Consider the following 72,089-nt stretch of genomic DNA (forward strand, 5'->3'; position numbering starts at 1 on the left):
CCATCAAAACCATAATTTACAAAATTTATCATCCACACACCTACCCTCTACATTTTATAATCAATATCTCTATACAAGTCAACATGAATGGAGAAGTGTGACAACCATTTTACAAATTCCCTCTTGTAAACATTGTAAATATTCCTTGTAATTATTTAGCCACAATTAAGTGGCTCATAGGAAGGGACACAAATTTCAGAGCTTAGGGAAAGAGATTGCTTGAGAATCCTCCCATTTATTTTTTGTCCTTTTCTTTGCTTGTAGATTTTTCCCAACAAAAACATGGACACTTCCTTGTTTTCAGCTGAATTAATAACAAAATCAGTTCCATTAAACACAACAGTCAGTTTCCCTAACTAGCATTTAAAATAACTAGGTTTCTCAAGCAATCTCCTTCCCCAAGCTCTAAAATTTGTGTCCCTTTCTCTCAGCCACTTAATTGTGGCTAAATAATTATAAGGAATATTTACAATGTTTACAAGAGGGAATTTGTAAAATGGCTGTCACACTTTTCCATTCATGTTGACTTGTATAGAGATATTGATTATAAAATGTAAAAGGTAGATGTGTGGATGATAAATTTTGTAAGTTATGGTTTTGATGGAAATAGAATAATAGCAAATATTGTTGTTGTACCGTTGATATTATATAATGTATGTCCAGTCTCAAGAAACAAAAACAAATGGATCTAAGATTAATGCTCATAAACAAACAAATCAACCAATATGGGACCTTCAGTACAGTGGTATGGAGGCTTTAAGTAATTATATTTCCAATGGTTTCTTCCAACTTTATGCATTGAACTGTCACAATAATGCAAAAAACAAAAACAAGTAGAGTAACGAATAGGTGTGTTTCTCGGTTTTCCACCAATGCATTCTTCGATCGATTTCCACTACAATAATAATAATAAACGTTTGCGAGCAAATAATTTATATATAATTTCCATGATAATAAGAATAATATATCTCTGTAAACAAATAATTCATATATAAGTTCATAATTTATAATGGCCGTACTAAAATGGTTAACAACTTTTGTGGCAACAACAAAATTCGGAGTTATGTTTACATTGGATCCATACTGGGCAAATTATATAAACAAATAATTCATATATAAGTTCATAATTTTTTATAATGGCCGCACTAAAATGGTTAACAACTTTTGTAGCAACAACAAAATTCGGAGTTATGTTTACATTGGATCCATACTGGGCAGATTATATAACCATTTTCAACCTGCGAAATAATATTACAAACTTTTGGATATCAGTAAACATATAATCGACCTGTTTAAATGAAGTTTATACTGTAACTTTCACACTCTTAATGTTTAATAGAACTGAGTTCAAAAGAATTTATGCTCACACTGAAATCTCAACCTTAAACTAGAGAAAAAAAACAACTTTTCCAATAAAGTATTTTGACCAAAGATAAAATGCTTAACGTGTACAAGATGTTCAGATGCTCAACATTTTATTATATTGACTAGAGATTAGATTTATTATTCTCAAATATGAGAACAATTAGACCAAATTGTACAGTTCCAACAAGGCAAGCGTTGATAATGATAATCGAACCGGGTACCTCTTCAAGACACGGCCTGTATTCAGTTTTACCAATAAGATTATCGGTTGTGTTAATGAACTATTGCAACCAGATATTCTGACCGACCAGATTCTTTATATTCAATTCCATCAAGCATATTATCGACTATTTCCAAGAATTATTGCACCGAGTTGTTCTTAAATACAGAAAAGGTTTATAACTAACATAACTATATTTGATGACGATGGTGGTGGTTAACGTCTGAGCCCAAACTTTGGTCTATCGGACCTAAAGAAACGAATTATTTAGTTTGATTTAAGATTTTATTCCTATGCTCAAAAAGTTTGGAGAGAAGCCTCCTGAGACAACGTAAAAGGCCAAAAAGGTCAGTATTGCAACAAAGATTTTGAAACTGACATCTAATGTGGTTGTACGTGGGGCACTCTAAGAAGAAGTGATTTTCATCCTCGATGTTTGTATTCTCACAGAGATGGCAGAACCCTTCCATCCATGGTGTTTTAGGAATTGCCCAATGACCCGTTTCACTATGGAGGTCATGAGAGTTTGTTCTAATCTTGGCTATATTAATTTTTTTCTTTGAGCTAGTTAAAACAGAGATACTTTTGATCTTCTAGGGTGGGGTTGATGACCTCCTTATAATATCTTAATTTTCTTTTAGCTTCTAAATCTTTCTCACACCACATTTTTTCTTTGAACTTAGAAGTAACAATATTTTTAATGTTATTAATGTTTTGCAATGCAACTTTCTTGTCAATCTCCGAATGGTTTAACTAGGCCCTGGTGTCTTTAACCAACCTCGTTTGAGCCTTAGGTGGTTTTGGTTGGAATTTAAAACTAGCTTAGGAAGTCTATGGTCTCCTATGTTATTGAGTTTGTGCTTGTACAACAGAAGCCTAGTCATAGCTAGGCTCTTGATAGGGGAAATACCCACTTCTATAAGGAGAATAGGATAGGGTGTGTTTCTTTTAATTTTGAGGTTATACATTATAAAACACTAGATTTGCTCAATCTTTCTCCAGGATTCTCTAGAGATGCTACAACCCCAAACCTCACATCCATATAAGATAACCAGAGTGACTAAAGTTTCAAAGAGGAACTTCTTTCTATCCCACATTACGAGGTTTGTCGTTTTACAATTATTTTCAAGACCAAAATAAGCTTTTCATCCCTCATTAATCCTTTTCTCAATGCTATAGTTCCAGTTGAGCTTGTGATGAATATCAATTCCTAGGTACTTGTAGGAAGGCACTTCCTCCAAGTTACTATTGTCATACATAAAATTAGCGTAAGTGTCCTTCTTGGATTTGATAATCATAACTTTTGTTTTGCTAGTGTTAACAATCATACCCATGGTAGAGAAGAAATCCTTAAGAAGTATAAGTTATTTATCAAGATCAGATGGGCACCTTGCGAGAAGAACAATATCGTCAGCGTAGAGGAGAAGGATGACGACTATCCCAACTAAGAATGTGTCAACACATCCTGCTTCCTCTAAACAACCTTATAGCTTGTCGATGTAAATGCCAAATAGGGTAGGGGAGAGGGGGCAACCTTGTTTAACTCTGATATTACACTTAATATCTTTCGTCACCCCTCATTGCTCTTTAACTTGACAATTACATTCTTGTATAACCTTACAGCGGTAGCTCTCAACTCAAAAGGAACCTTTAGCTCTTCTAATATGTTCCAAAGGTTGCTTCTAGGAACTGTATCGAAAGACTTTCTAAATTCCACAAAGCAACAAAAGAGATTGGATTTATCATTGCGGCATTCCTCCACAATGATCCTAAGCATAACAAGGTGGTTTGTTGTTGAGTGTTGCCTTCTAAAACCTGCTTGGCCTTTAGCCCATTAACCTTCACTTTCAAGCCATATGCTCAACTTTCTTTCCAAAATAATACCATATAACTTGGCTAGGAGAAGGCTGATCATAATTGTTCGATAATTAGAGGAGTTATTTATATTCCCACTTTTAAAAATAGGGATAATGAGGCTTTGAGTCCATGGTTTAAGGAACCATTGCTTGACCGCTTGATTGAAAAGGTTCTGAATGTGGGGGATGGGGACAAGACCTCCAATTTTTAAGATTTTTCCCTGGTAACCTTCAATGTCCTTAACTTTCCCATTAGCCAAGCGATTAACCCCAAAATCAATTTCTTCTAATGAGAAAACTTCTTTCGTTGTGAGCAGGGTTTCAAAGTTATCCATGACATTTGGAGATTCATAAATATTTTTAAGATAGGAATTCTAGTTGTGTAAAGCAATTTTTTATTATCTTTAGTTTTCCTAGTTAAAATTTGCCTCCAAAATTTCTTAGGAGCTACCTTAGAGAGGTGTAAGAGGTTCTCTTGTCTTTTATGAATATACTATCCTTTTTTCCTTATAGTTAAAGCTTTGTATATTTTTATCTTGCCAATTTTAAGAGATTCATCAACAACTTCCTTAATTGCTCTCCTCCCACTTTTACAATCTTTGTCATACCATGGGTTGGTTTTGCTATTTCTTTTATTACTTGAAACTTCAATTGAGAACTTGTTAATAGAATATGAGAGGGTTGTAGTAAAATTATGATAGAGATCTTTTATGTTGTCTATACTAGATAAAGAGAGCAAATTACTTTTTAATCCATTTAGAAAGAGATCTTTTTTATTTCTATCAAATATTAACTTCTTTTGGCCATAAGGATTATCTTCTATGGGATCTCTATGCATGACAAAATTGAGAGTTATAAGTAAAGGCCTATGATCAGAGTCAGGCTCGTGGTCGTTTAAGATGTCAAAATTTGTTATTTCATTGTATAGAGGGAGATTGGAGATAACATAGTCTACCATGCTGCTACCAAGCCCATGGATGTAGGTCATCTGGCTAGAATTGGGCCACTTCTTTAGACCATTGAAAATTATGAGATCCTGAGCACTATAGAGCTTGACTAGCTCCGACCCAAAGAAATTCTCCCTGAGATCTTCAGAGCTCCTTTTGTACCGGCTAGCTGGAGGAAGGTCCTCGTCTAACCAAAGAGGATTAGAGTTGGAATGATTTCTTAGAAGAATAGCTTGGTTGCTTGAAGTTCGAGCATTAAAGTCACCCATTAAAAGGATATTGCCTTCATTCCTTAGGCTAGAAATATCATTCTCTAAACCATTGTAAAGACTATTTTTATATAGATTCTTTTTCTTATAGAAGTTAGAATTGATGTGGGGGGAATAACAGATTTCTATGTAGGTATTTTTATCATAAATGTTAGTAATTTATATCCAACTATATTGATTGTAAGGGTCACTTTTTTAAATCCTAGCATGGGAAGAGATGTTCTTCTTATTCTAACAAGCTATATCCCCAATGCCTCTATGGGGGGATCACTTATTCCAGGTAGACCATAATGTGAAGCCATCTATGTTAGGGACCTTAGATTCTTTGTGCTCCCAGGTTTCAACAAGAAAAATAATATCAACATCATTCGAGATCCAACTTAGCTTGGGGTCTTTGTTCCAAGGAAAGCCCCGACAGTTCCAAGAAAGAATCTAGAGGATGTTGAATTGCTATTTATTATTATCTTTTTGGTTTCTATCTCGACTAATGTCTTTTCTATTTCTGATTATTGCCCATTTTCCTTCCTTCCTAGCTTCCTTTACCTTCTGAACCTCCTTTCTCAATTCTGCTTGATCTTCTAGAATGAGATATTCATTTATAAATATTCTCACTCCTTTTAGACTTGAGGTTTTACTAAGTATGTCATACTTATGGTTAATAGAGCTCACCTTTATTCGGATCAGCCTTCCTTTATTCTCAAATAGTTTCCCCAACCTTGTTGCTCCTGTGGTTGATATACCCAAATAAACTTATATCAACCACATTAATAATTATTATAATTTTTTTTTAAACACCAACTATTTATCATTATTTATCATATAGATAATAACAACCATATTCTTATATATTTATATATAATTATTATATTAATATTATAATAATAATATTAACTCATAATAATAATAATAACTAATAAGAAGATCATAAAAGAACCGATGGGCGGAGAAAAAGTCTTGGAGGCACAATCAAGGCTCTAGGGTTCAACAAAGAGTGTGGCAGAGGGTAACAGGTACCCATGGAAGCACAGGGAGGAGGGAGCTCCACTCCCTCCTACAGTAACGTGGTTGCAAGCAGGGGAAGAGCAGGGAATAAGAACAAGCCTCCACAACCTTTGGAGGTCAAGACAAGAAACACAGAAACTAAGAAGGCGGAAGGCAACAAAACCAATGTAGAACAAAGGACCCATGAAGAGAACCGACAGGAGGAGAAAGCGGAAGCCAGAGGTCAGGATACAGGGAACAAAACCAAGATGGGGCCTAGTAAACCCATGACCATAATTAAACCACGAGTTATTTTAAATGATCCTGCTCTACAAGAGCATAGGGATCACATGGCAAACTATGCCATCATATGCGAATTTATGGGTATCTGGCCGTCTGAGAAAGCATTGTACACTTGGATAAAATACAACTGGAAACCAAAGGGGGAGTTAAATATACATCTTGGATCCAAGGGCTTTTTTTACAGTGGTATTCACGAACATGGAGGACAGAGACAAGATTTTTGAAGGAGGACCATAGTCTTTGCAGCTGTTGGACTCTATATGCGGCCATGGATAATGAACTTTGTGCCAGAACGAGAAACCTTCACTTCGGTACCTGTATAGATTAGACTCTACTCCTTACCTTTAGATTACTGGATGCTAGAATCTTTAAAAGCTATAGGCAATAAATTAGGTCATTTCTTAAATATTTCAGAGGCAACTCTACTAGGAAAATATAGCCCCTATGCTTGGATCTATGTGGAGATGGACCTATCAGGAGCCCTTCCAGATGAGGTCATTTTAGAAGTCTATGACGAGGAATGGGTTCAAACATTTGACTATAAACATATCCTGTTTAGATGTCACAAATGTCATGAACATGGGCACCTATCTAGATATTGTCCTCTTAATAGAAGGGAGGAAGATCTAAACACTAGTAAAAGGAAAGATTAGATAGGTTTCACCAAAGTCAAAGGAAAAGGAAAAGGAGGGGGAAGGAAGACACAAAAGAACCCTATTGAGAAGGATAACAAAACAAGAGAGCACAACAGTTTTGAGATCTTAGGAGAAGAAAATGTAGATGGAGGTGATCAAAAGAGGACAGAGAATCAGACAGCAAGGGGGAAAGGAAAAGAGACCAGCATGGAGTTCACTCAGGAACATAATGAACACATGATGGACCCTTTGAGTAACATGGAAATAGAAAAAGACCATGATACGACTCAAAGTGAAAGTGGCACAGAGGACCAAGACTTACAAGAGATCCTGGAAAGGGAGAACCTAGAGCTGGAAAAGTTTCTTGAACAAGGAGGAAACCTGGGAATAAACTCCATACCTCAGGAGGACGTTGACAAGGTACAGAAGCTATTCCTTAACAAGTCATGTCAAACAGCTGTAGGATTCAAAAGAGGACATGATAACCAAGAAAATAAAGGGACTTCCACAATAGGATTAATAACAAGAAAATTAACAAAAAACACAGGAAAGAGAAGGGGAAGAAAAAGACAGAAAGGACTACTACTGGAGTGTGGCAAACTCATGATTGAATCGGGAAGGATGAAAGACCTTTCTAGTTACTCCTTTAAATCCCCACCTCAATGAAAATCAGAACCTGGAACATTAGAGGACTAGGGAGTAGGAGAAAACAGAGGAATCTAGGTAACATAATCAAAGAGGGCAAACCTGAGATAGTATTCATACAGGAAACAAAATGCTCAGTGGAGAAGATCAGAGAAAAACATAGCAAATGGTTAAATAGATATGAATACCTTGAAGTTAAAGAAAATAAATCTGCTGGTGGCATTCTCACTCTATGGGATCCACATAAATTTGGTGTGATTGATGCGGAGGCTTCCAGACATCACCTCTCTTTGATTTTCCAATCGGCGGGTGATAGGCAATGTTACATGATCACCAATGTCTACAGTCCTCAGCCAATGGAGGACAAACTTCGACTCCTCACCACTCTGGAGGATATGAAGAAAAGATACCCAACTCTACCTTGGATTCTAGGAGGTGATTTTAACACAACAAAATCACTCACAGAGAAGAAAGGAGGTACTAGAACTCTTGGTAGGGATTCAGTTGCCTTCCAGAACTTCATCACCAATATGAAATTGGTTGACATGGAAACTAGCAATGGAATCTTCACTTGGAATAACAAAAGGGGCAGCCCTACCCAAGTAGCCTCAAAATTAGACAGATTCATTATCTCAGAGGAACTTCTTCTCATGGGAAGTAGCCTAAATGTGTTCATCCTACCTTTTGGAGGCTCAGACCACTGGCCTATCCAATTGGAAGCTTCTCTATTTGGTAAATCGAGGAAATCCCCAGTCAAGTTTGAGAATGCTTAGCCCACACAGTCAAATTTCCTCACAAACATTGAAAAATGGTGGAAGGAAGAGCTACCCCTTCAAGGTACAAAGATGTTCCTTCTACACAGTAGGCTCAAGCACATTAAAGGCAGGCTCAAAGAGTGGAATAAAAAGGAATTTGGCAATATCTTCAAAGCTAAAGGAGATGTGGAAAAGAAACTAAAGGAAATAAACCAAATACTTATCACAAAAGGCTATACAGATGAAAGGAAAGAGATGGTGAAGGCATTCCAGCATGATTGGGAAAACAGATGTCTATAAGAGGAAATATTTTGGAGACAAAAATCCAGAGTACAATGGATTAAGAAAGGGGAGAGAAACACCAAATTCTTCCATAGATCCACCATAGCTCACAGAAACAACAACAGAATTGTGAAACTCACAGATCGGTATGGAATAGAAAGAAACACTCATGAAGAGATGAAAGAGGTTCTAGTCCAGCATTTTCAAAGAATTGCGGAGGAAACCACGAAAGGTAGATATCATTTTATGAAAATATTTACTCTATAAATTCCTAAATTGGTTTCTAGAGATGACAATTACAATCTCAACAGAACAATAAGAGAGGAAGAGATTGAGGAAGTCATTACAGAGATGCACAATGGAAAAGCACCAGGCCCGGATGGGTTCAATGTGGACTTTTTCAAAGCTTATTGGAGGATAGTAAAACAAGATATTCTGAAGGTTGTGGAAGACTCTCGGAGATTTAAGACGGTCTTGAAGGTGCTCAATGAATCTTTCATAGCCTTAATCCCCAAACAGGAAGGGCCACCTCTCCAGACAGATTTAGACCTATCGCTCTATGTAATGTGGTGTATAAAATAATATCCAAAGTAATTGCCAACCATCTCAAACCAATATTGGGTTGTGTTATATTCTTTCCACATAGTTAACAAGGGGTTTGAAGGGCACCTATAACCCCACTTTATGGGGTCTGGGGTAGTGCCCCGGAAAATTTTGGTTTTGGACCCTATGTTAGGTTGGGTGGACCCACCTATGGTTTTGTGCATGATTTTCACACATGTTTTTTGGAAGCGATGGTTTTCGGTCCATGGTATTGGACGCGATGGTTTTTCGGTCCATGGTATTGGATGCTTCGGCATGTATAAATATGTATTATAACATTGAAAGGAATATAATGAAAAATCAAGCTGGTAGCCCCGGTTTTTGGATCCAGGGGAAAATCTCTGTGTATATGTGTTTTATGTGTTCTGCTCTCACATTATTTACTTTCTGTGTTTTTAGAATTCGTAAGCAGGTAATTTCTATACGGGGTTAAAACCTACATTTGGTGTCAGAGCTATTTTGGCTTCAAGGGGACGCGTTTGTTGCTAAGGGGTTTCGCTCGGGGCTGTGGTAGGCCCTGTTCAGTGAGAGATCTACGAGATCGATTCTAGTGGTAAAAGAAGATGGTGAGTAGTGGAAAGATAGAGATCGAGAAATTTAATGGTCAGAGTTTTGAGTTGTGGAAACTCAAGATAGAGGATCTGTTGGTGGATAAAGATCAGTGGATCGCGGTAGATCCAAGTACTAAACCAATGGGAGTGTCTGATGAAGAATGGAAGAAGTTGGATCAGAAGGCAAAGAGCACAGTATGATTGTGTGTCTTAGATTTAGTATTGTTGAATGTATCAGGGGAAGCTACGACGAAGGCTTTGTGGGACAAGTTAGGGACTTTGTACCAATTTAAGTCTCTGGTGAATAAACTATTCCTGCGGAAAATGTTGTATAACCTGAGGATGAAAGATGGAGACTCAGTGACAGAGCATCTGAACACATTTAATACTGTGGTAATTCAGTTAGCATCTGTTGATATTAAAATTTTAGATGAAGATAAGTGCATCAGTTTGTTGTGTTCTCTACCAGATTCGTGGGATAGCCTGGTTATTGCAATAGGTAGCAATGCAACTGCCTTGCAGTTTGATGAAATAGTCTCAGCCTTGCTGACGAAGGAGATAAGATGGAAAAATATGGAGAACCAGAATGGTAATGCCTTATCTGTACGAGGACAGTCCCAGAACAGAAACAAAAATAAGTCATCGAGTGGGAGATCTAAATCTCCAAGAAAACGTGTAAAGGTGGTGTGCTGGAAATGCGAAAAGGAAGGCCACTTTAAAAGGCACTATAAATCTAAAGCTCCTGACAAAGGAAAGGGATATGATGAGGCTCCTTCTGCAAAGGTGAAAACCACCTCAGATGAAGGTGGTGATGTGTATTTGGCTTCTTCAAGTACACATGTAAATCATGAGGCATGGTTGATTAACTCAGGTGCATCCTTTCACTTCACTCCCCATAGAGAGTGGTTCTACGAATATGAGAAATATGATGTTGGTGATGTCTTCTTGGGGGATGTCAGGAAGGCTAAAATCGTTGGTTGCAGAAAGGTAAAGTTGAAGTTGCAAGGTGGAAGAGTTAGAACACTTCCAGGTGTTCTACATATTCCTACATTGGCCAGAAATCTAATTTCTGTAAGCAAGCTGGATGATGCAAGTGTAAAAACAGTGTTCGAGAAGGATACCTGAAAAATGGTTTGGGGAGCACTGGTATTGATGCAGGGAGTTCGGATTGGAACTCTGTACAAGCTGCAAGGTAGCACTATTATTGATGGGTGAAATAGTTCTATGTTTCCTGAAAGTGGAGCAAAAAATCTAGTGGTCTCTGGAGAGAAGAATATGTTGTGGCATAAAAGGCTTGGACATATTGGAGAGAAGGGCCTTCGAATACTTCATGGTAAACTTATGGTAGAAGGTATGAGTAATAGCTCTCTAGATTTTGATTTCTGTGAAAATTGTGTATATGGGAAGCAGAATCAGGTGAGTTTCCCCTCTGGTGGTAAGAGGGCGAAACAAATATTAGAGCTTGTGCACAGTGATGTGTTTGGACCTGTGAAGGTTCCATCACTAGGTAAGTCTGTGTACTATGTATCATTTATCGATGACTTATCAAGGAATACATGGATATATTTCCTTAAGAAGAAATCTGAAGTCTTTGACAGGTTTAAAGAATTTAAGGCTCTAGTGCAAAACCAGACAGAGAAGAAGATAAAGGTGTTGAGGACAGATAATGATGGAGAGTTTTGCAACAAGGAATTTGAAGAATTCTGTAAAAAGTGTGGTATATCACAGTAGAAGACTACTCCATATACACCTCAACAAAATGGAGTTGCAGAAAGAATGAATAAGACATTGATGGAAAGGGCAAGAAGCATGCTTAGTGGTGCTGGGTTAGGACAAGAATTTTGGGTAGAAGCGGTGGATATGCATGTTACCTAGTCAACAGCTCACCTTCATCAGCGTTGGAGGATAAGACTTCACAAGAGGTATGGACTGATAAGAAACCCTCTCTTTCACATCTAAGGGTATTTGGATGTGATGCATATGTACATGTTCCAAAGGAGAAACGAACCAAGTTGGATAGTAAATCTGAAAAGTGCATCTTTATTGGGTATAAGGATGGTTTAAAGGGTTATAAGCTTTGGAACCCAGTAACAAGGAAGGTTGTGTATAGCCGAGATGTGGTGTTCAGAGAGGTGAAAGATGTTATTAAACATGAATTTCAACCAAAGGAACCTAAGAAGATAGAGTTTGAGCTAAAGGAGGAAGAATCAAACTCTACAACAGAGGAGGAATCAGAAGATGAAGAGCCACAAACTCCGGCTGTGAGAAGATCAATTCGAGAAAGAAGGCAGCTGGAAAGGTATAGTCCATATGCTTTCTGTTCAAATTTTTCTTTGTCTATTACTGATGATGATCCCAGAACTATGAAGGAAGTAGTGGATTCAGAGGATGGAAAACTCTGGAAAGAGGCCATGGTTGATGAAATGGAATCTTTGCACAAAAATGAGGCTTAGGATCTGGTGGAGTTTCCGGTTGGAAGGAAACCCATTGGCAGCAAATGGGTGTTCAAAAAGAAGACAAATGCAGAAGGAAAAGTGGAGAAATACAAAGCTTGGTTGGTAGTGAAAGGTTATTCCCAAGTGCCACGAATTGATTTTGGTGATATTTTTTCTCCTGTTGCCAAGGTAACTTCTATTAGATTACTTTTATCTGTTGCTGCTGCTTTTGATTTTGAGGTAGAACAGATGGATGTGAAGACAACATTTCTTCACGGGGATCTGGAAGAGGAGATCTACATGAAGCAACATGAAGGCTTTGCGGTGAAGGGTAAGAAAGAATTGGTATGCAAGTTAGAGAAGTCTTTGTATGGGTTAAAATAGTCACCAAGGATGTGGTATCAGAAATTTGATACATTTATACAAGGACTTGGCTTCACCAGAAGCAAAGAATATCACTGTGTGTATTTTAAATTAATTGGTGACTGTGTTATTTATCTGGTCTTGTATGTGGATGATATGTTGCTGGTTGGAAATGACAAAGAAATTATCTAGGATTTGAAGACCCAATTGTCCTCTAAATTCGACATGAAAGATCTTGGTGCTACAAACTATATTTTGGGAATGGAAATTAAAAGAGATCATACAAAGAGGAAGCTCTGGTTAAACCAGAGGAAGAATGTCAAGACAATACTGCAGAGGTTTAATATGCAGGATAGTAAACCGGTGAAGGTTCCTATTCCTGTAGGTGTGAGGTTATCTGCTGAACAGTGTCCCAAGACACAAGAAGAGTAAGAGGACATGTCCCATGTTCCATATGCAAGTGTAGTCGGTAGCCTGATGTATGCAATGGTCTGTACTAAACCAAACATTGCACATGTAGTGGGAGTATTGAGTAGGTTTATGTCAAAACCAGGGAAGGAGCACTGGACAACAATGGAGCGAGTTTTCAGGTATTTTGCGTGGCATTAGTGGTTATGGTTTTTGCTACCAAGGAAGACCAGGATTAGACAGAGTGTTGGATATTCATGGCTTTGCTGATGTAGACTGGGCTGGAGATCTGGATCAAAGAAGATCTACAAGTGGGTATGTGTTTAACCTATTTGGAGGTGCAATCAGCTGGATGAGTAAGAAACAATTTGTAGTGGCACTATCAACTACAGAGGCAAAATACATGGCAGCCACTCATGCAAGCAAGGAAGCAGTTTGGTTGCAGAGATTGTGTTCAAGTATGGGGTTAGTACAGGAAGCTATAAGGATAGACTGTGACAGCCAAAGTGCAATTTTCTTGGCAAAGAACCCTGCATATCATTCAAAGACAAAGCACATTGATGTTTAGTATCACTTTGTGAGGGATATGATAGAGGACAAAAAGGTGTTGCTAGTAAAGGTGGACACTTTGAAGAATACTGTAGACGCATTGACAAAATCTGTGAGCTCTGAGAAGTTCTCTTGTTGTCGAGAGACAATGGGCATTTCAGGGCTGGGAAAATGACTAAGCTCTCTTGTGGCCCCCTGTGGAAAGAAAACAACAAGTGGGAGAATGTTGGGTTGTGTTATATTCTTTCCACGTTGTTAACAGGGGGTTTGAAGGGCACCCGTAACCCCACTTTATGGGGTCCGGGGCAGCGCCCCGGAAAATTTTGGTTTTGGACCCTATGTTAGGTTTGGTGGACCCACCTATGGTTTTGTGCATGATTTTCGCACATGTTTTTTGGACACGATGGTTTTCGGTCTATGGTATTGGATGCTTTGGCAAGTATAAATATGTATTATAACATTGAAAGGAATATAATTAAAAATCAAGCTGGTAGTCCTAGTTTTGGGATCCAGGGGAAATCTCTGTGTATATGTTTTTTATGTGTTCTGCTCTCGCATTATTTATTTTCCGTGTTTTCAGAATTCGTATGCAAGTAATTTATGTATGGGGTTAAAACCTATAACCACTCCTCCTATCCTAGTGTCAGAGGAGCAAACAAGCTATGTGGAAGGAAGACAAATTCTTAATAACATAATTCAAGCACATGAAGTGGTTCATTCACTCAATACTAATAAACAGGCAGGGATGATAATTCAGCTGGACATAGAAAAGGTCTATGATAAACTTAGCTGGTCATACATAAGAACAGTTCTAAAAGCCTATGGCTTTGATCACAATTGGATCAACTGGGTCATGGCGCTAGTTACCACTGCCAGCTGTTCAATTCTTCTCAATGGCTCTCCCTCCAAAACCTTCAAGCCTACGAGAGGACTCAGGCAAGGGGATCCTCTCTCTCCTTTCCTTTTCATTCTAATGATGGAAGGGTTAGGAAGAGAAATTAGAGCTACTAAGGAGGAAGGAAGAATTCAGGGTCTGAGACTCACTCAAGGTGGGGACACAGTGACACATTAGCAATTTGTAGATGACACTATGCTTCAAGGCACACCCACAATCAAGGAAGTCAAAGCATTTAAGCAGATTCTGAGTGAGTTTGCCATGGCAGCAAGCACAGAGGTAAGTCTCACTAAATCAAAGATTTTCTTTTTCAACATAGATATTTCGATTCAAAGAAATCTTTCCAGGATTTTGGGCTTTCAAAGAGAGTCATTGCCCATGAAGTACCTGGGAGTTCCCCTCACTGACAAACCATTACACAAGGAAATCTGGGAGCCTGTTCTAAATAAGCTAAAAGATAAGATTAGAAAATGGACAAATAGAGCCCTAAATCTAGCAGGGAGGCTGATTCTGACTAAGGCTATCCTCCAAAGTATCCCTATCTATATGCTATCAGCCATTCCAATGCCAACTGGTGTAATTACTAATATAAGAAACATTCAAAGAGACTTTCTCTGGGGGAAAGGTGAAGAAAAGAAGAAATGGACCCTAGTGGAATGGGATAGGGTATGCAAACCAAAATCCCATGCTGGCTTAGGTCTTCATGACCTAAGAATTCTTAACAGAGTGTTAGGAGCCAAAATCTGGTGGAGATGGCTAAAGGAAATTCAAGCCCCCTGGGAAAAAATATGGAAGCAAAATTATGCAAGAGATTGGAAAGAGAAGAGCCTCATAAGAATGACAGGACAAGTAAAAGGTTCTTCAATTTGGAATAGAGCTTGGGAGAATAGGGCTCTAGTCCAAAATCATAGTTTCTTGGAGATCAGAAATGGAAATTTTGCCTAGTTCTTGGAGGACAATTGGCAGCAGGAGGAAAATCTCCACAGTGAAGATTTAGTAGACATTCACACAGATACCATCAACAAAGGTTTAAGGAAGGTAAGGGACTATTGGGATCACTCAAGGAACAATGAGAAATGGAGAATATGGAAACTTCCAGATTACAAAGAAAGGGGCAGGATGCAAACTATCTAGCTTAAGGAGGCCAAAAGGATAGACATAAGACTTAACTATCCAAACATTGATAAAAAGTGGAAAGAACTCTGGGATAATCCTCATTGGATGAAAGTCAGACTGTTCAAGTGGCTAGTTCTACAGGACAAGATTCTAACATGGGATAACCTAAGGAAAAGAGGCTTTGTTGGCCCCTCAAGATGTCACCTATGTGGACAACAGGAAGAAACCACCAATCATCTCCTGCACAGATGCTCATTCACCACAATACTTTGGCACTGGGTTGGTGATGTCTTTAAGCAGACAAAAAAAAATGTAAATGACATCATTGCTACATTGATAAATTGGAGGAGAATCTTTTCGAAGAATGAGATAATAACCTCCGCCTGGGCGTTGACCCCAGGGTTCTTAATTTGGAATGTTTGGAAGGAACGCAATAGAAGGATTTTCAAGGATAAGGTGAGCCTCATGAGCAACATTCTAAAGCTAATCCTTAAACAACTCAAAGAGTCTGTGCATATCCTGGGAGGTGCTGATACTAGAAAACTCATTGGACAAAGAGAGGCTAGAATCCTAGAAAAGTTAGAGCTTAAGGTCCATCTCCCTCAATGTTCTATGCAGATCAACAAGAACACCTCTGTTGGAAAAGCTTCCTGGCATCCCCCTTCTCATGGTTTTTTAAAATTTAACATTGATGGGGCCTCTAAAGGAAATCTGGGTGAAGCAGTTTATGGTGGCGACTTGAGGGACAATGAAGGAAGTTCATTCTAGTCATCTTCCATAGTTATCTAGGAAAAGCAACCAACAATATGGCTGAGCTCATGGTGATGGAACTATGCTTGGAAATACTGCTCAAGCACAACATTCACAATGTCATCATTGAGGCTGACTCGGAATTAGTCATAAATTCAATGAAGAGGGTTAATGCTGGCGCTGCACCTAAGAAAATCTCAGGCCACTGGCGACTTCTGCAAGTCTACCAAAGAATCCAATCACACCTAAGGATGTTACAAACTCTTAGGCTGGTGCATGTTCGCAGGGAAGCCAACAAAGTTGTAGACTGGCTTGCCAATGAGGGGGTTTGAAACAAACATATCGACTTGTGTTGTTGGTGGGAGGAGGTAATAGATGACAAGATGAAGAAGGAATGCTCATCTCGGGCCCTCAGTGACAGAAAACAGTTTTAGGAAAATTCAAGAGACAGAATCTTATCTCATGTCAACGATGAATAAGTTCACTTCAAACATTCTTTCAGAGGATTTGCACTGTTGGTTCTCCAAGGGTGCTTCTAGAAACAAAGGCAGAAATTGAGATAGTAGTTATCTGCTCATAGGAGAAGGGATTCTAGGTGACATTCCATGTATAAGGCCATCCTTCTGGCCTGGTTTTCCTCATACAAGACGGTGGAGGACAAAGGAAGATCTTACCGGGGTCAAAAACTACTTGAGATATACCACCTGCTCCGGGCGCCCTCTGCAGTTTTCTCAGATGAAAAGCTATGCCATTCAGCTTATGACACATGGAAGGGGGAGAACAAGGTTTACTAGCTTCTTTGTTGGGTATTACACAAGTGGTGGTGAGGTCCGATTTGTTTTGTGGCCGTGAGATATGGAGAAGTCAGATCTACAACCACCTTTTGGTGTGCATGTTAGTGGGCCTGACAGGACAAAACCACCAGTGGTTTACCACCCACATCGGGCGCTATCTAAACCAAAGTCGATTTTCTCCAAAAGCTAGCGATTCCACTCAGGAGACAACATGTGGCAGAGGTTGGGAAAAGTAAACTGCCTTCATCGCGCGTTATTCTGTGGGCTTTTAAGCTATGCGATATGGACACCAGCCGTTGGATCTGAAGTATCAGATCAATGGTCAGCGTTGATCGTGCTACTTGGGGTTTTACAATGGGATTGGCCTCCATGCGGGTTCTTTTTTGACCGCTGAATCACTAGGAGTCAGATCTTCGGTGGGTTTTGGAGAGTGGACTTTGTTTCCACTTGCCCACTTATGGTTCCAGGGCAGTCCCAACTTGGTTCCTATTTGTGTTTTGGAGGTTTTGGCAGATCTTCGAGTTTCTTCACTCTCCCTTTGTGGGAGTTCGTCGTATCCTGTGTAATATCTATAATTTGTTTCTAAGTGAATAGAAGGAATGTCTCTTGCTTTAGCAACAAAATAATAATAACTAATAATAATATTAGATTATTATTATATTATCATAATAATAATAATAATAATAATGTATTATTATCATAATAATATAATATATTTATTATGATATTATAATAATAATAATATTAACTTATAATAACAATCATTAATCATTGTCCAATAATAATAAAAATCAGAATGGTGATAAGGGAATTATTATGTGTATTTTTTAAAGACTAATTATTTATATTTATTAACTATATAAATAATAACAACTATATTCTTATATATTTATAATTATTATATTAATATTATAATAATAATATTAATGTTAGATCTAGGACTTTTGTGATCCATAATGTATATATTAGTCTTTCAGATTAACCACATCGTTAAGATTTGGTGGCCGTTTCGAACCAGCTAATGTGGTTCATCTTCAGGACAAAGTGAGAAATTAGTAGATCTGAGGGAATAAATAGCAAGGATGCAACACTACTCAGAGTTAGTAGTTGGAAATTAGCCATTAGGTAATTTGTTAAATTGTTTAGTAATTTAGTTGTTATGCAATAAATAAATATTGTGTTTCGATATTATAATTTGAAAGAATAAATTTAGCTAGAAAATAGCTGTTATGTGATAAATAAATATTATATCTCAATATTATAGATGGAATAATAATTTTAATATTATATTAAATAATAATAATAATAATAATAATAATACCATCACACATTATTGATTAGATTTTATATTATTACGAATAATATTAACTAATTTAATCAATTAGTTATAGATGATTTAACTAACATTATGGATCAAACCCTAACTAACAATATTATTATAATATTTAATATAATATTAAAATTATTATTCCATCTATAATATCAAGATATAATATTTATTTATCACATAATAGCTATTTTCCAGCTAAATTTATATTTTCAAATTATAATATCGAAACATAATATTTATTTATTGCATAACAATTAAATTATTAAACAATTTAACAAATTATCTAATGACTAATTTCCAACGACTAGGTCTAAGTACTGTTGTATCTTTACTATTTTTCCCTAAGATCTACTGATTTCTCACCTTGTCTTGAAGATGAACCACATTAGCTGGTTCCAAATGTGGACCCAATCTCAACGATGTGATTAATCCGAAAGACTCACATAATAATATTAGTATTTTTAATTAATAGTAATAATAACAATTATATTGTATAATAATAATAATAATAATAATATAATATATTTATTATTATATTATTATCATAATAATATTAACTCATAATAACAATCATGGTCCAATAATAAAAATCAGAATGGTGATAAAGGAATTATTACATGTATTTTTTTTTAAACTAACTATTTACAATTATTAATAACTATATAAATAATAACAACCATATTCTTATATATTTATATATTTATAACTATTATATTATTATTATTATTATTATTATATTAATCATAATAATATTAGTAATATTAATTAATAATAATAATAACTTATAATAATATTATATTATCATAAGAGTAGAATAATAGAATTATTATTATATTATTATAATAATAATAGTTATAATAATAATAATAATAATAATAATAATAGTAATATTGTATTATTATTATAATAATAATATTATATTATTATTACCCAAGGGATTAATACTAAAACCTGTTAAGTTATGGTATGTTTTATGCTAGAGCAATTTATTTAAATTTTCACAGTTAGTAATCACATCAACATTAAGATAAACTGCAAATAGAACATAAATATAAATCGCAGAAGACAAGCCAAGACAAGAGGACACAAGATGTGGCGCCAGCCAGGGACAAACCCCACAATGTGGGGAAACCCTTGATCAATTCTTCTTTTATGTTCTTCAAAGTTCAACAGAGAAAGAGAGAGAGAGAGAGAGATAGTACATTTACAACAGAAGTCAACACTTTGACTTATCTAGATCTAGCATAGATCATTTCGTATAACGATGAGATCAGTTGAAGACATTCTGCTTCAACTGATTCTCCAAGGTGACTCCTTCACCTATCATCATGCTGCATCTGGTTCTCTTGCTGCACCACTGCATACTGCACCATGCTGCACTAATCATGATTATCATCATGCTGCCCATGTCCATGATCTTATTCATCATCTTGCTGCCTTTTATGTTGCATCTTCCATCATCATGCAACCCTATGACTAAGCTGCTCTCATCTACTCTTATCATCATTTTGCTGCCCATGCCCATCATGATCTGAGACTGATCATTCTTATCATTCTCATTATGTTGATACTGTAACCATCATTGCTCATGATCCTTGTCATTGTGAGTGCATGACTGCGGCTACAGGAATTTACAATGGCTCCATACCTTGATTGTTGTTATGACTGCATATGGATATCTCTGTGCATAACATGAACATCGTATATATATGACATATGAACAGCGTGTAATAACATGAACAACGTTGAACATCGTATATATGAACTGTGTGTAAGGGTATCTTCATGACTGTGTATGGACCCTTTATTAACTATGTGTTATGAATTTATGACTGCAGCTATTCTAGGCATCACGTTGGCTGCATGTAATGATTCCATATGACAATGGATCCAAATTAGGGCTGCTGCTGTTCCAGGCATCACGTTGAATGATCAGCGTGTTATGACAACGGATCCATCGTGGATTTCTTCATTTCCTGCCCAGCGTATAGGGTTTCCATACCTGAGCGTATATTGACTTCATGATAGCGTAAAATGCGTGGATGTATGTCTTCTGGACAGCATATATGTCTCCATGTATCTCTTCATGAACTGCGGCTAGGTCTTCCAAGAACAACCTATGCCATAACTACGTTAGATTTTGCGTATACATAACAGTGTATGCCATGATTGTGTTAGATATCAATCTCTGCATATACATGACAATGTATGCCATAACTACATTAGATTTCAGTCTCTACGTATACATAACAGCGTATGCATAACAGTGTTGAGTTTCCATGATTGCAACTCTTGGTTGTGGCTTCATATATAACTATGGTTCCTTCATTATGCTATGTTTCTTAGTGTCTTTATGTCAGTGAGAGAGGTGTTATGCGTATGTTACAGCGTATCCCATTACATCGCATGAATGTCTCCATGTTTGCATTCCTCATCATGTACAGTGTGTAATCCATCATGGACAGCGTGTGAACTGTGTATAATCTCCAGCGTAAGAATGTCTTCCCTTACTCTAGGTGACTTCATTACAGGACTTCATTCAGATGTTAGGGCTCCTTGAACAGCGTATAAGCTAGGGCATCATCCACGTATAAGCTGGGGTATCATCCAATGTATCTTCTTGTGTGTCTCTCCTTCACCAAAAACCCAAGACGTGGTGAGGAGGAGATCACATGAAGAGTGTGTCTAAATGACATCAAATCCTCTTAAATTTATACTAAAACGTATAGGTTGAATATACATGACGTTTGGGCTTCTTGAGTTTACATAAGAGCTGGTCGGCTATATAATAAAACCATAATCTAAATAAATTCATATCTCCATAAATACATATTGGAATCAAATGATCTTTGGATCAATCCTACACCTCTCGATGAGAGGGATCCAATAAAAATATCAGTTTTCATAAATAAGTTGACCCACATGGAGTTTGGCCCTAGTTGCCAATTTAACAAAACCTAATAAAAATATCAGCTGTCATAAATAAGTTGACCCACATGGAGTTTGGCCCTAGTTGCCAATTTAACAAAACCTCAAGGGACTAATATTATAAACCCAAGGTATACGAACCCTAAGATAAATATTAAAAATACTAAAATAAACATGGGTGAATTAATAAACCCTAATAATTAATATCTTAAAATCAAGGGAATAATAAACCAAAAGTATTATTAATATTATAAACCAAGGAACTAATAAACCCAACTGTTGCATATTATAAACCCAAGGAATTTCTGAACCCAAGTGATAAATATTAAAAACCTAAGGGATCAAGAAGGGCAAGTGATCAATATTACAAACATAAGAGATTAATAAAGCTCACCATGATTGATATTATAAACTCAAGTTAATAATAAACCCAAGGGATTAATACTAAAACCCCAAGGTATTATGAATCCAAGGAAATAATATTAAACCCAAGAGACTAATATTATAAACCCAACATTGGTAGACCCTAATATATATTAGAAACACTAAAATAAACATGTTTTATCTTCATGGTGAGACAATCCTTGTCACAATGCAACATTCAATCATGGTTGGCCATGGTTGGCTATGATTGACAATGGTTGACCATGATTGATATTATAAACCTAAGGGAATAATAAACCCAAGAGATTGATATTATAAACCCAAAGGAATAATAAGCCCAAAGGATTAATACTAAAACCCCAAGGGATTATGAACCAAAGGGAATAATATTAAACCCAAGAGACTAATATTATAAACCCAACATATACAAATCCTAAGATAAATATTATAAACACTAAAATAAACATGATTGGCCATCGTTGATTTTCATATTGAGACAATCCTTATCACAATTCCATGTTGAACCATGTTTGACCATTGTTGACTTCATAATAAAACATGGTTAGCCGGGGTATAAGAAACCCAAGCGATTGATATTATAAACCCAAAAGAACAATAAACCCAAGGGATTAAGACTAAAACCCCAAGGGACTATGAACCTAAGGGAATAATATTAAACCCAATGGACTAATATTATAAAACCAAGGTATATAAACCCTAAGTGGAGACAATTTGTTTCATAATGTGAGATCAGACCATGATTGACCATAGTTGGTTATGGTTTACCATGATTGATATCATAAACCCAAATTAATAATAAACCCAAGGGATTGATATTATGAACCCAAGGGAAACATAAAACCAAGGGATTAATACTAAAACTTAAGGGATTATGAACCCAAGGGAATAATATTAAACCCAAGGGACTAATATTAAAAACCCAACATTGGTAAACCAAATATAAATATTACAAACACTAAAATAAACATGGTTTATTTTCATGGCGAGACAATATTTGTCACAATGCGACATTCAACCATGGTTGACCATGGTTGGCTATGATTGACAATGGTTGACCATCATTGATATTATAAATCTAAGGGAATAATAAACCCAAGGGATTGATATTATAAACCCAAAGGAATAATAAAACCAAGGGATTAATACTAAAACCCCAAGGGATTATGAACCCAAGGGACTAATATTATAAACCCAACATTGATAAACCCAAATATAAATACTACAAACACTAAAATAAACACGGTTTATTTTCATGGTGAGACAATCCTTGTCATAATGCAACATTTGAACATGGTTGACCACAGTTGGCTATGATTGAAAATGGTTGACAATGATTAATATTATAAACCTAAGGGAATAATAAACCCAATGGATTGATATTATAAAACCAAAGGAATAATAAACCCACAGGATTAATACTAAAACCCCAAAGGCTTATTAAACGCAAAGGACTAATATTATAAAACCAACATTGGTAAACCCAAATATAAATATTACAATCACTAAAATAAACATGGTTTATTTTCATGGTGGGACAATCCTTGTCACAATGCGACATTCAACTATGGTTGACCATGGATGTCTATGATTTACAATGGTTGACCATGATTGATATTATAAACCTAAGGCAGTAAAAAACCCAAGGGATTTATATCAGAAACCCAAAGGAATAATAAACGTAAGGGATTACTACTAAAACCCCAAGGGATTATGAACCCAAGGGAATAATATTAAACCCAAGGGATTAATATTATAAACCCAACGTATATAAACCTTAAGATAAATATTATAAACACTAAAATAAACATGATTGACCATCATTTTTCTTCATATTGAGATAATCCTTATCACAATTCCATGCTAGACCATGGTTGACCATGGTTAACATTATAATAAACAATGGTTGAACGGAGAATAATAAATCCAAGCGATTGATATTATAAACCCAAAGAACAATAAACCAGAGGGAATAATACTGAAACCCTAAGGGATTATGAACCTAAGGGAATAATATTAAACAAAAGACATTAATATTATAAACCCAAGGTATACAAACCCTAAGAAAAATATTAAGAATACTAAAATAAACATGGTTGAATTAATAAACCGTAAGAAATAAAATTTTGAACTCATGGGATTAATAGGCCAAAGGGATTATTAATATTATAAACCCAGGGAACAATAAACCCAAGGGATTAGTACTAAAACCCCAAGGGATTATGAATCTAAGGGATTCTAACCCAAGGGACTAATATTATAAACAAAAGGTATATAAACCCTAAGTGGAGACAATTTTTTAATAATGTAATATTGGACCCTGATTGACCATAGTGGACCATGGTTGGTTATGGTTGACCATTATTGATATGATAAACCTAAGTTAATAATAAACCCAAGGGATTGATATTATGAACCTAAGGGAAACATAAACCCAAGGGATTATTAACATAATGGAATAATATTAAACCCAAGGGACTAATATTAAAAACCCAACATTGGTAAACCCAAATATAAATATTACGAACACTAAAATAAACATGGTTTATTTTCATGGTGAGACAATATTTGTCACAATGCTACATTCAACCATGGTTGACCATGGTTGGCTATGATTGACAATGGTTGACCATCATTGATATTATAAACCCAAGGGAATAATAAACCGAAGTGATTGATATTATAAACCAAAAGGAATAATAAACCCAAGGGATTAATACTAAAAACTGAAGGGATTATGAACCCAAGGGAATAATATTGAACCCAAGGGACTAATATTATAAACCCAACATTGGTAAACCCAAATATAAATACTATAAACACTAAAATGAAGATGGTTTATTTTCATAGTGAGACAATCCTTGTCACAATGTGACATTCAACCATGGTTGACCATGGTTGGCTATGATTGGCAATGGTTAACCATGATTGATATTATAAACCCAAGGGATGAATACTAAAACACCAAGGGCTTATGAACCCAAGGGAAAAGTATTAAACCCAAGGGACTAATATTATAAACCCAACATTGGTAAACCCAAATATAAATATTACAAACACTAAAATAAACATGGTTTATTTTCATGGTAGACAATCCTTGTCACAATGCGACATTCAACCATGGATGACCATGGGTGGCTATGATTGACAATGGTTGGCCATGATTGATATATAAACCTAAGGAAATAATAAATCCAATAGCTTGATATCAGAAACCCAAAGGAATAATAAACCCAAGGGATTAATACTAAAACACCAAGGGATTATGAACCCAAGGGAATAATATTAAATCCAAGGGACTAATAAACCTAACGTATATAAACCTTAAGATAAATATTATAAACACTAAAATAAACATGATTGACCATCATTGTTCTTCATATTGAGACAATCCTTATCACAATTCCATGCTAGACCATGGTTGACCATGGTTGACATCATAATAAACCATGGTTGAATGGGGAATAATAAACCCAAGTGATTGATATTATAAACCCAAAGAACAATAAACCCAAGGGATTAATACTGAAACCCCAAGGGATTATGAACGTAAGGGAATAATATTAAACAAAAGCGACTAATATTATAAACCCAAGGTATACAAACGCTAAGAAAAATATTAAGAATACAAAAATAAACATGGTTGAATTAATAAACCATAAGAATTAAAAATTTGAACTCATGGGATTAATAGGTCAAAGGGATTATTAATATTATAAACCCAAGGAACAATAAACCCAAGGGATTAGTAATAAAAACCCGAGGGATTATGAACCTAAGGGAATAATATTAAACCCAAGGGACTAATATTATAAACAAAAGGTATATAAACCCTAAGTGGAGACAATTTTTTTAATAATGTAATATTGGACCATGATTGACCATAGTTGACCATGGTTGGTTATGGTTGACCATTATTGATATGATAAAACCAAGTTAATAATAAACTCAAGGGATTGATATTATGAACCCAAGGGACACATAAACCCAAGGGATTATTCACATAAGGGAATAATATTAAACCCAAGGGACTAATATTAAAAACCCAACATTGGTAAACCCAAATATAAATATTACGAACACTAAAATAAACATGGTTTATTTTCATGGTGAGACAATCTTTGTCACAATGCTACATTCAACCATGGTTAACCATGTTTGGCTATGATTGACAATGGTTGGCCATCATTGATATTATAAACCCAAGGAAATAATAAATCGAAGGGATTGATATTATAAACCGAAAGGAATAACAAACCCAAGGGATTAATACTAAAACCTGAAGGGATTATGAACCCAAGGGAATAACATTAACTCAAGGGACTAATATTATAAACCCAACATTGGTAAACCTAAATGTAAATATTATAAACACTAAAATAAATATGGTTTATTTTTATAGTGAGACAATCCTTGTCACAATGCGACATTCAACCATGGTTGACCATGGTTGGCTATGATTGACAATGGTTAACCATGATTGATATTATAAACCCAAGGGATGAATACTAAAACCCCAAGGGCTTATGAACCCAAGGGAAAAATATTAAACCCAAGGGACTAATATTATAAACCCAACTTTGGTAAACCCAAATATAAATATTACAAACACTAAAATAAACATGGTTTATTTTCATGGTGAGACAATCCTTGTCACAATGCGACATTCAACCATGGTTGACCATGGGTGGCTATGATTGATAATTGTTGGCCATGATTGATATATAAACCTAAGGAAATAATAAATCGAAAGGATTGATATAAGAAACCCAAAGGAATAATAAACCTAAGGGATTAATACTAAAACCCCAAGGGAATTGTTAGTGTCAGTGTCTTCACACTGCCATCAGTGATCAAAATTCACTCTTTTGCATTTCATACTAGGTGTCCCATTTTGATGAGTTGCATTCCATTAGGTCATGGATCAAGTGATGGTAGGGTTCATTTCAATTTTTTCTCTCATGACATATATCTCCTGACCTCCTTTCATACTTCTCAGTCCATGATTGATGTTTATTTTTAGTTCATTTCATCAATTTGGTCTTAGGTCTTGGGGATTCAGTCTCATTAGGTATTAGGGTTTTACCATGACAAATTTTTAGTAACCATTGACTAATAATGGTCAGCCGACACTAGGATGACAATAATCATCAGAAGAATTTTAATCTCATAATTTTGTAAATTTCATGTAATTTTATTATTTCTCATATGTAATTAATAGTTTCATGCTGTTCTTGGTCACCTGCTGATATTTCCAAGTACATAGCCCTAAAAAATCAAAAGATCATCAAGCATCAGTTCACCTATTTCATACAAAAAATGAAGCATCCAAAAACAGGGTATTTGAAAAAGCCAGTAGACATTATAAAGTGGGTTTTGAAGAATAAAAAATAAAAGGTTCCCAAGCCATATAAAGGTCATTTCTCTCTCAAGTTATTTTATTGTTTGAGTTGATTTTCATGAGCAAAAACACGATTTTGAGGTGTTATTGAGCAAAGGGAGGGAAATTGTTGTGTTTTTGGAGAAATATGTCTGGCGCTACACACCAAAGCTTGGCGCTACGCATAGGAGCAGCGCTATGTGTTGAAAAGTGTGCAACAAGAAATGCTTGTTGAGAATACAACAAGATGATGGAGCTTAGTGAAAAGAGTCGCCTTCACTAAGTGGGCCCGCAGGCTATTTTTGGCGCAAGTCTATTTTTAGACTATGTCTATTTTTAGACATATGGATCATGTCTATGGATTGCAGGTTGATGTTTATGGATGATTGGTCAAGTTGGGAAAAATAGATGGACTTCTATTTTTGATCAAAATGTGAATGATCACAGTGTGAGTGATCAAAGTCTATTTTTAGACTGGCTGTCAAAAATAGAAAAGTCAAATATTATTGTCTCATAATAATATTTGGACTATAAACTTGATCTTATTCTCTTGGAGCACTTCAGAATGAGCTACGGATGTGGTACATGCAGATCCCACAAGGAAATACGTGGTTACCTATGGGATGACTAATATTTGCATGCAGGACTTCAGTTAGAACTCAAGTGAGTTGAGTTTAGTGGACTGGAGGTGCAGTTGATGGAGTTGTGTTCAGTTTAGCTTTGTTAAACTGGTTGTATTTAGTCTAACTGATCAATAGACTAGAGATGAGTTGGGTGAATTAGTTATTAATTAATTCACAAGTTATTAACTCATAATACAACTAATGAATACATCAGTTAACTCAGTTGCATGTCAGTGCATGTTCAGTTCAACAGGGACAAGTGGTAGAGAATCAGATTGCTATCAGTTGTGACTATAGTTGTGCATCAGATCTTGCACAATCAAGGGATTGAGTATGCCAATGAGTTTGCTCACGTATTTTGGCCCACATTTTAGCCTTTGCTCACGTCCACAAAGAGTGAGTGACTATTTTGCAGGTGAAAAACGAGTTTGGGAAGCTATTCTCATCAGTTCTTGAGCAGGTATTGAGCAGTGGAGGCAGGCAAGCAGTGGAATAGATTTGGAGATCAGATCTGAGATGTATTGTGTGTAACAGGTGGAGCTGGTACTGGATTGCTTGTGATAAGCATTGTACTTTGTAACGTTACATGATTCAATCAATATAATATACAGATAGTTGGGGTTTTTAGCGAGATGCTTTCCCCGGGATGCATACTGTGTTTATGAGTTTGATTGATGCTTCTATGTGCGCCTGTGAATGTTTCTGCTTCTGTAAATTGATGATCAACGTAGAGGAGATTATGTATTATACATGTTCCTCTTATAATTGTATGATCAGGATAATCTCTGTGAATATGTGTCATATTATTCAAAATTTCTACATGGTATCAGAGCTGCTTGATTTGTAGGAAAGATTTTTACAAGATATCAAGAGAGGATTGATCATCAGATCTACTATTCAGAAAGTGTTTGCAATTTATTTCTTCAGGCAGAGTCTGTAATCGGTCCAGGTAGCCTCTGGATTCATCCTTCTTTTGGAAGGTGAGATATCCGGTGAATGCCCATACAGTCGATCTCTGTACAAGAAATACTTTGTTCTCACGAATTCTAGATCGGAAGCGGTTGAGTTTTGTGCTGGTGGAATTCGTTTATTCCAAAGCAAGAGATAAACTCAGAAACATTCAGTGTGAGAATGGAGACAGTATGCCCAGGTATCTCACGAAGTTCATCCAATGTCGGGATGAGCTAGGAAGTGTGGGGGTGACTGTCGGATGATGATGGTGAGTCTAGGACTCCTTGACCTTCCTAAGAGTTGGCATAGCTACCAGGACTCGGTGAATGGAAGGGAGAAACTGCCAAATTGGGAACGACCATGGTCGGATTTGATGCAGGAGGAGATTAGACGGAGCACCAGAGACAGTTCTTCATCTATGCATGATGAGGAGAACTGTGCCTTAGTGAGTAAGGTGAAGAAGGGGAAGGGGAAGGTTTCTCTTTCCGAATCCAGTTCTTCCAATGATGGGAAGAAGGTTGACAAGGCGAAGGTGAGATGATTTCGTTGTCATGAGTTGGGTCATTATGCTACTAATTTCCCAAAGAAGAAGTCCAAGAAGGGATCCGGGGAAGGATCTGAAGGTGAGGCAGCCTCACTTGCTTCACAGTTTGAGTTGGACTTCACACTCTTCGCATGCATGGTTTCATCCATGATGGGAAGTGGTTGGTTTCTTGACAGTGGAGCTTCTTTCCACATGACCGGTGACAAAAGTTTGTTCAGTACTTTGGAGGAGAAAGATCTCCAGATACTCATAGGGATGGGTAATGATGAGAAGTATAGTGTCTCAGGTGTAGGCACGGTTATTTTTTAGAGGGAGCATGGAGCTCACCTTACCTTGACCGATGTCAAGTATGTACCAGGACTGAAGAGAAACTTGGTGTCGATCGCGATGCTGGAAGACAGAGGCTATGATGTAGTCTTCAGTAAGGGAAATGTTTTCCTTAGACACATCATCACCAGACAGGTGAAGAAGATTGGTTCACGGGTCAAGAACCTGTATGCTCTTGAGGTTCAAGATGCATGCAAAGCCTTGAGCAACAAGGCAACTGATGGAGACTTGGTGGTTGAGAGGGAGCGTATATTACCTCTCAACATGCAGAGTCAGAAGAAGTCTCAGACGATTGTGGAGGAGCCACGATTGGTGCAGCAGCTTCAGGAGGTTGTGGAGGAGCCACAACAGGGGAAGCTGAAAGGAGATCGAGTAGAGACATCTACTCATCCAGAGACCTCCAGTAGGGGGAAACTTCAAGCCAAGTGGGCTGAGGGATCGCATGCAGCCATACCTCCAGGTAGGAGGTGGGGTGATGTGGATTGATTGTCCCAAGGAGGAGGGGCATGATCCTTGAGGTACCCAACCTCTTGGATGAGACCTTGCTACGGGAGCCCCGATGTGTAGTAGCAGGAACTGACTGATTGGGTAGAGACAGATGCGGATGGAGCGGCAGAGAGAGCGACAGTGTAGGGAATCCCATGACAGCGCATAGCTAGCAGGCTGTAGCAATGCGAGAGGCACAAGTGTTTTGCACAGTGCTAGGTGGCACAGAGAGGTGTGCAATGGTGCGAGATGCATGGAGATGTTGCAGTAGCGCAGATGTCAGAGAGGGAGCACTTGTCAGCAGCAGGTAGAGCTTCAGCATCAGAGGGTGTTTCTATCCCAACAGGGAGGTCAGTTGGGAGGTGCAGTGCGGATGCAATGCTGGGAGATAGAACCAGCAGCAGCACGGATGCAGTCAGAGATCAAAGTGACAGAGGCTAGAGCAGTCAGATACTGAAGAGCACAGAGATGCAGAGTTTCAGTCGACAGAGGCAATAGCACTCAGAGACTTTGATGACAGAGCAAGTGGACCAGCCAGATGTGTTGCATGGAGAACATTTCAGAGTTACAGGATCGGGTTTGAGAGGAAGCCTTTCTTGTTGAGAGGGAGTGTTGAAAAGTGTGCAACAAGAAATGCTTGTTGAGAATACAACAAGATGATGGAGCTTAGTGAAAAGAGTCGCCTTCACTAAGTGGACCCGCAGGCTATTTTTGGCGCAAGTCTATTTTTAGACTATGTCTATTTTTAGACATATGGATCATGTCTATGGATTGCAGGTTGATGTTTATGGATGATTGGTCAAGTTGGGAAAAATAGATGGACTTCTATTTTTTATCAAAATGTGAATGATCACAGTGTGAGTGATCAAAGTCTATTTTTAGACTGGCTGTCAAAAATAGAAAAGTCAAATATTATTGTCTCATAATAATATTTGGACTATAAACTTGATCTTATTCTCTTGGAGCACTTCAGAATGAGCTACGGATGTGGTACATGCAGATCCCACAAGGAAATACGTGATTACCTATGGGATGACTAATATTTGCATGCAGGACTTCAGTTAGAACTCAAGTGAGTTGAGTTTAGTGGACTGGAGGTGCAGTTGATGGAGTTGTGTTCAGTTTAGCTTTGTTAAACTGGTTGTATTTAGTCTAACTGATCAATAGACTAGAGATGAGTTGGGTGAATTAGTTATTAATTAATTCACAAGTTATTAACTCATAATACAACTAATGAATACATCAGTTAACTCAGTTGCATGTCAGTGCATGTTCAGTTCAACAGGGACAAGTGGTAGAGAATCATATTGCTATCAGTTGTGACTATAGTTGTGCATCAGATCTTGCACAATCAAGGGATTGAGTATGCCAATGAGTTTGCTCACGTATTTTGGCCCACATTTTAGCCTTTGCTCACGTCCACAAAGAGTGAGTGACTATTTTGCAGGTGAAAAATGAGTTTGGGAAGCTATTCTCATTAGTTCTTGAACAGGTATTGAGCAGTGGAGGCAGGCAAGCAGTGGAATAGATTTGGAGATCAGATCTGAGCTGTATTGTGTGTAACAGGTGGAGCTGGTACTGGATTGCTTGTGATAAGCATTGTACTTTGTAACGTTACATGATTCAATCAATATAATATATAGATAGTTGGGGTTTTTAGCGAGATGCTTTCCCCGGGATACATACTGTGTTTATGAGTTTGATTGATGCTTCTATGTGCGCCTGTGAATGTTTCTGCTTCTGTAAATTGATGATCAACGTAGAGGAGATTATGTATTATACATGTTCCGCTTATAATTGTATGATCAGGATAATCTCTGTGAATATGTGTCATATTATTCAAAATTTCTACACTATGCACCTGGAAATTGAGCTACAAATCGTTGCAAATTGCATCAAATTGCCTCAAAACTCCCAAATTCCTCCATTGCAAGTAAGTAACATCACTATTCTTGCTGAAAAGAATTGTTGCATTAGTCTTGGGTGGTTTTGTCTCTTAAAAACATCAAACCCTAATTGTCACTAAATTGTCTCATATATTGTAAAAAACTCACTCATTACTATTGTCCTTTATAATCTTTTACTGTTTCCCTAAATCCCATCCTCCCATACATAATTCCCTAGACAACATTCCCTAAACTTTTCCCTAATTCCCAAACCCTATACATATACCCCAAACCCTACACTATTCACTAACCCTACTCACTCCCTACATCCCTTTCCCACTCTTGTTCACCCTCACCTATTTTCCTATTCAAATCTCTTCATACTCATCTTACCTTCATTCACCAATTCACTACACCTCATTCACCACAAGAGAAACAACTGTACAACAATGGAGAGGGATAGTGAGTATGAACTGGAGCAAGAAACCCTTAGCGACAGTTCCAAGGAGAGAGACACACAGGGCAGGAAGCCTCATAAGAGAGGAAAACATATCAGAGAGGAGCCCACCAGTTTGAGGGAGCTGCAAGCCTGTCCATTTGCCATTTCTTGTTTTAGACATCAGTCATGTTTCAGTTTTTGTAAAATGGTGGAAAGGGTAAAATCTCATCATGAATTAGCAAGGTTGTTTGTGACACATTTGGACAACAATGAGGTAAACCTTGTTGGAGTTACATTCACTTTGTCACCAACTATTATTTCAGAGGCTACAGGTATTCCAAATGTGGGTGAAAAGTGAAACAAAGGTCAGGACATTGACAAGGAGTACTATGAGCCTTACATCAAGGTTAAATACCATAACAAACTCAAGAGAGTATTTCCCTTTAAATTCTTGGAAGACAGGGCTGCTCCATTGATGAAGATCATCATCAAGTACTTTACTTGTGAAGGTAGGTTCTCCTGCTTGTATGCCTACCACATTAGACTGTTGATGCATTTCACTAGGGTGAGAATGATGAATATCCCCTACTTCATGTTCAAAAACATTTAAAAGATGGCACTCATTGTAAATAAGAAATCATACCCCCAACAGTTAACCAGCATCTACCACTACTCTTTGACTAAAATCATTGTTTTTCATCAGTTGAACCTTCTTAACATGCCATGGGAGACCTTCATTTCTCATGAAATGTTCAAAGGCCGTCAAGTCTTTTCATTAGTGCCTCATGAAGAAGGTGGACCTTCTGTAATATCCCTAACCCGGAATATACCCCAAACACAAGCAAACTCCAACCAGAGATGGACTGGGAGGGCATTTACCAGATATGTCGCCTCTAAAAAGAGGACGAGATCCGGAGGCTACCTGGCCCTTTCTAGACTCTGTCTAAGAGTATAATAGAAACACACAAGTGGTATAATAGTCGAGAATGCTCATAGAGATACAAATAACAATGATACTATATATATCAAATAAACCATAAACAGATACACAAGAAATGCAGTGAGAAATGCTATGCCATTTTATTATACTGAGCAATAAATGAGTACAAGAGGTTATTCGACAGATGGAACCTCGACTTGCACAAGGCAAGTAAAGAAATACTCTCAAAATGACAAGAATGGCCTCTCTGCATGGATGCTGCTGCTATGCTACTGTTGCTACTAGAAAATAAATGATGATTTTGGGCTGCTCTCCTCCTTAGAAAAAGCTGAACCTCTGGATTCGGGCTCTACTCAAGAAACCCAAAAAAACCCAGAAAGCTTTCCTGGAATGGCCTCACACTGATCTACGTCCCAGCTGCTGGGAAACTGTCGTGCTACTGTTGTTGCTGGCAATCGAATGAGGATTTGGGGCTGCTCCCCTCCTCAAAAAAGGCTAAAACTCTGGAATCAGAATCTACTAAAAAAACCCAGAAAAACCTCAAAAGCTTTTCTGAAATGGCAGACCCCCGAAAATCACCCCCTTGGGGTTCTGCGCAGTTCCTCAAAGACGTTGATGAAAGTGCTGCTAAAATGCTGATGAAACTACTGTTGAAATGTTGATGAATCTACTGCTGGAATTCCAATGGAAATACCTTACCCGAGTAAGCACTCGAAGTCCCCTGGGGCTAAGGGTGAGATCTCCGAACGAAGACACTCAATGCACTAAACAGTGCTACAGACTAGCTGAACAACCAGTGTGCTCTAAGTCAAAATGAATATCACAAATGCTCATAACCAGAATGATCCCAAATGAGGGGGTTCCTCTATATTTTATAGCCTCTGCCTCTCACAATCCCTAGGCTCACTTTCTCCTGCGTGATCCCCTTCTTGCCATGTGTTCCTTCCTTCCTGCATAGTCCCTCCAAGTGTCTGCGTGGGCCCCATTTTTGTGTCCTCCTTTGGCCCCCTTGGTTCCCCCTTAATTCACAACATTGTGCTACCTAGGAAGTGACTTTTATTCTAAAGTGAGTTATGTTCCCCCTTCCTCACTTTTTATTTACAAATAACTATAGAAGGCAAAAATCAAACAAAATCGAATATTCCAATTAGCCATAGCTAATTAGGAATATTACAGTCTCCCCTAGCAAAATGTTGCTTGTCCTCAAGCAACTAAAGTGATGGATGTTGTAAGATCTCCTCACTCTCCCAAGTGGCATCCTCGTCCGGCAAATTCTTCCACCTCACCAAGAATTCTCGAACCATCCTGCTCCGCAACTGTCTCTCCCTAGAGTCAATGATAGCCTCCGGCTGTAATAGCAAATGCCCCTCATCATCCATGGGCGGTAGCTCATCCGTCATGGTCACCTGATGCCCCAATGCCTTCTTCAAGCATGATACATGAAAAATGTTATGAATCTTGCTGCCTTGGGGCAACTCCAACTCATATGCAACCTGTCCCATCCTGCGTATCACCCTGTATGGCCCATAAAAGCAGGGCTTGAGCTTCTTAGGCCCCTTCTGCTTTAGCAATGACTGTCGGTATGGCTGTAATCATAGGTAGACCATGTCCCCTACCTCGAACTGCCTCTCCACCCGACCCCTGTCGGCATACAGCTTCTGTTGATTCTGCACTGTAGCCATGTTATCCTTGAGAGCTCAGAGGATATCCTGACTCTCTTGGATCCAAATCTTGGCTCTAGGAGCCCTACTATCACCAAACATCATATCGACACTAGATAAAGGATGATACCCATATAAGGCATAGAATGGTGACATACCAATGGACATGTGATGCGAAGTATTGTAGCATTACTCCCCCAGATGTAGCCACTTCAGCCATGCTCGCTGCCACCCACTAACATAGTTACGCAAGTGGCCCTCCAGCCACTTGTTAACTATCTCCATCTGTCCATTCGTCTGTGGGTGATAGCTGGTACTTGGTGTCAACTCCGTCCCCACCAATCGGAAAAGCTCCTGCCAAAACCCACCCATGAAACGGTTGTCCCTATCACTGACAATGTTCTTAGGAAGACCATGTAGCCTGAAGATCTCCCTGAAGAATAGCTCTGCCACCTGTGCTGCTATATAGTGTGCGGATATGGCAAAGAAATGTGCATACTTCGTCAGTCGATCAATGACGACAAAGATAAAATCCTTGCCCTATACCATGGGCAACCCTATGATGAAATCCATCGAAATACTCTCCCATTTCCCCTTAGGAATGGGAAGAGGTTGCAATAATCCTACGGGATGGCTTATCTCTCCCTTGTTCCTCTGGCAAACATCGTACTCCCAAATGTGTTGGAGTACATCCTCCTTGAGGCCCTTCCATGAGAACCTCTCCCTAATGGCCCTGTAGGTTTTGGTAAAACCCTGATGTCATGCCAATGGGGAATCATGTGATGCTTGGAGTATCTTCTTCTTGAGCTGAGACCCCTCAGTCAAGAAGATCCGGTCCTTGTAGTAGATGATCTCATTGACCACCCTATACCTGTCATCTACCACCTGCCCATCTAGAACCTCACATGCAAATCTGTCCTTAGAGTACTCTACTAAGAGTTGAGCCCTCCAATCTGTATCCAAGCTCATAAGAGACAACATGGCTGGTCTACGTGAAAGGGCATCTGCTACCACATTGTTCTTACCTTTGACATACTCAATGTCAAAGTCATATGCCTGGATCTTATTGATCCACTTCTGCTGCCTCTCCTATAGCTGCTTTTGCTCCAAAAAGAACTTGAGATTATTGTGATCAGTCCTCACCCTGAACCTGTTGCCTACCAAATACTGCCGGTACTTAGCCAATGCATGCATGATGGCCAACATCTCCTTGTCGTATATGGAATACAACCTCTCGTGCGGAAGGAGCTTCCGGCTCTCAAATGCTATAGGGTGACCTCCCTGCATCAATACTGCACCGATCCCCTTTCTCGACGCATCACACTCCAAAACAAATGGTTGCTTGAAATCTGGCAATGCAAGCAACTCCTAGATAGCCCGCTCAATCTCATCTTGATAGGCCTTGGGGTGCCTATAGGGGGTGTTAATCACGGCCTGTATGCCATGCTCAAGCTCGATGGTGTGCTCAAACCCCCGATTTGGTGGCTGTCCTGGTGGAATCTCCCCAAACACTATGGCATACCGATCAAGGATAAACTGTATCTCTGGGTGTACCATCTGCCTTGTAGTTCTTGCCTCTGATGCATGCAGCTTCACTGCCCACTCTATGTCTCCCTTTCAGAAGACTGTCTCCATCCGATGAGATGAGATAGTCTGAGGCGGATATGTGTGTTGTCCCCGTATCTTCTCATGCCTCCCTATCTTCTCATCATCCCACTCCATCTCCAGGGTCTTCCAATCTGTCGTGGCCTTCCCTAGAGTGATAAGCCATTGAACACCCAGTATCATGTTGGTGTCCGGAATATCGACCGTGAAAAAGTGGTCAGTCAATGTGTAGGTGCCCACCGTCACTGAAAGCTCTGGAACATAACGAGCACACATCATGGTCTGATCTCCTGGGACCAAGACTGAAAACCCATCGAAGCTCTCTGTCTGTATACCTCTCCGCTCAACCATCTAGGCATCGATGAAGTTGTGGGTTGCCCCACTATCAACCAAAACTGATATGTGTTGGCCACATACTGTCCCTCGTAAGCATAGTGTCAGATACTTGGGAACTCCCCGCAACACTGCAAGGGCCCCTCTGGTGGGTGTAAAAGATGCACCAGCTACTCGTGGTGGGAGGTGGCAAAGGTCCCTGTATGGCATGGCTATCTTGCCTCCACATCCTCCTCGTCATCCTCTTCTCCACTACTCTCGGAGAAGACCTCAATAAAATGTGCTTTACCAGCATCACATTTATGTACCGGTGTCCATGGCTCCTGACAAGTGAAGCACAACCCCTTGTTCTTCAGCTACCTCCTGGCATCATCGTCAAGCTATACTCGTCCTGGATTCCCCTTTGGAGGTGGAATCATCACATCCTTCCCCTTAGACTGGAAAGTCTATCTCTGGGGGTAAGGTGTCCAGGTCCTGGGTAAGACATCCTGTAAGTCCCGGGTCCTACTGATAGCGTCCTGTAGCGTAGCTGGTCTAGTGGATTGGACTAGACCCCGAAGTGGCTCTACTAACCCCTCAACATACATATAGACCCTCTGTGGCGTGGAGAGGTCTGGCACCATCACGAAGACCCTCAAGAAATCTCCAATGTAGGTCTCTAGGCTCCCTATTTGTTTGACCCTTGTCAGCTCAATGAAATGTTGCTCTGGATCCCTACGAATAAATTGCTCCATCAGTCTCCTGGTAAACTCAACATATGACATCACTGTGGAGTGCCCCAATGTAACCATCCCATGAAACCACTAATCCTGGGCCTCGCCATCCAAATGAAACGTTGCCACCTTGATGGCCTCTGCCTCCGACATCTGGTTAAGATGGAAATAAATGTCCATCTTCTCCACCCAAGACTTTGCCAAACTGTTTGATGAGCCATCAAACATAGGCAAGTGGAATCTTCTCGCTGCATGGTGGGTTTCGCCATCATGGTAATGCCGGTACCCTCTGTGATGATTGCAGGGTCTGCTATCCCGCTGGAGCTGAAAAAATATATGAATGAGAGGGCTTCCCTAAACTCCTGCCCATAGGCCTGGTACTCTGCAAAATAATTGCCCATATGCTCGGGCTCTGCCTCGTGCTGGGCTGCGACCCCCGTGTCTGCTCCTAAGAAGGTGGGCATGGTAGAGCGTGTAGGGGCATGTGAGGCCCCCTGCTGCGTAGTATCATGTTGTTATGGCAAGTGATGGGATGAACCTGATCCCTCACCGATCTGAAAAACTCGTGGGCTCTCCTACTGTCTGGCCTCTACTGCCGTGAATCTCTGCCCCATCACCTCAATCTGCCTCGACAGATCCTGCACTAATTTGAGGAGCATATACGCAAATCTCTTCCCATCCTCATTTGCCATCTGCTCTGCGTCCACCACTGGCTCTCTCTATTCTACGTCTACCACAGGTTCCTCTTGTTCTGCGTCTACCACAGGAACATAATCTCCCTCTCTGTACGTATTCTCCAACCTACGCCCAGTGTCTCTGTATCTCTGACCTCTGTAATAGATATAGGGATTTTCCCACGGTGTCATAGATTGCTAGTTCCACAAGCTGAGCCAGATCTATGCTTTGATACCACTATAATATCCCTAACCCGGAATATACCCCAAAGACAAGCAAACTCCAACCAGAGATGGACTCGAAGGGCATTTACCAGATATATCGCCTCTAAAAAGAGGACAAGATCTGGAGGCTACCTGGCCCTTTCCAGACTCTATCTAAGAGTATAATAGAAACACACAAGTGGCATAATAGCTGAGAATGCTCATAGAGATACAAGTAACAATGATACTATATATATCAAATAAACCATAAACAAATACACAAGAAATGCAGTGAGAAATGCTAAGCCATTTTATTATACTAAGAAATAAATGAGTACAAGAGGTGATTAGACAGATGGCACCTCGACTTGCACAAAGCAAGTGAAGAAATACTCCCAGAATGACAAGAATGGCCTCTCTGTGTGGATGCTGCTGCTGTGTTGCTACTACTGCTAGAAAACAAATGATGATTTGGGGCTGCTGCCCTCCTCGGAAAAAGCTGAAACTCTAGATTCGGGCTCTATTAAAGAAACCTAGAAAAACCCAGAAATCTTTCCTGGGATGGCCTCACACTGATCTGTGTCCCAGCTGCTGGGAAACTGTCGTGCTACTGTTGTTGCTGGCAATCGAATGAGGATTTGGGGCTGCTCCCCTCCTCAGAAAAGGCTGAAACTTTGGAATCAGACTCTACTAAAAAAACCCAGAAAAACCTCGAAAGCTTTTTTGAAATGGCCGACCCTCGAAAATCACCCCCTTGGGGTTCTGCGCAATTCCTCAAAGACATTGATGAAACTGCTGCTGAAATGTTGATGAAACTATTGTTGAAATGCTGATGAATCTACTGCTGGAATGCCAATGGAAATGCCTTGCCCGAGCAGGCACTCGAAGTCCCCCGGGGCTAAGGGTGACATCTCCAAACGGAGACACTCAATGCACTAAACAGTGCTGCACACTAGCTAAACAACCAGTGTGCTCTAAGTCGAAATGACTATCACAAATGCTCATAACCAGAATGATCCCAAATGAGGGGGTTCCTCTCTATTTTATAGCCTCTGCCTCTCACAATCCCTAGGCTCACTTTCTCCTGCGTGATCCCGTTCTTGCCATGTGTTCCTTCCCTCCTACGCAGTCCCTCCATGTGTCTGCGTGGGCCCCATTTCTGCGTCCCCCTTTCGCCCCCTTGTTTCCCCCTTAAGTCACAATGTTGTTGCTACCTAGGAAGTGACTTTTTATTCTAAAGTGAGTTATGTTCCCCCTTCCTCACTTTTTATTTACAAATAACTATAAAAGGAAAAATCGAACAAAATCGAATATTCCAATTAGCCATAGCTAATTAGGAATATTACACCTTCAGGACATGAAAAGGTCCAAGAGACTGAAACTGTTGGAGTGCCAGTATTTGTGACATATGAGAGGGGCACTAGGAAACTTTTTGCAGCTACCAGGCGAGTATTATCTCCACAAGGTGTGGAAGGGGTCTCGCCTTCATCTTCAGGCCACAGGAAAATGTTATCTCCACAAGGAGTGGAAGGGGCTTTGCCTTCTTCTTCAGCTAAACAGGTACAGGTTGGGCAGCAACACAAGGGCAAAGGTAAAGGCAAGGGAAAAATGCATGAGAAGGATCCTAGTGATGGGCAAGAGAGATATTTTGTCCTTGTTGATCATGAGGAGGCACAAGGAGTTGATGTAATTGACTTAGATGCTCAAGATCCAAGGACTGTTAAAGACATGATCATAAAAGAACAAGAGGCTGTGATACCAGCCTTGTCAGTCAATTTAGAGAGGGCTAAGTGGGTCATCAAATATCTAGAGCAAGAAAACAAACAATTGACCGACAAGCAAGTCCTCATGGAGCTGCAAATGATTAAAGCAAACAAGCGAAGGGCTAAAAGGGCTCGTGTCAAGTTTACTCCTCTTGAGCAAGAGATTCAAAATAATAGGGAAACATGGCTTGAGAGGGTCAACATACACCTTGAGAGGTTGATTGAGAAGGCCATTAGAGACAAGAAGATGCTTCACCACATGGCCTACCACTATTTGACCCGGAACAAAATATGCAATATAAGGATCAGGAAGCTTAAGGCAAGGTTGAGGAAGGCCTTAAGGAGAAAAAAGGAGCAAGACAAGCTAAAAATATTGGTTGAAGCCTCACTAGCCCATCAAAGCAACTAATGATGGAGCCTTGTGCCAAATCTGGGCAAGTTTTGACAAATTTTGGTCATTTTCAATTTTTGAAATTTTGTAACACAAAAAATTGCCCTAGGTGCATAGCGCCACCGGTGCTACGCTTTTGACTGGGAGAATTTTTGGAGAAATGGTTTGCATATTTGGATTCAACATGATGAGAGCATCAATCCCTGAAAGTTTCAGCAATTTTGGAGCAAAACTTGGTCACCTAAAGGTCAAAAAACCATCAAAAAATGACCTCTCTACCTCTTTTTGGACACACAGGAAGCAGCCTTGGGAGATTCCACTTTTGAGGGGGAAAATGACCTCCAAATGCAAAAATTCAAGATGTTCCAGAAACTAGATAGGAAGACCTTTCCAATGAGCTATCTTGGGCTCAATTTGGCTAAGGGAAAGGCCTCCAAAATCAGCTGAGAAGTGGCGCTACGCACCTGGCCAGTGGCGCTACACATAGAGCCAGTTTGCTCAAAAATCCAAATTTCGCCTAGTTTTTCTACAAGTTGACTATTTCTCTCATTTTGGATTAATTTATGATTGTAAATGATGCTATGCTACGAAATGTAATTGTAAAATTACCGTAGAGGGTAGATTCATCATTTTGAGGTCATTTGGGGGTAAATGAATTAGTTTCCATGGTTTTAGAGGCAAGTTGTTCCACTGCCTATATTCATGTTCTTTGTTGGGAAATGGTTGTAAAAATCCCTTATATCTTGGATTTGAACCCTGATGGCTAGCATAGTTGGTTTTGATGTCTATATTATGTATTTTTTTAGTCATTAGCAAAGGTTGGACTCTCTTGGATGCTCTGAGCTACATTGTACATCTCTACAACAGTTTGGCAAGGAAATAAACTAGGATTTGCAGCTATTTTTGTGGGATTCTTGTGGTAATGTGTTTTTGCATAGTTTCTCCTTTTGTCATTAGTCTTTCACATGTGTTATGTGTGCCAAAATCTAATTCATTCTTATAAACTAAATGAAATCAAGATAGATAGGTAGAATACAGTGGTGACAGTGCTCTGCCTTGGGAATACATTTAGTTTCTTTATGTTTTCTACAGTTTGAAGAGGATACATGATCTCTGCATGCCCTCTTCAGCTCCTCATCAATCTTAGACCTGCCATCTCACTCAATTACAAGTGCTCAAACACCTACCTACCTCGCCCCACAGAACACACTGCATTTCCTAACTTGATTTCCCTGACCCAAAGCTGCCTACTCCATTTGATCTAGCAACAAAACCATCAAAATCAACCAAAAAATCCTAGAGCTGCTATACCTAGCCTAAAATCCATATTTGATTCAGTCATCTCAACTGAGATTGACAAGGAGAGAGCCCTCTCCTAACCTGGTAGGGCTAGCTACCAGGTTAAGCTTGGTTTGTGGTTATCCTAGAATTGCCTTCCTTTAGCCTGAGGTCAATCTAGGCTCTAACATAGTGGCAACCATACTAGGGAAGAAAGACAAATCACCCCAGTACAATTGAGAAGTTCTAAACTTTTGGATGATAAGTTTAGAATCCAGTAGTCTGAAAAGTGGAAAGTTGTAAAGCAATACCAAACTCTTGAGAACTTTGAACACACTAGCTTCAAGAAGATACACCAGGTCCAATCCCAATCCCGATCCTCCTCCCATATTTGAAAATCCTAATCTTATCCCTCAGATACTTAGACAAGAAAGTTTATCAAGTCCTAGACCGGTGTTCAGATCTCATTCATGCCCGGTAGAGTGGAAATTCCTTGAAGATCTTCCTTTTGATGAATATTTTGGTCTCTCCCTGTTTAGAACCACATCTGATAGTGAATTGTTGGACATAGTTGCAGACCCAGAATTCACCAGAGAGCTTGAAATCCAATGAGCCAACTTGATAAGTAACCGAAATCTTCAAAACTCTCCTCAGTCATCCCTCACTACTGATCGAATTCCTGAACTCTCTGATTCGGCTTCAACATCTTTTGCCTCTCCATCATTTCCCCATATTTCAAAGAATCATCCAACATCTCCATTTATACCTTCCCTCCCTCATCAGCCTATCATTACCCCTCAAATTCCCATCACTTCTGCTACATCAACAACTCTTGTTGTCATAAATCCTCCTCTTTCCCCAAGACCAATTTCAAATCTGCCTCGAGTCATGGCTTCCAGATATGCACCTCTCATTCTACCTCGGAATTTGGATGATATGCCCGCTGATTACCAAACTAAAATACCTCCGTTCGATGCCACTCAAAGCATCAGAGCGCAGCAGCATGTTTATATGATGAACAGCTTCTTTGATCTTCATGAGGTAGATGCCGAAAATGTTTCCATGGGATTATTTGTGCAGAGTTTTGGAGGCGAGGCTTGAAAGTGGTTCAGAGCATTACATGCAGGATCTATCAATACTTTGCTGGTTCTCCATAGACAATTCCTAGACCGATGGGTGGTAAAGAAAAATCCTCTCCAAATCCTATCCAAGTATGAAAAAATTAAAAGGAATGTAGGTGAAAGTGTCCAAGATTATTGCATAAGGTTCAATATAATTTATAATGCTATCCCAGTTGACATTAAGCCACCTATGGGGTTAGCATTGATCAAATTTCCTGACGGATTAAATGCTGATATGGCGTATCAGTTGAGAGAGAGAGATCCTACCACACTTGAGGATATGCAAAAGAACGTAGTGAATGTAGAGGGAAATCTGCTGGCCAAAAGAGCAAGGATGAAAACTGAAAAGAAGGTGACTATAAATGAAGATGCATCTTCCTCGGATGTTAAGGCAGATCATATACTCCAAAAAATTGAGAAGATGTTCAATTAGTTAACAATTGCAGACAAGCCTAAAACCACAATCAGAAATCCAAACTTCAGAGGACAGCAACAACCTCAGTTCAGGATTAAACAATGAGAGCAAAAGGCATAAGATCAATCATCGCAGCAGCAAGTCAAAACTCCTTTGCAGCAAAACTATGTACATGGAATGGAGAGTGAAGATGATGATGATCCGGTGGTTGAGGTGAATCATTTCTTTACTGTTGATGGTTTGCCTATCTATCTCACGGAAGATGAAGAATATTCAGAGATCCCTTATGTGCAAAAGGATGAAGATTACATATTGGCAAATGAAGCAGTTTTGGAGGATGAGTCAAATTATTATCAACGAGGATACATGAATGCATTGATAGCATAGCAAAAAAAATATTCATTGAGAAGTAGAGATGTTCCAGTCAGCTCGGTTCAAAAGAGAAAGGAAGCACAACCTAAGAATGACTCCTCGAATATTCAGAAGAAAGGGAAGGAGTCTGCTGACCCAAATTCCGGTAAAGGATCATTTACAAATGAGAAGACCAATCAGCAAAGTGCAACAAAGGAAAAGGTCGAAAAGAAGGACCCTCCAGTCAAAGAGGTAGATAAAGTTTCAGCTTTTAGTTTAGAAAATGAGATTTCTAAATTAAAAGTTTCAATTCCTTTGATTGAATTGATGAAGAATAGCAGTTATAAACACCAAGTGTCCAAAATTTTGAACATAGATCCTTTATCTAATATGGTCAATGTAGAAGATGATCACCTTGAGCTCATCTTTGGCCCTGCTTTAGAAGGTTAGTCTGAGGATAGTGAAGTTCCTCCATTCTATATAAGCCTTAGATTGCACGAGTATGTCCTCCACAATGCCATGTTTGATTCCAGAGCTTCCCATAATCTGATGCCAAAAGCCATTATGGAGAAACTGGGCCTTGACATTACTCGAAAATATCATGACCTGTATTCTTTTGATTCGGGTAGAGTCTGTTGTATTGGTCTTATCAAAGACTTGGTGGTATCTTTAGATCAAATTCCGGCAAAGAATGTTCTCATGGATGTGGTTGTTGCAGACATTCTGCCACATTTTGGTATGCTTTTGTCCAGATCGTGGGATGCAAAGCTTAAAGGGACTTTACAACTAGATTTCTCCTATGCTACTATTCCTGTGTTTGGTCAACTGAAAAAACTATATAGGGAGAAGAAAATGAAGTACATGATTACAAGCACGGAGAAACCACTTAATCATCCAAATAATGATGTACATATAGATTTAGAGTCATTTGTATTATATTCTGATAGTGGTTTGAATGATGTTGATAGTCAGTTAGTTGAAGTGGAAGATGTACCAAAGATCTCAGAAAATTTCAAAGCAGTCCTTGATTAAGAAAGACAAAAAATTGCAAGTACCTCTGAGCAGTCCACATTTCGACAACAGCAGAAAGGTAATGAACAACAGCAAATTGAAGAGATCAGTCAAGGTAAGAAAGAGGATGAAACAGAATTTCAACACTTAGAAGAAGAAGTTGGTCTATGGAGCATGGATTTTGACGAAGCCATGGGTAAGGATGGTGCCGGCATAGGGATTTGGATTCACAACCCTGTTTTCCAGCCTAATAAATTCCCTAGTAATGTTAGAATATGTTCGTATAAATTGGCCTTTTACTATTCTAACAATGAAGCCAAATATGAAGCGTTGACTGCAGGTTTGAAAATCCTCAAAAAGCTGAATTCAAAAAGGATATCATTCTATGGAGACTCAGCTCTGATAATCAAGCAAGTTAAGGGTGAATATCAAGCCAAATACCCGTGGATGAGGGCCTACCGTAATGCAGTTTTAGATATCTTAAGAATGTTTCTAGATTATACCTTGTTAAATTGGCAACTAGGGCCAAACTCCATGTGGATCAGTTTATTTATGGCAGTTGATATTTTTATTGGATCCCTCTCGTCGAGAGGTGTAGGATTGATCCAAAGATCATTCGATTCCGATAAGTATTTATGGAGATACAAATTTATTTTGTTTATGGAGATTTTGGCAGTTATACGCTGGAGTTATGTATACGCTGGACACACATATATAACATAGAGGAGGTTCTGGCAGTTATACACTGGAGTTATGTATACGTAGGCATGGATGGTTCTGAGATTTCAGATGGGTTCGAGTTCTTCTCTTTGATGGTTTAGAATTCTAGCTCGCATTCATTACAGGACAAGAGCTCACATGGTCATATATACTACAAAACCTGACTTCGCACCAAAATGAATTAGTAGTCTTGCACCTCAGGTCTTCATTCGCATTGGTCCTAGACTATATTCTCCTCGCTTTGCCTCAAGATTTCTCACGTAGCAACTACAGGCCTATATATAATTCTCTCGCATTGGTACAAAACGCTCAGTCATGCCCTAATTCTCTGCAATGATATTGACACTAATTCTATGTGATGTATTATATTGAATCTCAGTTCAATTCTCTGTAATTAGATGTGAGACTAATCTTGTATTCTAGTATGATTCCTCTGCGTAATGTATTGGTATGGATCTCTGTTCGAATATGGTTTCCTCGGCATATTATAGTCTCAACATAACTGATCTCAGCTCAGTCATATGTGATCCCTTGACGCAGTAGTCCTGACAATGCAATACATGGTTTCGTCTCCAATATAGTCACGACTTTGTCTCTAGCTTCACTAATATGTTGTAAGGTATAGCATGTAGCCACAGTGATAACAAGCTCGGAAGAATTGCAGGTAGAGTCGCATGTATAACATGGTAGCTACAGTGATATAGTCAGATAAACATATCTCGGTGCTCTCACAATAGTGCATTTGCAGTCACAGTGAGGAAAAGGTTTTCAATTATACGGTGGCATACATGTAGCAGCTCTAACATAATGGAACAGCAGTGAGACGGTGGCATATGTGTAGCAGCTCCAACACAATGAACAACAATGATAGAACTCTCGGCAAACTATCTCTGCAGAATCGTGTTAATGAAATAAGTTTCCATGATGCACAATATTCAGATCTGTGATCTCAATCTAAATATCAGTACCGTACATTTGCTCAGCATATCAATATGCAGTCACCATGACAAGGATCATAAGCAGTAATTTTTCTGATGGTTGTAGTCTCTACATAATGAGAATGATAAAGATGAACAGTCTCAGTTCATGATGAGGAAAGATGCAGTGTAAATGGGCATGCTAAGCAAGGGAAACATGATGATGAATGACGTACATTAGCAAGGGCAGCATGATGATGAATGAAACAGTGGGCAGCATGATGATGAGAGCAGGAGCAGCTCAGTCATCAAGGTTCAATACATGTGACAGTACAACATGGTGTCACATAGTTGTGTGCAGCAAATGGACTACGATAGGTGAAGTCGTCACCTTGGAGAATCAGTTGAAGCAGAATGTCTTCAACTGATCTCATCGCTATACGAAATGATCTATGCTCAAATCTAGACAAGTCAAAGTGTTGACTTCTATTGTAAATGTACTCTCTCTCTCTTTCTCTGCTGAACTTTGAAGATAAAAGAAGAATTGATCAAGGGTTTCCCCACACATTGTGGGGTTTGTCCCTGGCTCACGCCACATCTTGTGTCCCCTTGTCTTGGCTTGTCTCCTATGTTTTATATTTATGTTCTATCTGCAGTTTATCGTAATGCTGATGTGATTGCTAACTGTGAAAATTTTAATAAATTGCTCTAGCATAGAACATACCCAAAAAACTAACATGGTATCAGAGCTGAGGTGAAGACAATGCCCAAGCAAGAGTGAAAGAGCAATCACCAAATACAGTTGGGACAGGACAAAAGGATCAATGGGATCATTATCACTCTTCTCATTCACTAAGGGTGAGGTGGAAGCAGAGAATGTTATTAGAATGGCGCAGCGGAAGATTCTGATGGTCCATCTTAAGATCACTTCATTGGGAAGTTCAGATCTAAGGGTGGAAGGAAAGGCGGATGCCTTGTTGAAATAAGTTCGGCCGTTATGCGAAGGAGTGTCCTAATGGCAGAGACACATCTCTTGATGTAGATAACAATCATTCATGGGACATCTTCAATGATCAAAAGAATGACTGGTAATGCAGGTCATCAAGGAAATGGTCGACTCTTTCACGAAAGCAACGAACCCCAAAATCTCTTTTATGTACCTGATCGAACCTGATGTCCATCTCGGAAATGGAAGTCAAAGATTGCAGGGCGGCACTTATTGATGGAAAGGTACGTGTTTGAAAATAGATCTTTTAAAGATGTTTTTGAGTTCAGGGTTGTATCAAGTTGCAGGAAGTCCACTGGGAACCATGTCCATTGACTCAGCTCTAGAGGTCTGTGAGTCAAATGGTGACTCGGATGCCTGAATTCAAAAGGAAGCATGTAGGTACATGTCTGAAATGTACCAAAGGAAAATATTATAAGGGTACCATTCCCCTCATGCTGCAGGTTCACAGGTTTGGAACAACATGAGGAGTTTGAGAATCATGATCAAGGAATCTCATGTATACAGGTGGAAGAAAGCCCTCTATGGCTTGAAGAAAAACAACTCAGGCATAATATGAGAGGATTGATAGCTATCTAATGCAGCTGAGATTCACTAGGAGTGAAACCGATCCAAACCATTACTCGGAGGTTGTGGATGATAAACCTCTCGTACCGGCACCTATGTCTGACAGGTGCAGACCCTCTCATTTATAGGAGATAGAGGGAGTTGGATTCTGAATGTGGGAAGATAAGATGCAAGCTTGTGACTGCCTCGAGGATCTTAACTTTCAGAAGTTATATGGTAATGATGTCAGACCAGATTTGGGAAATGCCTCTGAGTTTCATAAACTCGTTCGCGTTGATGTTCTTGGAGAACCTCCGTCCGGACATCTGTGTTGCAGTTAGCATGGTGAGCTCATATTTGGTTGAGCCTCACTTGATTGGTGCCAAGAATCTTCTAAGATATCTTCAGGGCACAATCTCTCATGATTTTAGATACACTGTCGGAAATATGAAACCACATGATTATTCAAATGATGAGTGGGCAGGAAGTATGGAGGATCACTAGAGCACTTCTCAATGCTGTTTGGAATCTGCCTTGATATCCTGGATGAGCAGGAAGCAGAAGTCGATGACTCTGAGCACCACCAAGGCAGAATACATTGCTGATAGTATGGCCTTCTGTGAGGCAGTCTGGTTGCTGAAGCTCTTCAGTGAGCTGTTTGTACACATGATTAATACCACTGTGATTCTCTATGACAACCAGAGATGGGATTCGATTATTGAGGAATCCCGTATTTGATAATTGCTCCAATAGATAGACATCAATTACTGCCTTATCTGGGATATGGTAAGTCAATGATCAAGGAGGCTCCATCACACTGAGATGATGTACAGGACAAAGCCCTGAGGAAAGATCAAATTTGTGATTTTCCCGAACGACTTCGAGTCATCGAGAGACCTTTGTAAAAGGGTCCTTCATGCTGCATACATTGAGCTCTAGGAGCTTTGGGGGGCTTGCAGTTCTATTGGAGCAACATACAGCCACAGGGTGACTCACCCTCCCCTGGTGCTGCGCACTGAAACAAGATGATTCGCTCTCTTGTGGGACAAGATGATTCGCTCTCTTGTGTAGCAGGATGATTAGTTCTCCTGTGAGGCCTGGATTGATGTGTTCTCCATGGTGATTGTAGCAGGATTGATGTGTTCTCCTGTGAGGCCTGGATTGATGTGTTCTCCATGGAAGCCTGGATTGATGTGTTCTCCATGGCGATTGTAGCAGGATTGATGTGTTCTCCTGTGAGGACAAGATTGATTAAGTTCTCCTGTCGAGGCTTCCTACCCATGTAGTCTGGGACTCATGGGAAGTACCTCTCATCTGATCAATGAGCAGGGAAATGAAGTTAGGGACCATAGTAATACCGATGGACGCATCGTTGTATCTACCGTACTCCCTACACTAGGATGTCCTCCATTGATCTGGGATCAATGATACTGGTCTGGGACCAGTGGTACATACTCCGAGACTGACTTTGTGTCAGTGCAGGACTGGTCTGGGACCAGTGAGAGTGGTACATACTATGACACTGACTTCAGGTCGGTTGAGACTGGTCTGGGACCAGTAGTACACTCTCTGAGCCTGCGATACTAGTTTGGGACCAGTGGTAGGAGTGGTACTTACTATGAAGCTGACTTCGGGTCAGTTGAGACTGGTCTGGGACCAGTGGTATGCACTCTGACACTGACTTCAAGTCAGTGGAGAATGATATGACTCATTCTCGATCAATTCTTCTTCTTCATAGTTCAACGGAGATGAGCAGAGCAGAGCAGAGCCAGCAGAACAAAGCTAGCAGAGCTGAGCTGAGCAGAGCAGAGCCAGCGGAGCTGAGCAGAGCAGAGCAAAGCTAGCAGAGCTGAGCAGAGCCAGCAGAGCTAGGCAGAGTAGTGCAAGGCACTAATGGCAGAGATAGTACAGTCGTACATATGGATCAGCGGATGGAGTTCTCCCTAGTTGAGAGGGAGTGTTAAATTGGCAACTAGGGCCAAACTCCATGTGGATCAGTTTATTTATGGCAGCTGATATTTTTATTGGATCCCTCTCGTCGAGAGCTGTAGGGTTGATCCAAAGATCATCCGATTTCGATAAGTATTTATGGAGATACGAATTTATTTTGTTTATGTAATTATTATCAAGCCGACCAGCTCTTATGTAGGCTCTAGAAGCCCAGCCAATGTGTCTATTCAACCTCTACGTTTTTAGTATAAATAGAGGAGGATTCGAAGTCATTTGGTAACTCACTTCAAGTGATCTCCTCTCCACGTCTTGGGTTTTTGGAGAAGGGGATTCACACTAGATTACGTCGGCCTAGTATGATGCCCTAACGGAGAACGCAGTCATGAAGTCATACGCTGTGCAATCATACGTTGGAGTTATATATACGCTGTGCAAGGAGTTATGTATACGCTGGACACACATATATAACGCAGAGGAGGTTCTGGCAGTTATACGCTGGAGTTATGTATACGCTGGACACACATATATAACGCAGAGGAGGTTCTAGCAGTTATACGCTGGAGTTATGTATACGCATTCATGGATGGTTCTGAGATTTCAGATGGGTTCGAGTTCTTCTCTTTGATGGTTTAGAATACTAGCTCGCATTCATTACAGGACAAGAGCTCACATGGTCATATATACTACAAAACTCGACTTCGCACCAAAATGAATTAGTAGTCTTGCACCTCAGGTCTTCATTCGCATTGGTCCTAGACTATATTCTCCTCGCTTTGCCTCAAGATTTCTCACGTAGCAACTACAGGCCTATATATAATTCTCTCGCATTGGTACAAAACGCTCAGTCATGCCCTAATTCTCTGCAATGATATTGACACTAATTCTATGTGATGTATTATATTGAATCTCAGTTCAATTCTCTGTAATTAGATGTGAGACTAATCTTGTATTCTAGTATGATTCCTCTGCGTAATGTATTGGTATGGATCTCTGTTCGAATATGGTTTCCTCAGCATATTATAGTCTCAACATAAGTGATCTCAGCTCAGTCATATGTGATCCCTTGACGCAGTAGTCCTGACACTGCAATACATGGTTTCGTCTCCAATATAGTCACGACTTTGTCTCTATCTTCACTAATATGTTGTAAGGTATAGCATGTAGCCGCAGTGATAAAAAGCTTGGAAGAACCGCAGGTAGAGCCAAATGCATAACATGGTAGCCGCAGTGATACAGTCAGATAAACATATCTCGGTGCTCTCACAATAGTGCATTTGCAGTCACAGTGAGGAAAAGGTTTTCAATTATACGGTGGCATACATGTAGCAGCCCTAACACAATGGAACAGCAGTGAGACGGTGGCATATGTGTAGCAGCTCCAACACAATGAACAACAGTGATAGAACTCTCGGCAAACTATCTCTGCAGAATCGTGTTGATGAAATAAGTTTCCATGATGCACAATATTCAGATCTGTGATCTCAATCTAAATATCAGTACCGTACATTTGCTCAGCATATCAATATGCAGTCACCATGACAAGGATCATAAGCAGTAATGTTTCTGATGGTTATAGTCTCTACATAATGAGAATGATAAAGATGAACAGTCTCAGTTCATGATGAGGAAAGATGCAGTGTAAATGGGCATGCTAAGCAAGGGCAACATGATGATGAATGACGTACATTAGCAAGGGCAGCATGATGATGAATGAAACAGTGGGCAGCATGATGATGAGAGCAGGAGCAGCTCAGTCATCAAGGTTCAATACATGTGACAGTACAACATGGTGTCACATAGTTGTGTGCAACAAATGGACTACGATAGGTGAAGTCGTCACCTTGGAGAATCAGTTGAATCAGAATGTCTTCAACTGATCTCATCGCTATACGAAATGATCTATGCTCAGATCTAGACAAGTCAAAGTGTTGACTTCTATTGTAAATGTACTCTCTCTCTCTTTCTCTGCTGAACTTTGAAGATAAAAGAATAATTGATCAAGGGTTTCCCCACACGTTGTGGGGTTTGTCCCTGGCTCGCGCCACATTTTGTGTCCCCTTGTCTTGGCTTGTCTTCTGCGTTTTATATTTATGTTCTATCTGCAGTTTATCGTAATGCTGATGTGATTGCTAACTGTGAAAATTTTAATAAATTGCTCTAGCATAGAACATACCCAAAAAACTAACATACCTTGATGGCCATACCTCGTGCTCAAAATGTTATTGTAGATTCACTTGCCACTGCTGCGAGTAATTTGAAAATCCCGATGAATTCCAATAACAAGTTTGAAATCCATGTCAAGCACCGCCCAACTGTTCCAGACAATTTAAGGTATTGGCAAGTGTTTTGGGACAATAAGGAGATCAATATTTTTTTTCAGAATGAAGGGAATTACAAGGATGCTTCCATAGATTGTGATCATGATGATGATGAACCGAAAATTGAGGTGAATCAGATGGAAATATTGCAGATGAAGGAAAATATCATTCCTAAAGGTCTCATACCTTTAGAAGAACTTTTTGATCAAGATGATGTGGCTAGGAAGTCGAGCTTGGTACCTATAGACAAAGGTGTTGAGGATGTGAATCTTGGAACAGCCAATAAGCCCAAGTTTGTGAAATTATCAAAGACATTGTCTCCTGAGGTAAATTCTAAATATGTTAGATTGTTATCTGAATTTGCTAATGTGTTTGCTTGGGATTATTCAGATCTAAAGGTGTATAACAAAGATATAATTCAACACACTATTCCCATCAAGCCAAATCAGAAGTCGTTCTGACAGAAGCTGAGAAGAATCAATCCAAAGTTGTTGTTTTCCATTGAAAAAGAGGTAAACAAATTATACAAGGCTGGTATAATTGTCCCAATCAGATTTTCTGATTGGATTTCTAATATTTTTCCTGTGAGAAAGAAGACCGGAGACATCAGATTGTGTATCGATTTTCGGAATCTTAATAAAGTGTCATTGAAGGACAATTACCCGATGCCGAATATGGATCATATCCTCCAGAGAGTGGTTGGAGCATCGCTCATGTCACTGCTCGATGGATATTCAAGATATAATCAAATTTTAGTGCATGAAAATGACAGAGATAAGACTGCATTCACCACCCCTTGGGGAACATTTCATTATGTTAAAATGCCATTTGGTTTGAAAAATGTTGGAGCCACATTTCAGCGTGCAATGGACATCGCTTTTTCCAACGAAAAGGATGTATTTTTGGTTGTATATTTAGATGATTTGACAGTTTTTTCAAATTCAGATGATGAGCATCTTCACCATTTGAGGATTTTGTTTCAGCGATGTAGGAAATTTGGGATATCTCTCAATCTGAAGAAAATTCTCTTTGCCATGGATGAGGGGAAGTTACTTGGCCATATTATCTCAAAGGAAGGAATTCACATTGATCCTTCAAGGGTAGGAGCAATTCAGCAGATAGATTTTCCCAGGAACAAGAAAGAGACACTAGCTTTTAACGGTAAGATGAATTTCCTATGAACATTTGTACCCAATCTAGCTGAGCATTTGAGAGAAATTACTAATATGTTAAAGAAGGACAGCATAGTAAAATGGATGGAGGATGCTATGAAATCATTTAATTTGGTAAAGTATGCTTTATCTACAGCCCTGGTTTTGATTAGTCCCGATTATACACAAGATTTCATTTTATTCTCTTTTGCATTTGAGCATACCATGGCAGCAGTTTTAATGCAAAAGAGAGATCAACTAGAAAAGCCCATTGTATTTTTTAGAAGGACCATTAGAGATGCTGCTTTGCGGTACAATATAATTGAGAAACGGACTCTTGCTTTTGTTAAAGCTTTGAAGGACTTCCGAGTGTATACTCTGCACTCCCACATCATAGCATACATTCCCAATGCAACGGTTAAGGATGTTTTGGTACAAACCGATCTGAAAGGAAGGTGGGGAAAATGGATTGCAACAATGTTAGAATACGATCTAGAGATCAAGCCTACCAAGTTGATCAAAGGACAAGGCCTGGCGAGGTTGATGGTGGAATCAAATTTGCATGATTTAGATATAAATCTTATTGCAGCCATGTCCGAAGATGAAGAAGAAAGTTCCCTGATTCAAGTGTCTGAAATGTTCCTTCAGTCACCATGGTATTCAAATATTGTGTATGTACTTCAGCACCTCTCACCACCTCCGAAAATGACAAAAAACAAAGGTAGAACTCTCAAACTCAAAGCTGCTAAATTTTGCATTTTGAATAATGCCCTTTATTGGAAGGATCCTGGAGGTGTTTTGTTGAACTGTTTAATTGAAGATGAGGCCCAGCAGGTGATGAGTGACTTTCACAAGGGTGATTATGGTGGTCACTTGTTCTGGAAGACAACAACAAACAAAATATTGAGAGTAGGTTATTACTGGCCAACCTTATTTTTAGATGTCTACAAAATAGTCATGAACTATCATGAATGTCAGGTCTTTCAGGAGACAAGAAAGTTGTTTCCTCTTCCTTTAAAACCGGTTGAATTCAATGCACCATTTCAGCAGCGGGGACTCAATTTTATCGTAGAGATCCATCCAACATCATCGGCTCAGCACAAATGCATCCTAACAACAACTGACTATTTTACCAAGTGGATCGAGGCCATCCAAACTAGACAATCAACAAACACGGTAATCACTCAATTTTTGGAATCAAATATTTTATCTCATTTTGGTTGTCCTAGTAAAATCGTCACAGATAACGCAACTGCATTCAAATCCAATAAGATGATCAATTTTTGCAACAAGTATAAGATTAACTTGGGTCACTCCACAACATATTATCCGCAAGGTAATGGTTTGGTTGAATCATCCAATAAGTCATTGTTGAACATCATCAAGAAGCTGCTAGAAACAAATAAGAAAGGTTGGCATAAACAGTTAGTTAATGCTTTGTGGGTTGACAAGGTGAGCCAAAATAAGTCCATTGGTATGTCTCCATTTGAACTAGCTTACGACATTGACACAGTCTTTCCGACATCTCTTGTAGTTCCAGTTGTGAAACTTTAACAGGAGATGAGCAATGAGGAAGATGATTTTCAGCGAAGAATCAATCAGATGACCCATTTACAGCAAACAATGGAGGAAGTTTTCCAAAACACTTTCAGATTGCAGGAGAAGATCAAAAATATCTATGATCAGAAAACAAAAGCAAATAAATTATAGCTTGAGAATGTAGTGTTACGGTGAGATGCTAGGAATGAGGATAAAGGCAAGCATGGTAAGTTTGAAAACTTATGGAAGGTGTTATAGACATATTTGGGCACTGCAACCCAAATCAAATATGTCCATAAACCAAAGGCTTCTAAGTCCCTAAAAGTGTTGTTTCATACCCTAAAGAATCAAGGTCAACTGATTACATCATCTCCCAGAAGTTTTCCATGAAAAACCACTCAGAACTGGTCAAAGCAGGACCATACAGACTGCCTAGTGCAAAGGGTGCGATGCATCTCACCTGCCACATGCAAAAAGTGTGACGTATTATGGAAAGCCGTTCTGTAGGGTGCGATGAGTGAGGGTAGACAAATGGCACAAGCAGTTTGCTAGGTGGAGACCCTGAGAATCTTCTAGAAGCTGCTCATTTGACACTTGCCTCCCTGAATTCGCCCAAGGATGAGTAAGAGATCATGAAATCTCCAAGTGGAACCAAGAACTATCAGAGAGATGACACTAATCAAAATCCCAGAAGCTGACTCACCCCCCTGCAAATATCTATAAATGGATCCCTCATCCCAGAGATCCAAAGGTTGGAATTTGGTAATTTGCAAAGAAGTGTTGTTGGTTTCTCTTTGAAGACATTGTTGGGTGATCTTGCTTTGTATGAGGTGAAGAGGGCTTTCAAGCTGGGAGGATGGCACTGGGTCAGACCAAGTGGTTATAATCCTCTCTTCTACTACTTTTACTAATAAAGATATTTGATTTTTCCTCCATATTCTTGTGTATCTCTGAATATTGTGTTGATATATGCATTTCTATGGTCAATATATATCTGATCCTATATTGTTTACAGTGATAGATCTCTATGCTTTGATGGTATTATGCTGCTGTGAATCTACAAGTGCTCTTTGAAGTGAGACAAGTAAGGAAGCAATGGCGAGATTCTGTCAAAGGAGAAAGGAAACAAGCAAGGAGCCAAGTGGAATACTGAGATTGGTACTCTCTACTTCTTTCTCATCTCTCTCTCGTAAAGGAAAAACAAGTGACCTTAATCTGTTTGTTTCTAAGATAGCTACCCATCTTAGTGGGACTAGCAGCTCTGAATAGACACTAGATTTCTCGATAACAGAATGGCTACTCCACTGGGGAGCGATTAGTTTGATTGCTTGTCTCTATTTGTTTGATTCATAAACCACAGATGGAACCTGAAGTTAAGCCAGCTAGCCTTCGAACTATATTTTCTATGCAAGTGCAAAGTAGATCAATCTCACTTTAGTCAATCTCTGGGTTTGTTTATGAACTGAACAATTGACTTGCAAACATCCTAAGTACCGTAGAGGTAGCTTGAGTAACCTCATTAGATCAGCCCCTGTACTTTGTAGTTATTGACTATCATTTGCTTGGTCTAAATCCCTAAACTAAGCTGCAAACTGTCACCAAAAACCAAGTTAAAGTCTTGTCCCTAGACCATTGCACCTTATCTTCTTAGCAGTCTGGATGCATTTCACCTCCCATGTGTAGTAGGTGGGATGCATCCCTGTTTCCCTGTGTTACAGGTGCGATGATCAGACAAGACTAGTTTTGCCTCCAGATTTTGGTTTTTTCTTCACTCTCTTCAGCTTTATTCAGGAGTTTTGTTGTCTGTGATCAGTAGACCACTGTTGAAACCCCCTTCCTTTGCATCATCCAACCTCCATTGTGCAAATATTTGTGAATGTTTTTATGTATTTTTCGCCATTCACAGTTCTCATTTACAAAATGGTAGCTTAATCGAACTGTTGTCTTTGGATTTGAAAGTGTTGCAAGTGTCGTTTTCAATCAAGGAAAAGAATCCTTCTCTTTTTGATAGTCGATTACACTATTACTCTTGTATTTGATCTAAATTAATAGTACTTCAAGTGTCGAAAGTAGTTTTCAATTCAAGATGGCAAAGAGTCGTCTTGTCTCCCTTTTGTTCTTTTTTGAAAAGAAAATCATTAGTATTGTCGCTTTGAAAGAAGATATAGTTCGGATTTGTGCTTAGCATTCTTTTTTTCATTCACACATTAAGAAAGCAAAAAAAAAATACATGCATGTGCATTTGCATTTAGACTGCTCGTTGATTTTGATTTAGGACAGTGCATCTAGTGTGTTATCTCTGCTCTATGTTGAAAGGATTTCGTTTCTCTTTCCTTAGTAGCTAGGATTTTCATTGCAGAAAGAAGATTAAATGACTGTTTATCATCTTAGATTGTATATTTTAGGAATTTTATATCTACATCACGTGGTGAACCTTAAAGGAAAACTTCTTAAGAAAGATCAACTGTAAAATAAATTCAATGAACATAAAAATGCTTTGGAACCTAACGCACAACATCTAGAAGTCTAGGCTAGAGACATATTCCAGCATCGTAAAGCCTGGTAACTATCGCTTTCATTGTAGGTTGCGTGATTCCTCCTCTTTGAGACGACAAGTGCCAATACGGACTTGTGCTCCCACGTACCATCGAGTATATATTGGGAGACCACAATAGGCTATATCCTTTATCCTTAGGAAGCTGTGTCTGCCGCCCTATCGATCGCAATGCACTGAACACAGCCTTCGGGAAGATTGACTGCCGTACCGTAAAAATTATTCTGCAGTTTTGTGATTGGTTTGGTAATCCCTCTGTCTAGATTTCCAGAGTAGTCTCTTTTGTTCCTTTTCAGACTCCTTAAAGGAAAAGTTCCATCTGAGCACTTGTCACTTCAAGCTCATTAAAAATCGAAGGTGACTAGAGTCATCTTTAGCTTTTTCTCGACTCTTAAAAATTGAAAAAGCAAGTTGTGTCAAAGCGTCTAAAATTTATTTTAATTGGAATAACGTCATTGTTCCCTTGTTGGTCTTAGGTTGAGAAAATGGAGTCCACCAACCAAGGATTTCCCCTCAGGGGAAATCCTAGTCCTTTTTCCTCCTGGGGAGATGTTGGTGCACCTCATATGGCCACATTGTCCATTCCAAAACTGACAATTGGCCTGCCGATATGGATTTTCTTTACCTCTATCGTTCAAAGCACCGTGTTTCCTGAACAATCGAATCAGCAACCAGATGATACTAGAGTTACCCCCCAACCTTCTACTTCGTTTATCTCTCCCTATCCTTCTTCCTCTTCGCTTGGTGAAGATAGTAAAACTAAAAACCAAGTAACTGAGGAGAAGAAGAAAGGGAAGGAGAAGAAGAAGAAGGAGCAATGACAAAAAGGGGCAATCGTGCATCGTCTAGCGAAAATCCACACACTGCACCATCCAAACCTAAATCTCCATGTGTCATCTGCAAAGGAGACCACTATCATCGAGATTGTCCTTGCATCCCAAGGATCTTAAGGGATTGGTCTCCCCGCTTGCACAATCCGTTTTCGTCAACCTCTGACGATCATGTTGAGAGTACACCATCAACTAGTGAAAATGAAGTCACTAGACAGAAAGGAAAATCTAAATTTCCTTGCAGACTATGTGAAGGAAATCATGCCCTCCACCGTTGTCCCTTCCTGGATGAAGCTAAAAGAGTCTTGGATAATCGTCCTACATCGCCGCAGCGACTCCCTCTTGGATACAAGAAACTCTTGCCGAATCCATTGCTAGTTGAAAATCTGACTGACCCACCTTTGTTGTCGATTGAAGCACCTATCATTGAAGATAAACCCTCCAAGTCCACATCGAACCAAAGTCAACAGGTCGAGACAACAGTTGACCCCATCTTGGCTTCAGAAGACTTACCTTCAGATGATACAGTCACCAAAGAGAATGAGAACGACACCGTTCAAATTATTTTCGTAAACACAGACTCTGATGAACATGGGGGAAATCTACCCATTCCTTTACCGCAGGAAGGAAATTCGTCAGAGCTGTATCTGGCCATTTATTTGGTCCCACCTCCAAGAAACCTAGTCATTTCCTTTGATTGGAACCTACTAGGCAAACCCCGTTTACCGTCTAATGTACCATTCCAAATCATAGTACAAACTTACAAAATGGTCATGGTTGGTACCATCATAGATGAAGGGGCTTCTGTGAGTATCCTTTCCTCGACTGCTTGGAAAGCACTTGGTTGGCCATCGCTTTTGCCTGAGATGTGAAATATGACAGAATTCGATAAAGGAACCAATCGACTGTTAGGGATCCTTCCAAGTTTTCCTATAACTTTGAGAATGAAAATTGTTTATCTAAAAATAATGGTAGTCCAAGGACCTTTAGATTACAATCTACTCCTTGGGCGTGACTACATTTATAGCATGGGAGCTATTGTTTCCTCACTCTTTCGAGTAATGTCTTTTCCGCATGAAGGCAGAGTGGTCTAGCTCGTAGACCAACTTTCATTCCCCGGTTCACACATAGCTAATAGTCAAATTCCATCCCTAACAGGTCTTTTTGCATAAGGAATGTCTCATCAATCTCCAGTCCGTCCACCTGATGAACGCGACTGATTCGGTGGTCGTGACTAAAACCCAGGGGGCATGCACTCTGGTCTGCTTTAGCAAAAGAACTTCAGGTATAGGGTAGGTTTCCGCAGAGGATATATGACTGGTTTGACACACCCGTCAATTTAGGAAAATGGGATTAGACCGGAATAAGATACCTCTGTTAGAAGGTATGCCTTTCCCGACAGAACAAATGTTTTGTCTGCAAATTGAAGGGTAACCTGGAAAAGGTAGGCCTTTCTCGATAGAACAAATGTTTTGTCTGCAAATTGAGGGGTAACCTAGGAAACTCTACTTCGCTATACATGGGGGCATGCAAACCTTTTTGCATGAAAGTGAAAAGCGACCATTTATTTTCGTAGTTTGTAGATTCTTAACCCTTTAAACTCGTAGGATTAGTCATTCCTAGCTTACATAATAAAAGGAGTTGGAGCATAATTTCGAATGGTGCAAGCTCCCTAAAAAAAGAACCTATCAATGAGACATCCTTATTATACGACTGGCACGAGTAGTTTTACGCGAATTTCAAGCTCGTTAAAAATTAAACCTAGCAATGAGCATATGTTCCACCAGAGTTTAAGCTCATTAAAAAATGAACCCACCTCTGGTAAATAACCATTGTGAATGATTATCATCAGCTTTTGAGCCTTGGTCGTGTTCTTACCATCACCGCCACTCTGTTTTAGCCGATCATGCGCCTCCATTTGATTGTTTACCCCTTTTGATGAACAATTGTGATGAGTGATCCTATTAGCCACCTTCTTTACACTGCCATGATTGAGGAAGTTCCAAACCTTACCTAGAACCAGCTGCTATCTGAAAACATCACTTGTCCCTCAAAAAACGGTCTCCTTTAAGCTCTTTTCATCTGACTCGTAAAATATGAAAAGATTGTTGAGCAATTGGCCTCTCCAGATCATTAGAGTGATCAGAAGTGCTATCCCTCCTCTAGATTTCAATATTTTTGGACTTGAGGGATCATTACACAAAAAGATCGAGCGTTTGTCTTGTTCGGCTCGTTAAAACCATCGAAAAGTCATCCCTTTCACATTGTTTTATACTTTGTCGGACTTAAGGGATTATATTACGAAAAAGGAATATTGGAGTTTCCTTTCTGTCTCTTTTTAGACTCTCTAAAATTGAAAAGGACCGAGTTATCCTTGTCGTTAAACTCGTTAAAACAATATCGACAAACTTGTCCATTCAAACCAGAACGAGTTTCACTATCGCTAGGCTCGTTAAAACATAGTGACGGGTATGCCCGAAGGGTAGATTATAGAAAAAGCATATGTTATCCTCCTCAAGCTTGACAAAAATAAAGAGGTACTGATCAGAAATGACTAGGGAAAATTGGGAAGAAAACTTGAAGAAACTTTATTGGTAGGAGGTAGCTCTTGAACATGACACTTTCACTCCATCACCATGATTGAGTCGGGTTGGGTTATTCCGTTCACCGGTCATATCACCATTGGTCCACCGTACCATCCACTTTTTGGGTTAATGGTACCAATCCATTTCAGTGTCGCCGATATGTTCAAGAGAAGTCGCTCAGAGAAGTCACCTACCCAGCTTGTGTCTCATCCACTACAATACTCGTGACCGCCACCCTGAACCTTGTATCATCAGATCGTTTCACCTCTACAAAATCATTTGCTCCGTTCCATGTCGTAGATGTGGGATCCATTAATGCCTTCCTACAATGGGTCACTTCTTGTCGACATCCGCTCATTATCCAAGATTCCGACCTAGGGACAACCCTTCCAATACTTTGAAGCTCGCATGCCTTAATGGAAATTTTCTCACTTCCAGAGGCAGGTTTACATCAATGGCCTTCAACCGAAAGATTTTGCGTGGTGTTTGACATCAACTCATGTATTCACACCACGTGAATTGTACTGCAGTACCTTGAGGGTCATCATCATCATTGGTGATTCCTCTCGCATCTGTTAACAACTTACATCATTGGTTGGTAATCGGGCAATGTCCTTCCATGTTCGACATCAGAACATCTTTTCACATGGATCGACTTGTACTTTTGGGTGAATATTGAACGAGTTTTGAAGAACCCGGATCTAGTTTCATCCATCCGGGCTGCGATATATTCAGGAAAATAAAGACATCAAATGTACATCATTGCTGCAGAGATAATCATCCAAACTAAGGGATGATGGCTCTACCAGGATCATCAATCTGCACACAGACGGTTGTCTGCCCTATGTACATGAAAATGAATTTATCAAGATCATGAAAATATTATGAAGATAATGTATTGTATTGTATCTTATCACATGTCACCTTCTAGTGCGAAAAACCTCGGATCCTCATTATAAATTATTTCACCTGACATCAAAATATTTACGACCTCATGCTTTAGGGGGCAACTGTTATAGACATATTTGGGCAGTGCAACCCCAATAACATATGTCCATAAACCAAGGGCTTCTAAGTCCCTAAAAGTGTTGTTTCATACCCTAAAGGAGCAAGGTCAGTTGATTACATCATCTCCCGGAAGTTTTCCATGAAAAACCACTCAAAACTGGTCAAAGCAGGAACATACAGACTGCCCAGTGCAAAGGGTGCGATGCATCTCACCTGCCACATGCAAAAAGTGTGATGCATACTAGAAAGACCTTCTATAGGGTGCGATGAGTGAGAGCAGACAAATGGCACAAGCAGTTTGCTAGGTGGAGGCCCTGAGAATCTTCTAGAAGCTACTCATTTGACACTTGCCTCCCTGAATTCGCCCAAGGATGAGTAAGAGATCATGAAATCTCCAAGTGGAACCAAGAACTATTAGAGAGATGACACTAGTCAAAATCCCAGAAGCGACTCACCCCCCTGTAAATATCTATAAATGGATCCCTCATCCCAGAGATCCAAAGATTAGAATTTGGTAATTTGCAAAGAAGTGTTGTTGGTTTCTATTTGAAGACATTGTTGGGTGATCTTGCTTTGTATGAGGTGAAGAGGGCTTTCAAGCTGGGAGGATGGTGCTGGGTCAGACCAAGTGGTTGTAATCCTCTCTTCTACTACTTTTACTAATAAAGCTATTTGATTTTTCCTCCATATTCTTGTGTATCTCTGAATATTGTGTTGATATATGCATTTGTATGGTCAATATATATCTGATCCTATATTGTTTACAGTGATATATCTCTATGCTTTGATGGTATTATGCTGCTATGAATCTACAGGTGCTCTTTGAAGCGAGACAAGTAAGGAAGCAATGGCGAGATTCTGTCAAAGGAGAAAGGAAACAAGCAAGGAGCCAAGCAGAAGACTGAGGTTGGTACTCTCTGCTTCTTTCTCATCTCTCTCTCGTAAAGGAAAAACAAGTGACTTTAATCTGTTTGTTTCTAAGATAGCTACCCATCTTAGTGGGAGTAGTAGCTCTGAATAGACACTATATTTCCCGATAATGGAAGGGACCCTATACGATTGTTGCATATAGAGGAAAAAATGCATTCCTGCTCAAAGAGATATATGGACAAGATTGTTTAGGAGGACCAGTCAATGGTAGGCTCCTGAAGCGTTACTTCTTCTAAGGTGATTTCTGAAATCATGAAGTGATCATTGTATATACCATTTTCCTTTCATTTCAAGTGTTCAAAAGTTATAATTCATTTCAGCTTGGGGCCCAAGGTGAAGGCTATAAATTTTAGTGTACTTGTATCAGTCAATTTGAGTCTTTAGTCAGTCTTTGAGTCTTCAGTCAGTTTGAGTCCTAAGTCAATTTTCATAGTGTCAGTTTCAGTCATTGAAGTATATTGACCGTATTGCCCAATGGATGAGGCACTAGTCTACTTATCCCAGAGATCTATGGTTCTTGGCACCTCCAAGGAGCTACCATCCCCATTGGAGCCAATGTTAGTGTCAGTGTCTTCACACTACCATCAGTGATCAAAATTCACTCTTTTGCATTTCATACTAGGTGTCCCATTATGATGAGTTGCATTCCATTAGGTCATGGATCAACTGATGGTAGGGTTCATTTCAGTTTTTTCCCTCATGACATATATCTGCTAACCTCCTTTCATACTTTTCAGTCCATGATTCATGTTTATTTTTAGTTCATTTCATCAATTTGGTCTTAGGTCTTAGGGTTTCAGTCTCATTAAATATTAGGGTTTTACCATGACAAATTTTCAGTAACCATTGACTAATAATGGTCAAAAGACACATGAGGATGACAATAATCATCAGAAAATTTTTAATTTCATAATTTGTAAACTTAATAAAATTTTCACCTCAAAACCAGTTTGAGGTGAAAACAGAGCATTGGTATATTTTGTAAATTTCATGTAGTTTTATTATTTCTCATATGTAATTAATAGTTTCATGCTGCTCCTGGTCACCTACTAATATTTCCAAGTACATGCCCCTACAAAAGTAAAAGATCGTCAAGCATCAGTTCACCTATTTCAAACAAAAAATCAAGCATCCAAAAACAGGGTATTTGAAAAAGCCAATAGACATTATAAAGTGGGTTTTGAAGAATGAAAAATCAAAACTGCCCAAGCCATATAAAGGTCATTTCTCTTTCAAGTCATTTCATTGTTTGAGTTGATTTTCATGAGCAAAAATGCGATTTTGAGGTGTTATTGAGAAAATGGAGGGAAATTGTTGTGTTTTTGGAGAAATATGCCTAGAGCTATGCACCAAATCCCGGCGCTACGGATAGGAGTGGTGCTACGCTCCTGGTTTTTTCCTGTTGTGTTATTTTGAACTGGTGCTACGCACCAAACATGCACTATGCACTTGGCAGTTGAGCTACAAATCATTGCAAATTGCATCAAATCGCCTTAAAAATCCCAAATTCCTCCATTACAAGTAACATCACTATTCTTGCTGAAAAGAATTGTTGCATTAGTCTTGGGTGGTTTTGTCTCTTAAAAACATCAAATCCTAATTGTCACTAAATTGTCTCCTATATTGTAAAAACTCACTCATTACTATTGTCCTTTATAATCTTTTACTATTTCCCTAAATCCCATCCTCCCATACATAATTCCCTAGACAACATTCCCTAAACTTTTCCCTAATTCCCAAACCCTACACTATTCACTAACCCTACTCACTTCCTACATCCCTTTCCCACTCTTGTTCACCCTTACCTATTTTCCTATTCAAATCTCTTCATACTCATCTTACCTTCATTCACCAATTCACTGCACTTCATTCACCACAAGAGAAACAATTTTACAATAATGGAAAGGGACAGTGAGTATGAACTGGAGGAAGAAACCCTTAGTGACAGTTCCAGGGAGAGAGACACACAGGGCAGGAAGCCTCATTAGGGAGGAAAACATAACAGAGATGAGCCCACTAGTTTGAGGAAGTTCAAACCTGCACATTTGCCATTTCTTGTTTCAGACATCAGTCATGTTTCAGTTTTTGTGAAATGGTGGAAAGGGTAAAATCTCATCATGAATTAGCAAGGTTGTTTGTGACACATTTGGACAACAATGAGGTAAACCTTGCTGGAGTTACATTCACTTTGTCACCAGCTGTTATTTCAGAGGCTACAAGTATTCCAAATGTGGGTGAAAAGTGGAACAAAGCTCACGACATTGACAAGGAGTACTATGAGCCTTACATCAAGGTTAAATACCATAACAAACTCAAGAGAATATTTCCCTTAAAATTCTTGGAAGACGGGTTTGCTCCATTGATGAAGATCATCATCAAGTACTTTACTTGTGAAGGTAGGTTCTCCCACTTGTATGCCTACCACATTAGACTGTTGATGCATTTCACTAGGGTGAGAATGATGAATATCCCCTACTTCATGTTTAGAAACATTGAAAATATGGCACTCATTGTAAAGAAGAAATCATACCCCTAGCAGTTAACTAGCATCTACCACTACTCTTTGATTAAAATCATTGTTTTGCATCAGTTGAACCTTCTTAACATGCCATGGGAGACCTTCATTTCTCATGAAATGTTCAAAGGCCATCAAGTCTTTTCATCAGTGCCTCATGAAGAAAATGGACCTTCAGGACATGAAAAGTTCCAAGAGTCTGAAACTGTTGGAGTGCCAGTATTTGTGACATATAAGAGGGGCACTAGGAAACTTTTTGTAGCTGCCAGGTGACTATTATCTCCACAAGGTGTGGAAGGGGTCTCGCCTTCATCTTTGTTATGCTCTTAACCTGCAAAGTAATACCCAAACACAGAATATGCGAAGAAAAGATACCCAGAACACAGAATATGCGAAGAAAAGATACCCAGAACACAAAATAGCAATGATTTTATTATTCAAAGAGCAATGTTCACATGCCTCTTCGAGGGGGAAACCTCCAATAGAGCAGAGCTCGATTACAAAATAAGACACGATACTCCTCGCAGGGAGTCTCTATCCTTTATATATGACTCATACATGGAATACCACGGGCCAATACCGTGGGTTTTATTAATACCATCTATCTAATACTACTGCCCATTTGCAACTAACTGTGGTCCCGTCATTAATTGCGGGTTAACCACTTACAAATATTAATATGGGCTTTATTGACTCTTGACTATGACGTGATCCCATGACATAAATAAGGGGGTTAGGGTGGGACCCTAACATGCCCTCCCCCTTAAGACTAGCCTTGTCCTCAAGGCTGAAGTTGCGGAAACTGCTGAAGAATCATGGCTGGTTCCCAAGTTGCATCTTCCGGAGAGGTGTCTTTCCATTTGACGAGGACTTCCTTAATCATGCGGCCGCGCAGGTGCTTGTCCCTTGTGTCTAGAACCTGTTCGGGTTGAATCCAGATTGACCCTTCTTCGTCCAATTCAGGAAGACTGGTTTGAACTCGGCAATTGTTCCCAATCACTTTCTTGAGGCACGATACATGGAAAACTGGGTGGATTTTTGTTGTAGGTGGCAAATCCAACTTGTAAGCCACTTCTCCAATGCGCTGAAGTACTTGGTATGGTCCGTAGAATTTTGGAGAGAGCTTTTGACAACCCTTGTCTTTGAGTGATGTTTGCTTATATGGTTGCAGCCTCAAAAAGACCTGATCCCCTTCTTGAAATTGGCGCTCTGAGCGATGTTGGTCGGCCTATTGCTTCATGCGATTCTGAGCTTGATGAAGATTCTCGCGAAGATGGGCGAGCATGGTTGCGCGGTGTTGTAGGAGTTGATCCAAGGCTTGTACTTTGGAGCACCCCGTGAGATAAGAAGTAGGGGAAGGCGGAAGTTGACCATAGACTGCTTCATAGGGAGTCATTTTGGTGGTGGCATGATAGTTGGTGTTATACCACCATTCAGCCAGAGGTAACCACTGTACCCAAATGTGTTGCTTTTCTGAAGTGAAACACCTAAGGTAGGTTTCTAGACATTTGTTGACGGCTTCGGTTTGACCATCTATTTGCGGATGATATGAAGTACTGAGTTTGAGTTGAGTGCCTTGTATTCTGAAGAGTTCCTGCCAAAAATTACTGGTGAAGATTGGGTCGCGGTCGGACACAATAGAAGTGGACATTCCATGCAATTTGAAGATCTGATCCATGAAAGTTTGAGCAACCAAAGTTGGTGTAAACGGTTGGGGTAGGGTGCAGAAATGAGCATACTTCGACAGTTGGTCCACAACCACCATGATGACTGACTTGTTCCCAGACTTTGGAAGACCTGTAATGAAATCCATGGAAACCTCCGTCCAAATTGATGCCGGAATGGGCAATGGTTGTAATGTGCCTGGTGTGTTGATGGTCTCCCCTTTGTGGCGTTGACAGACATCACATTCTGCCACGAAAGTAAGGATGTCCTTTTTCATGCCGGTCCAAAAAAATGATCTTCTGGTGCGAGCATACGTCTTCTGAAAGCCCGAATGTCCTGCAATGGGAGATGAGTGCAATTCTGCCAAAATGCGACTTTTGAGGGTGGATGTTGGTGATATTACGACTCTGTCCTTGTAGCGAAGAATATCATTCTGCCACGAGTAGCCCTTGCTGGAATTAGGATCTACCTGCAATTGAGAAATGAGTTGGGAGAGCCCGGGGTGTGAAAATCATTCCCTGCGAGCCTCTTCAATCCAGTCTGGAATGGGGAGGGAAATTGCGAGCAGAGTACTTTCCTCCTCAAATTGGCGCGACAATGCATCTGCTACGCTGTTGTCTTTCCCTTTCTTGTAAATGATCTCATAATCATATCCCAGCATTTTGGCTAACCATTTATTTTGTTGTGGGGAGGATAGGCGTTGCTCCAAAAAATATTTAAGACTGTGATGATCTGTGCAGATTTGGAAACGTCGCACCAATAAGTAAGGTCACCAGGTCTCGACTTCATGTAAGATGGCCATCATTTCCTTCTCGTAAGTAGATTGGCCTAGATTCCTCCCACTGAGTTGTTGGCTGGTGAAGGCCAATGGTCGCCCTTCCTGCATTAAGACCGCTCCAACACCTGTACCCGAAGCATTACATTCATTGACAAAGGATTTGGTGAAGTCAGGTAGTGCTAAGACGGGAGTGGAACACATGGCGTTTTTGAGAGCGGTAAATGCCTGTTGTGCTTCCTCGTTCCAGAAGAAAGAATTTTTCTTTGGGAGTTGAGTGAGGGGCTTTGCTATGCGGCCATAGTTGTGGACAAATTTACAATAATAGCCTGTTAGACCCAAAAATCCTCTCAAGCTCTTCAAGGTCTTAGGTTGAGGCCATTCTTGCATTGCCTGGATCTTTTTGGGGTCCACCTTGACACCTTCACGCCCCACAATGTGGCCCAAATACTCAACTTCTTCCATGCCAAACGAACACTTAGACATCTTGACAAATAATTTATGCTGGCGGAGCAGTTGCAAGAGTAGATCTACATGCTGAAGATGTGCCGCCCAAGTGCCACTATAGATGAGGATGTCATCGAAGAAGACAAGGACAAATTTTCTGAGATATGGTTTGAGGAGGTGATTCATAAGGCTCTGAAAAGTAGAGGGGGCATTACAGAGACCAAAGGGCATGACCAGGAACTCATAATGGCCTTCATGAGTTCTGAAAGCCATCTTGGGAATGTCGACTTCCTTCATGCGAATTTGGTGGTAGCCTGAGCGAAGATCCAACTTAGTGAAGAATTGAGCCCCATTGAGTTCGTCCAGCAAATCGTCAACCACCAGGATGGGAAATTTATCTTTGACTGTCAACTTATTGAGGGCCCTGAAGTCGGGACACATCCGCCACTCCCCATCTTTCTTGAGGACCATGACCACTGGGGATGAATAAGGACTAATGCTGGGACGAATGACACCTGCTTCCAACAATTCCTTGATGATTTTTTCTATTTCATTCTTTTGGGTGAACGGATATCTGTATGGCCGCACATTTGGGGGTTGGGCCCCTGGAATCAATGTGATGCTATGATCATGTTCCCCTCGCGAGGGTGGAAGCTCATGAGGCTTATCAAAGATCGTCCGATGTTTATTTAAAATCTGTTGCATCTCAGGATGAATTGGCAGAGACATGGTTTCGACTACCTGGATGGCATTAAATTGAGCTACCACTCCATGATGGCCCTTTTTTAACAATTTTTCCATCCTATGCGAGCTGATGATAGAGGGAGCTCCCGCCTGTAGTCCACGGAGGGTATGTGTGGAGTTGTTCTGCTTAAAACTCATATATAACTCCTGGAAATCCATTGTGATTGGCCCCAGAGTGCAGAGCCATTCCGCGCCTAGGACAATGTCGCAACCCCCCATGTGTATTGCAAACATGTGGGTTTTCAACTGATAATCCCCCATTTGAAGTTTGACATTTTCACAGCGGCCTTCACATTTCATTGTGCCCCCATCTGCAATTTCGACTTGGAAGTTAGAAACTGCCCGGACAAAACAATGCGCTGCTTCAGCGATCTTTTGATGGATGAAATTATGGGTACTTCCACTATCAATCAAGACTACTACTGGTCGATGTTTAAGAAAACCCCTGATTTTGAGAGTTTGAGGGGAAGAAATTCCTGCCAATGCATTTAGCGAAATAATTGGTTCGTCAGATACAATCTCCTTTTGGTTATCTTCTTCGATCGCCTCTGGTTCCTCAAGTGGTGGATCTTCCTCGGTGGAGCTGTAGTCATTGGCATCTATTTGAAAAAACTTGGGCTCCTTGAATTTATGACCCGGGGAATATTTTTCATCACAGTAGTAACATAGTCCTTGCTTCCTTCTTTCGGCCATTTCTGTAGGTGACACCTTTTGAATCTTAAGTGTCTGAGTCGTGTTGGGAGCCTGTGGGGGACGACCTTTAGCGGGGAAGTTGAGGCGGTTGGATTGGGCTGTTAATGCACGTTCCACCTTACGAGCTACCTGACAAGCCTCTATCCACGTGAGAGGGTGGTGGAGTAGAACCTGAGCTTTGATGGCTTCTTTCAGACCGCTAATAAAGCATTCCATGTAGAACTCATCTGTGAGACCCTTAGTGCGGAAGGCTAAGGCTTCAAAAGCGGTAATATATTCATCCACTGTACCCGTCTGTCGGAGCTTAGTGAGACGCCCCAAAAAAGAGTCTTCCTGTTCAAAGCGATTTCGAAGAGCTTTGGCAAACTGGGCCCAATTTTGAAAATGTCCATTGCAACGCTGATGCCATCCCCCCATTGCCATCGTTCATTGTCCAAGTACATGGTGCCCACCATAAGCTTAGTCCCCTCATCTATTATATGATTCAATTGGAAATACTGCTCCATTTGTGCTAGCCATGCGGACGTGTGAGAACCGTCAAATTTATGCATATCCAACTTGGGAGGTCGCTGACTGGGTGGTGGATGGGTGTGCCAGACGTGGGGAGAGTGGCTAGACTCACCCTCATGGTATTCATGGCGATTATTCGCCTCCTCGTGGGCTGGCTCCTTGCCCTTCGAGAGTGCATTCTGTATCTGGATACTTATTCCTTTAATCTCATGTTGTATTTCGTTCACCGAAAATTGGATGGAGTTCACCTGGTCTTCAATTTTGTCCATCCTTTCATTGGCCATCGCTTGAGCGCGAGTTTCTACCATACACCAACCTGATGAAAAATTGGGACCGCCCAAAAAAATTTTACTAAGAAATTGAATGGTACCACCTTGCTCAGCTCGTCGTCCTGATTCTGATGGGCTAGGTCACCAATAAGCGCCCCGGAAGATCTCAGACTTTTTTTTTTTGGAAAACTCCTAACGGAGTTTTACTCCTTCCTGATCAATACTGCAGTCGCCAAATCCTCAAAATTTCAATGCCGCCAAAAGTCCTGCGAAAAGTATATCCAGGTACAGGAACCCTTCACAACTACTCCGATCTGGTGGATCTGAGAGATCTGAATGGTGGAACAACTGCTGCTGCTGATCTGATGGAGCTGTCGGACTGATGTCTGCTGCTGCTGCACTTCTTTGCACCCACGGATCTGGAATAGATGATGTGTGATCCCCCGATAGAAAGGGAACTATGGTCTTGAGGAGTGTCAGGTGCTACAGATCGCAATATACATAAGGGTCTGACAGTAGTACTCGGCCCAATGTTTCAGGGCTCTAACTAAGGAGGATCGACCGTACCCTTAGCCTTACAACCCGACTACCCTATCGTACGGGTGAGTAATCTCTCCGAGTGCTGTTCTTGGTGTACTGTAGCCACAAGACAGCCGAAGGTTTATCTATGGCGAGGTTTCAAGGGAGCCTAGGGGGCTTCCTATATACCCAGAGGGTACGTGGAAGACAGTCCGTGCGCGGTTCTGTCTAATGCGCTACTACTCGAAGGGGTACCCACAGGGGTTACAAGGGAGTCCAACAGACGTGACCACCTCTTGTATTTCCTGCGTGCATGCCTCCCCAAATCCGCAGGTTTATGCGCTTAATGATAGATCCCGTGGTTTAAAGACGCAGGAACACGTCTCTAGCCAAAAAAAAAATTTGCTAAAAATTGGAGATCCCACCGAGCCCTGGAAAGTGCTCTGATACCACTTGTTATGCTCTTAACCTGCAAAGTAATACCCAAACACAGAATATGCGAAGAAAAGATAACCAGAACACAGAATATGCAAAGAAAAGATACCCAGAACACAGAATAGCAATGATTTTATTATTCAAAGAGTAATGTTCACATGCCTCTTCGAGGGGGCAACCTCCAATAGAGCAGAGATCGATTACAAAATAAGACACGATACTCCTCGCAGGGAGTCTCTATCCTTTATATATGACTCATACATGCAATACCACGGGCCAATACCGTGGGTTTTATTAATACCATCTATCTAATACTACTGCCCATTTGCAACTAATTGTGGTCCCGTCATTAATTGCGGGTTAACCACTTACAAATATTAATATGGGCTTTATTGACTCTTGACTATGACGTGATCCCATGACATAAATAAGGGGGTTAGGGTGGGACCCTAACAATCTTCAGGCCATAGGCAAAGGCTATCTCCACAAGGAGTGGAAGGGGCTTTGCCTTCTTCTTCAGCTAAACAGGTACAGGTTGGGCAACAACACAAGGGCAAAGGTAAAGGCAAGGGGAAAATGCATGAGAAGGATCCTGGTGATGGGCAAGAGAGAGATTTTGTCCTTGTTGATCATGAGGAGGCACAAGGAGTTGATGTAATTGACTTAGATGCTAAAGATCCAAGGATTGTTAAAGAAATGATCATATAAGGGCAAGAGGTTGAGATACAAGCCTTGTCAGTCAATTTAGAGAGGGCTAAATGGGTCATCAAAGATCTAGAGCAAGAAAACAAACAATTGACCGACAAGCAAGTCCTCATGGAGCTGCAAATGATTAAAGCAAACAAGCAAAGGGCTAAAAGGGCTTATGTCAAGTTTACTCCTCTTGAGCAAGAGATTTAAAATGATGGGGAAACATGGCTTGAGAGGGTCAACATACACCTTGAGAGGTTGATTGAGAAGGCCAATAGAGACAAGAAGATGCTTC

Source organism: Pinus tabuliformis, chromosome 7 (assembly GCF_031772625.1).
Source record: "Pinus tabuliformis cultivar Carrire ecotype Pingquan chromosome 7, CPIR1, whole genome shotgun sequence".
NCBI lineage: Eukaryota > Viridiplantae > Streptophyta > Pinopsida > Pinales > Pinaceae > Pinus > Pinus tabuliformis.